Raw genomic sequence first — 72,089 nt, forward strand, 5'->3', positions numbered from 1 at the left:
GTGATGCACAAGTTATTTTTCAAGGAACTAACTTTGTAGTGGAGTTGTTAAGGAACATTTTTGTTTAGAATGACTGAGTCTAAATGATGATTCATATCTAAGAGTCGACTGTGATGTTAAGAGTATGACTTTGAAGTGAGTTTTTCTTCTCTGAGAAAGAATTGAGAAGTTTGTTGTTTGCATCAAAAGATATTTGAAGAGCAGAGATACATGTGTAACCACTAGGAGCGTGTAGACTGCACCTCCTATAGTCTGTGTTAAGTGTGGAACCTGGTACCATTCCATTCTTTCATACTTCCTGGGGAATAGATAAATTCTGACATACTATATTGTAAAGCTCTTTTACTCGCACCTATTTCTATTTTCATTTTTTTTTTTCTTCTGCAATCTTTACTGTATATTTAGTTTGTTACATATTCCGGTTCTAGCCCAATTTAGCAGAATTTAAGGGGGGTGTATGTAACGGAGTTTAAATAATGCTGTTAAATTCTTGCATTAATTGGGAAAACTCGACATTGGCCCTTGCATTTGTGTGTGTGATATTAAGGGCGGAGCTACGTCACCACCAGCAGAGTTTCACATCTCTCGCTGCTGGTAAGTCGCATCAATAAGTGCTGTGTCATAAAAACTGAGTTTAGAGTGAGTCAAGTGTAAGGTTGGTCTTTTAAACTACACACAAGTTTACTTCATGTGCCTGTCAGTCCCTAGTTCTGTCAGTCGAGTCAAATGTGTTATTTGCGATGATGAAATGTGATGAAGAGTGTGTGTATGTGTGTTTACGTGCTTGTGAACTCTGAATCTCTGATTTCATTTAAGATCTATGAGCAACATTGATGCGTGATGCACTGTCCTTTAACCAGCTTTTGGTCCTGTTTTTCCCAGGTATGTTTTATATTCGGATTTGTCATGTTCTGTGTAAGAATATATTAGTCGAACTGAGCGTTAGCATTATCACATGTGCTATGTGCTCTCACGTGCTGAATTGAGTAACCATCCACCTGCTCTCCGTGTGATTCCATCCACACACAAACACACACAGTCACATTGGTGCCGTGACCCGTTGTTTCTTCAATCAAGATGTTTCCTGAAGCGGCCGAGGGTTCATCTTAAAGCTTCCGCTGGAGTCAGATCTATGAGCAACATTGATGCGTGATGCACTGTCCTTTAACCAGCTTTTTGGTTCCTGTTTTTCCCAGTCTGTCTGTTGCAGGCTCAGTAAAGATCTTGAGTAACCATCCACCTGCTCTCCGTGTGATTCCATCCACACACAAACACACACATTCACATATATATAAGATCATATAGCTAGCATTTCACTTCCAGTCTTTCGGGATATATCAAGAAAAAAGCCTTTCACCGCTTTTCTCCTTTCGGGTCGCGGGTTTCTGCCTGATCTTCATCTCAGCCATCACCTCCATCTGTCACGATCGTCTGCATCTTCCTTCTCCACACCACACCACGTCAGTCTTGATGGTGTCTTTCCCCTCTTTCTCTTTCCTCCGACTGGCATCTCCTTATGTCCGCCTCTTCATCTCTCCTGCACACGTGTCCAAACCTTCTTTTCCTCATCAGATCTTCTATTGGCATTACTTGTGCTTGCTTCCTTATCTCTTCATTAGTTTGGTGTTCCTCTAGACTTCAGGACAGTACCTCAGCATCCGCATCCCACAGGATCCTATCTTGTCTGCCAGGTTTCCTGCTATGGGCCATGTCTCACTTCCGTACAGTAGGGTCGGTCTTATAGCTGTCCTGTAGATGAGTGTTTTTAACTTTGTGTGTATTTTCTTATCGCACAGAACTCCTGTCAGCTTCTCCATCTACTCCATGCTTTACTTATTCTCAACTCTTCCTATTTCCCGCAGCCTCAATCTTGGTGGATGGTGGTTCCCATGATATCTGAAGGCCGTTTGTTAGGGAGATTTGCGTTCTGTCATACTCTCTCCATCTTATACTCTCTTCTCTTCAGGTGTCAGGTGTTCTAACCATTAGGCCACGACTGAATGATATGTAGTAAACAAATGTTATCAAATGAGACTTTATTGTAAAGTGTAGAAGATGTAAAACTTTCAATCCAATGCAGACAGTCTCCCGGAAATTACCCGGAAAGTACTGAAATTACTTTTCACAGGTTGGGATGTCGTGAGACAAAAGACTCAGAGTAAATACTACACTAAATGATGCCTGTGTGACACATTCTTGGCTTATCACCACATTTTTTTCATTGTGACTGAATGTGGAAGTGAAAGATTAGTCCAACAAGTCTAATCCACATCTACAGCTCACAGTGGTTTAAGATCTTAACTCATCATTCAGAGAGCTAGCACTACAACTATAGCACTAGAGTTAAAGATAGCATGCAAAACATACATAGGTCATATTTCTACATATCCTTCTAGACTCATTCTAGTTAAAAATAAAAATATGACAGCCAAACAAAACACATTTTTAGAAAACAACTACTTAAATCAAAAGTAAAAAATATACAGCGGGGGAAATAAGTATTGAACACGTCATCATTTTTCTCAGTAAATATATTTCCAAAGGTGCTATTGACATGAAATTTTCACCAGATGTTGATAACAACCCAAGTAAGCCATACATACAAAGAAACAAACAAAAATAAGTTCAGAAATTAAGTTATGTGTAATAATGTGAAATGACACAGGGAAAAAGTATTGAACACATGAAGAAAGTGAGGCGCAAAAAGGCACTGAAAGCCAAGAGAACTGCTGAAAACTATTAGTAATTAAAAAGCAATCCAGCCCCCTGTCAGTGGAAATTAATAACAGCTGGTTCAGTCCCAACGGATGGCCTACAAAAAGGTCTCATTGCTAAGGTGTCACACAAGACACATCTCATGATGGGTAAAAGCAAAGAGCTGTCTCAAGACCTTCGCAACCTAATTGTTGCAAATCATAATGATGGCATTGGTTATAGGCACCATTCTAATGGTGTGTTCACACCAAATGCGAATAGAGCGTCAAATTCGCGTCTATCGCGTCTAGTTATACGCTTGACCACTTTGTGTCCATTCGCGTGTCCGCGTCACTTGCGAATAAAACATCCCACGAAAAGGAGTGTCATCATTGTTTCTTTCTGACATAGGTTTCTGTCATGTCTGAAATAAAATATATTGTTGCTCTGTACTTGTTGTGGAAGTCCCAAATACAGCAATAATAGTTCACAGCACCATCCAGAGGCGCACTCAACTTGGTGAATTTCACCGTCTTCACGTGAATTTTCCGCTCGAGTTGAAATTTTTCAACTTGCGCGGAAGACGCGATTGAGGCGATTAACGAGCTTTCGCGGCAAACGCATCGCCCAATTCGCGTCATTCGCGCCGCCCGGTGCGAATTCGCGTCTATTCGCGTCTTTGCATTGACTTTGTATGTAATCTACTCACACAAATAATTAAATTCGCGTTTGGTGTGAACGCACCATAAGCTTCTGAATGGTCCAGTGAGCACTGTTGAGGCCATAATACAGAATTGAATAGGTGCTTTTTTTTTAACCATTAGCTTCAAAAAGACCTGCAGATAGCAGGTAGTGTGTTCTCAAAGAAAACAGTAAGTAATGCACTCCACCGCCATGGCCTGTATGCACGCTCACCACGCAAGACTCCATTACTGAAGAAAAAAAGCATGTTGAAGCTCATTTAAAGTTTGCTGCACGACATTTGGAAAAGCCAGTGAAATACTGGGAGAATATAGTGTGGTCACATGAGAGCAAAATTTAACTGTTTGGATGCCATAATACACACCATATTTGGAGGAGAAATGGCAGTGCACATTACTCTAAAAACACATTAAATCACCATTTAGAGAATTAAAAAGACAAAGTGTGCTACTTGGGTGGCTTTATTCATAGCCTGCAGGCCTCCCTTAAAAGAAGATTCAAGGGGATCTTTGTAAATGTAAGGATGGAAGATGGTGAGCATGATGCAAGATGGTGAGCAAAAGCTGCATTACTTGACCCCTCCTTTGGCACCATGTGGTTAATGCATGATGTCTTGGCTCCTGATCAGACCAAGGAGGTAGTGTCTACAATGAATAAAGGTAGGTTTGTAATTAAATACTGTTCAATTTGAAATATAACACAAATTGGTCTATAAATTATTTTAGTGTAGAGTTCATGTCTGTAACTCAGTAACTATAACTTATAATCCATACATATCTTCAACATTTTGCAATGAATGTTCTGTATTTTTCAGACCTGATTATCGAAGAGGCACACAAGACCACGCCATCTCCAGCTTCCACCAGTAACCCTGAAGTCCAAGTTGGAGAGCCAGAGGCAGGGCATCAATCTGGACTTTTCACAGGTTACCGCAAAAAAAACAGAAAACCAATTCGTGCTCTAGTCCGCTTATCCAGCTTAACCACTACCTTGACCTTTGTGATGGACATAATGCTCTTCAGTTTTGGTCTATAAAAAAGTACCCGCTTTTTAGGTCAAGTGTACTGAATATTGTGGCACCATGCAAGGATTCCAGAATATCTTGGATCTGTGGCATAGGGTATCCATCGAGGTGAGTTTTAGCATTCAAACCCCGATAGTCTACACACAATCTTGAACTGCCATCCTTCTTAGGCACTACTACGACAGGTGCTGCCCATGGAGACGCTGATGGCCTGACAATCTTCTTGGTTAGCAGATTATTGATTTCAGATTCAATGAACTGCTGCTTGTCCAGAGACACTTTATATGGGCGTTTTCTGACTGGTACTTCATCAGTTTGGTGTTTTACCATGTTGGAATGTCCTATTTCATGAGTGCATACTGCGGGCCATTGCAACATTAACTTTTCCAATTGTATTCTGAACTGACCATTAGTATTAGCTTGCTGAACCAGTTTTTGGATGATCAACTGGGTTGTGTTAGATGTAGGAGGGATGGGTACAGCTATGTAAAAATGTACTGTCGGTTGGGATCCATGTGGCAAGAAAGGGAAAGTTTCTTCAGCTCTTCCTTCTCTGGCGGGTATGGTGTATTGTGATCTCTGAAAGTCTAAAGTCAATCCAGAATCCATCAGAAAGTCCATCCCTAGGATGATTGGCACAGTCAAATCCACATCACTCATTATGTATAATGTTAGCTCCATCTTACATCCTTGGATCTCACACTTCTAAGTCACTCTTCCAATTGCATTCTGCTGCTGTCCATTGGCGAGAACAAATGCTTGTCCACCACAGGGCTGATATGACTCATTCTTGCTCATCTGGTCCCAGGTTGACTTTTTAATGAGAGAGAGTGTGCTACAAGTATCTACCATTGCTGTACAGTATCGATCTTGTAAAATAATAGGGATGGGGACAGTCTTGACTCCAGAAAGTTTATGACATACAACTTTGCATACAATATACAAAATTTATTAGCAATATGTTCAATGTCATCAGAATACAAATGAGGTAAGAAGAGTTAACAATGAGCTGAAAAATATGATAGAGAAAAAGAATGAGGACAAGATATTAATCTATACATCAGTTACACTGGACAATTTTTGTCATGTTATGTTTAAAAAAGTTTCATAAGAAATGTTAATGCAGGGTCCAAAGATGAGAAGGCAAGTTTTAAAGTTGAGACACTCACACACGGATAATGCATATTTTATAAAAAATATTAAAAGGAATGGAACTGAAAATATCAGTGCTCGCTCCTCTATAAGCGCAACATGTTTAATGGATTTTTTTGTTTGATTTTTGTTGCAAAAAGGTAATGAAGTTTCAACTGTAATAGTTCACATATTCAAAACGATGAATAGTTTATTGGCATTGAGTGACTACAGTAATCTACAGCAGTGTTGACAACAGTGGCTGAAATAAACCTCTACAAACACATCTGTGTCCTAATAGTGTATATCAGCTCTATAAGCTATAGCCAGTGCCTCCACAGTCCCGTCAGTAATGCTCAAGTTCCCATTATCAACACCAGAATACTCGTGTTCCTGTTTCCTGAATACAGGACAGTCTCTGACTCGATAAAGACACAACAATATTACAAATAACTCCTCTTCTGATTTCCATGCAAGCTCTGGTTAATATTTGTATATAAACTTAGTACTCTTCTAATCTACTTTGTGCACTTTAAAGCAAGTCTTTTTAGGGATAGTTCACCCGAAACTTGTCCACTGACTTCTAATGTATGGACAAAAAATATTGTCTTTTATGTTCTACAGAAGAAAGGAAGTTATCCAGCTTTTGATCGACATGAGGGCATATTTACATTATCAATTTTCATTTTTGAGTGAACCATCTTTTTAATACATTTACATTTAATCATTTAGCAGACTTACAAATGAGGAGAACAATAGAAGTTAAACTGACAATATTCAAGTGCTGTGAATAATAGCGTGAATAGTAGTTATTTGGTAAAAGAGTATAATGTACATGCATTAGGAACACAAGCAAGACTATGACATTAAACTACTTGATGTTGTTGATCTATCAGTCTATCGGGGGAATTAATGAGAATAAACTGCTTTATACAAGCCTCCTCTCCATCGTATGACACAGATCGTCAGCAGAAGCATCAACGGCACATCAGTACATCTTTAATAAAACTCTGTTTACCGTATGTGTTTAATGGACCGCAAACAGAGCAATTGAGTTTTGAGTTTTATGAGTCAAGAGTTATCTCTAATAAACCTAAATATCATAGAAAGGAAGGGTGTGTGCAGTGAGAAGAATGACATTAGGCGTTTCCATCACAGATTTGAGCAAAACTTTTGCGATTTTTAAAAATGTCGACAAAAAACTATTGCGAAATAACGGCGTTTCCATTAACCGATGCTATGCGACTAAAACTTCATTTTTCCACTCGCGATAAGTAAAATCTCTCCAAAAACCATGGCAATGGACGTTGGTAGGATTATGTACTATATCCCGGCCACTGCACTGGCCATTATTATTAATCGCAGGAGATGTGTGTGTGTTTTCAAAGCATTAATGGTAAGGAACGGCCCTTATTATACGTGTGAGCGGCACATATGAGTTTCTGGGTGTTTCTCCCTCAGATCTGCTTCGAGGTCTTGATCGTGGCATTTATTTGAGGTTTAGAATCCATTATTCCTGTAATTATTTTGTCTTATATGAATTTCATAAAGAGCTCAGTCTCGTCTTCAGTCCAAACACACAGTGTCATCTACGTCAGCTGACCTGTAAATGCGCAAAAACTGTTTCCATTGAAGTTTGGCAAAATATTTCTTTTTTGAATTGCCTGAAAAACCTCCTCATGCGAGCGGAGAAACTTTTTTGCGATAAATGGGAGTGTTTTTGTTGACATGTTTCCATTGGGCGTATTTTCAATTCGCAATTGCAATTTGAAGGGTAATGGAAACACGGCCATTGACTTCATTTATTGAGTGCAGATGTTTAGACTGAACAGCAGGCGGTCTGTGAATGAGACGCAGGCTTTTGCATTGAAACACAGCAGGCAAACACTGCACTACTGTCTCGAGAGTGTTCGTCCCAGCTGTGTGTCGAACACTGATCTGTGTCAGTTCTACAACAGCAATTCATTAACCCTCCAACATCAGGCCTCAAGAACACGTACAATACACAGTCAGCCAGTGGGTTCAGAAACAAGAGACAAAAAAAAACACCTACACTGTTGTGAACTCCGAAAATATCATCTATAACGATCATGATTAGAAAGGGGAGAATGAGAAAAGTGTAAGTCAGAAGCACCACGAACAAACTTCCCAGAATTTTTTTGCGCTTTAGAGGAGTAAGTGATATTGCGCGTGAAAGACCGCGACAAGTGCCAACAAAACACAGAATGATTATCGGGTAGGGGATTAAACAGATGATCGGTATGGTCAGAGAGCTAAAGTCTGTGACTGTTAAGATCAGAGGAACAAGCCAGATGATCACAGAAACGCCACAGCAGACTTTTAGTGAATGAGATCTGTACCAGATAGGAGGAGAAACCTGAAGATATCGTTCAAAAGCAACACATGCCATAAAATACAGACCCACAATCAAACTATACATATATGCAGTAATCCCCTGCCCTGTGAATATTATTATTAATATACAAATGATCTGAATGAGATCTGAAAGAATCAAATTAAAAACAAACACTGGAGTGGAGCGATCAGATTTGATAAGACCACACAACTCTAACAGAGTTAAGATCGTGACTAGAATCTCAGTGCCTGAAAAGATCATGATAAATATTATTGTTGAAAGCTCATGGTTCATGTCAAACTCATCAATCTGATGGGTCCATTCATCTTCATAATTTACTCCACTTGATCCGTCGATGCTGGCCATTGTTTCATGAAATCTTGACAGGCAACACTAAATAACAAACCAGTCATTAGTTTTAAAAAATGCATTTACTATTTACTAATTTATTAAAAATATGCCATAACTTTTCTGTGTGACTGTTGAAATAAAGTTTCCTCAGTTTGTTTTAGAGGAGGTGTGTGTAATGTTAGAAAGCTTGAAATACGTGAAATGTAAGATTAAAGTTTGGAAATCCTGAGAATATTCTGAATGCTGTTGTTCTGAATATTCAGTCCAGCACAGCTGCAAGTGTACAATGGTTTATTAAACTAAAAGTGAATCTTGAAGAACTTACGTTACTGACAGGAGTGTGTGTTTCGTCTGCAGGTCAAAGCAGAAGTTTGTGGAGCAACACACAGACGGACAGATGTTTCACAAGTTTCCACTGCTCTTCATTCACTGTAAAAACACACATCTTAAAGCTTGTGGATCTAATGTAGGAAATGCCTGAGATTACAGACAAACTATTTGATCCAACGTGTGAAACTGTAATTACCTTAAAGACTCAATTAACTAACAATGGTAGTTTGAAAAACCAGTCTAACTTTCACAAATGTTTCGGCTCAACTACGACGACTGAATCTGAAAACGCTTTATATCTGATTCTTACATTTTTAAAGTTCACTCAGTGTTTATTCATATCCTCAGTAGAATCAGAAACCCATGAATGATCACGAGAGAAAGTGGTTCCGACAGGACCTTAAAGAAAACTTCCAAACCAATTCCATCTACATTTTCTTCTACGCATGATCTTACCGGGAATCAGACGGAAGACTGAAGACGCTGCTCATCAGGAGATGCTGGTGTTTATGAGCTGCTCACGTTCTTTTATAGCCTGAATTAACTCCAGAAACACCAAACACAGATGCATTAAACATCATTTGCAGTTAATGAACATGCAACCGCATCAGCAATCATCCAAACTCCACAATATAAAACTATTTAAAGCCACAAGTGTTATAGAAAGGAAAATGTGAATAGCCAGAAATATAGTGATATAATACTCAGATTTTGTCATACTGTAAGTTTATCAAATTATGATTAAGCAGTAAGGGCTAAATAAAAATGTCATGAGGTTGAAGGACAGGGTAAGGTGACAAGACAACGCAAGCACACAGCCCAAACAAATGGCCATGTCAAGTCAAGTCAAGTCAAGTTTATTTATATAGCGCTTTTCACAACATAGGTTGTATCAAAGCAGCTTCACAGTAATAAATTAAAACAATACATCAATGTTTGTTTCTAGTGGAACGTCTACGTTTGGTAATGCTGATCAATAGTATCGTTGATTGATTAATTAAATTAAATATCCTCAAATATCCCCAACTGAGCAAGCCAAAGGCAACAGTGGCAAGGAACCGAAAAACTCCATCAGGTGACCTAATAGAGAAAAAAAACCTTGGGAGAACCCGGGCTCAGTCGGGGGCCAGTTCTCCTCTGGCGTTTATGAACTAGAGACCGGATTTAACTGTAAGATTAAAAATATTACATGAATGCCTGGCTGAAGAGATGCGTCTTTAATCTAGTTTTAAACTGGGAGAGCGAGTCTGAGCAACGAACAGTATCAGGAAGACTATTCCAGAGTTTTGGTGCTAAATGTGAAAATGCTCTCCCTCCTTTGGTGGATCTGGATATCCTAGGTATGACCAAAAGCCTCGAATTTAGTGATCTTAAAGAGCGCGATGAATTATAGGGCGATAGAAGATCCGTTAAATAGACTGGAGCCAAGCCGTTTAGGGCTTTATAAGTCAGTAGCAATAACTTGTAATTAATACAGAACTTTATAGGTAACCAATGCAGTGATGATAAAATCGGTGTTATATGATCATATTTTCTTGATCTAGTTAGAACTCTAGCGGCGGCATTTTGGACTAACTGTAGCTTGTTTATTGAGGATGCAGGACAACCGGCTAATAAAGCATTACAGTAATCTAGTCTCGAGGTCATGAATGCATGAACTAACTTTTCTGCATTAGAAACAGATATTACGTAGCTTAGCAATGTTTCTAAGGTGGAAAAAGGCTGTTCTTGTAACATATGAAATATGATTTTCAAAAGACAGGTTGCAGTCTAATATAACACCCAGGTCTTTTACTGTAGAGGATGAAGTAACAGGACATCCTACTATGTTAAAGTTGTATTGTGAGAGGTTTTGTGGGTGGTTTTTTGAACCGATGATTAGTACCTCTGTCTTGTCTGGATTTAATAAAAAAAAAAAAAAAAAAAAAGTGCTTACACATACAGTGCGTGCAGAATTATTAGGCACGTTGATTTTCTGATCATATTTTATTTCCAGGAACATTTTGCCAATTCCAAACCATATTAATCTTAATAACTACTATTAATTTTGTATTTAATCATGTATAAGTGATATATAATTGTTCATGAAGGCTGGAAATGAAAAATGTCTTATTTTCAGGTGTGCAGAATTATTAGGCAAGTTTTCTTTTACAGATAAAATAAGCCAAAAAAGAGATTTAACAAAGACTGAAAAGTCAAAAATGATTCAATCCCCTATGAGAAGAATGCAATACTAATGCAATACTAGAGATTGCAGTTAAGGCATGACCATTGGACAGTGAAATGCTCATTGGGTCAGCAGGGTCAGACAAATACATGTGGTGAAGAAAACACACGTTAACTGCAAAATAATGAAGAATTATGGTGAAGAATTAAGTGTGAAACCATCAGGAACCCTTTAGTCTTCAGTGCCATCATTTTCCAGAACTGCAACCTACCTGGAGTCTCCAGAAGAGCAAGATATCAGGATCTCAGAGACTTAGGTTAGGTAAAGAATCCTAAAAAATGACCCCCTCTTAATAAGAATCACAAGCTGAAGTGTTGTGAAATACATGAAGACTGTTTTTTTATAGGCTTTATAGACAGACAGATTGAGAGTGACTCTTGAAGGACCAGCACCACATCCTCTTCTATCACTATTTGAAGAATTCATCTTCCAGAATACGTTTTAATAAGTTTTGGGAGTTTATTTTTAGTCCATCTCCTACCCTGAAGTCCGTTTTGCAGAGATGGACTAAAAATGAACTCCCAAAACTTATTAAAACGTATTCTAGAAGATGAATTCTTCAAATAGTGATAGAAGAGGATGTGGTGCTGGTCCTTCAAGAGTCACTCTCAATCTGTCTGTCTATAAAGCCTATAAAAAAACAGTCTTCATGTATTTCACAACACTTCAGCTTGTGATTCTTATTAAGAGGGGGTCATTTTTTAGGATTCTTTACCTAACCTAAGTCTCTGAGATCCTGATATCTTGCTCTTCTGGAGACTCCAGGTAGGTTGCAGTTCTGGAAAATGATGGCACTGAAGACTAAAGGGTTCCTGATGGTTTCACACTTAATTCTTCATTATTTTGCAGTTAACATGTGTTTTTTTCTTCTCCACCTGTGTTTGTCTGACCCTGCTGACCCAATGAGCATTTCACTGTCCAATGGTCATGCCTTAACTGCAATCTCTAGTATTGCATTAGTATTGCATTCTTCTCATAGGGGATTTAATCATTTTTGACTTTTTAGTCTTTGTTAAATCTCTTTTTTGGCTCATTTTATCTGTAAAAGAAAACATGCCTAATAATTCTGCACACCAGAAAATAAGACATTTTCATTTCCAGCCTTCATGAACAATTATATATCACTTATACATGATTAAATACAAAATTAATAGTAGTTATTAAGATTAATATGGTTTGGAATTGGCAAAATGTTCCTGGGAATAAAATATGATCAGAAAAAGAACTTGCCTAATAATTCTGCACGGCCTGTAAAACATGAGTCTGTCATGATCCTGCCTCAAGACAAGAGAAGATCTGGGACACAAAGGCAGAATCATGACAAAAAACATCAGTAAAGACAAAATATTTTAACAACTTTTACTACTGAAAACAAAATCACTACATGTTTATTTGCAGTTTCATTCCAGACACTGATGTTTGTGAATCACCGCATCCATCCATCAGTAAACGTTGAGTTAGTTTGATTCTGCACTACGCTTTAATAATGTTCCACTAATGTGTGTGATGTAGTGATACATGTAAAGTATACTAACTGTATCCAAACGAGACATGGGCATTTCTGTTAAATATTTACAAAACGTGCGTTCCAAATGTTAAATGAAATATTGATGAAAAGCTAATTCATGTTCAAATATTGTGAACACTAGACTTTTCCACAGTACAGTACACACGAGGAACAATCAAACAGCATCTCAGCTTATGGTGAATAATGACAGTAATGAACACTTTCATTAACATGTTGATAGTGAACACAAAAGTGATGTTATGTATATATTTCACATATGATGAAATATGATTATATACTAGCTAAAATGATCAACAATACAGTTTTTGTGCATTCTTTAACCTTTAAGTCATGAAGGATGTAACTTGAAGCACTTCTACTGAGTATCATAATTGATTTTCTTCCATTAGAAAACTGTTCCCTATTGAGTGGATGTGATTTTTTTCCTCAATTTTCAAAAGCTTGTCATTAAGAGATTCAGTATGATTGCACATTTCCTCATTTCCCATCAGCATTAATTCATTATGAATGTAATGAATGAATAGCACTAATGTTAACTGTTTCCTACTGAAAGTATCTGCACAATATACTGGACTATCTGTGAGTTGAATATGCTTATGTGGACTTAAATCCCGACTAGCATGAATTTAGATTTTGAAACAGATTTTGGTGAACAAAAGTGAGGTGACGGCAGCACTCGGGCCGCAGAAGTCTCTTCTCCAACTGAAAATCACACGCCTGTCCTCAGTTATCATGCCAATTAAGGACATGAATGTGTAACAAATTAGCTCAGGGGGAAATATTAATAATAGCCTATGCCGTGCATTTTCAGAAGTGCTGGGTACAGAGAAGCATTCATTTTTTTCTCTTTCGCACAGGTCATGTTTTGAAAGATGATAGATAAAGATAAAAATGTATACAGAAATGTGATGTCCGACTCGTTTTCTGAAGAAGAAAGCCTCAAGTTTTCAAAAAGCATTAGACATATGACCCACTATTCTGCTTCATAAGTACCATGTTGACAATATGACATGACGTGTTTTAATGTATCTAAATGTAGCAGAGCGGGCGCGGGTTGACTCAAATTCATATAATTTCCGACTACGCCACCTGGGGAATTTCACCCCAAGAATTTAACACAACCTCTTAACACTGGCACACACAGGTTCTAATCACTGTTGGAATCAGAGACATAGGTAATGAAAAAGATTTTATTAATTATTAAAAGACATAATGGTTATAAAAAGCATTGACCAGCAATCACTCTCATCTATTTGTTTACTTCTATCGTTGGCAGCAGAGGAACCTGGGCTTACCCACAGGGGCAGTCTCAAGATATCACCCTTATGAAAATTACTCTATTCACAGTGCACACACTCAACGACTCATGTCAGAGAAGACCACGACACACAGTGAGGACGTCACCACCTAAATGGTCACTCGTCTGCCCCCGGGTGCCCAGGCCCTGCCAACAAACAAAAGAAAAAAATACATTATCAAGCAGTGATATGCAAAAAGAACAAAATTATATAACCATAAGTCACTAATACTGTCAAGTTTTGATCTATTTTTTTGTGCAATTCCCCACTTGAAAAGGACAGTCCCTCCACATGAAGATCTTAACTGGATTTCACTCAATAAACAGCCATGGAATCAGTTGTTTGTCTTTTATTTACCATGCTTTGGTTGGCACTAAACAGGTGAAAAACCTCAAAAGAGAGATGACAAATACAAGATTATTATTTGAGTTGACAGCCAAATTAAATAAACAAAATTATTCACATTCACCTCAGATAAACACATTACTGCTATTACAAGGTTTCCATTTTTATTCTAATCAGTAGTTTTAAGTAAAAGTAAGTGAAGTAAAAGTCCTAACAAAGTCAACAAGAGTTAAGAGTCTGTTTTCCATAGTATCATTTGCACTGCACTGCTTAAGTCAGTTGGGCCAAACATGGCCAATATGGTGCTTACCGGCTTTCCTTCACTGTTTTGTGGAGGTCTTGGTTTTGCACAGTCACCTTGATTACAAAGAAAGTTTCCTTGGTCTAGTGGTGCTACAAATGCTCCTTTCACTGTGGTTTAAAGACAATAACAGAGCCAGGTACTGGCACGCTCAGATTGCCTCAGATTTGTTCCACCTGGTTCTCCACTGATTGAAGGAGGAGGAGTTTCACCACTGAGGAGCTCCCAGGCAGTTTGTCAGCACACCTCCCACTCGATCTTCCCACGGGAACCGATGGAAAGATCGTAAATCAGCACCTGCTTACTGCCGGTCAGCTCCGAGTTTGGTCCTCAACTGGTAGCAAGACAACCAGGCGTCGAACATCTCTGTGCAGGACCGTGGTTTGGGTAGCATCTTTCAGGACTTTGGCCGATTGCCGGTTTAGTGCGGGTTTTGTGACAGGAAGGCAGGAGCTTTGGACCACTTTGACGTTCACGTCTCGAACAATGCCCTTAGCATCTGGATTGACGCTCACCACCCGTCCTAGCTTAAACTGGCCCCTCACTGCATTTTGGTCGCACAACCAGACAATATCTCCGACAGTGTGCCATTTACTTCTCAGAAATAAGTTTGGGCCGGCAAGCTGGCTCCAAAACCTCCAGAACTTGTTGACCTGGTTCTGCATCTCTCTGAGTCTCTTGTAAGGGTAGTTCGCAAAGTCAAATGTTCTGATCTCACCGCTTGGAGAGGCTCGGCCCAGGAGAAGTGTGTTGGGTGACACATACTGCACGCTTTCCTCATGGCTCTGCACCCTGGCATCTATTGGGCATTCGTTGGCAAGGTTTGCAGCAAGTTGTAGTGTTGTCTGAAACTCGCTGTAGCTGAGGCCAGTGTTGTTGCCCAGGCTCTGCAGTGCTTTCTTGAGAATGCGGACAGCGGCTTCAGCAGCCCCATTGCGGTGAGGTGAGTCAGCAGGGTGAATTGTCCACTCCCATTTGGTACCTTTTTGAGCCGACATCTCTTCTATTGAAGTTCTATTCTGAGAATCCAGGAACTGGTACAGCTCTCTTAGGACAGGTTTGGCGCCGATGAAGTTTGTCCCCGGGTCGGACCAGATCTTTCTTGGGTGCCCTCTAATTGCAGTAAAGCGTTGGTAAGCCATCAAGAAGCTCTCTGTCGACATTGTGTTGACCAGGTCTGCATGAATTGCCCTGCTGGCCATACAGCTGAAGACGACACCCCACACTTTCATTGAGACCCGTTTCTTGATGTCATCTTTGACAAGGTACGGTCCGAAGAGGTCGACTGTAGTGAACTCGAACGGGGCTGCAGGTGTGGCTCTTTCAGAAGGTAGGTCAGCCATTACCTGTTTGCACCTTCTTGCTCTTGACTTTTTGCAGAAAAGGCAGTTCTCCACTACTTTTTGGGCAATTTTTCTCCCTTGGATGACCCAGGCTTTCCTCCTCATTTTCAGCAGGGTTGCAGCCACACCTTCATGACCCTCATCGTGCGCCTCCCGTGCCAATAAAGTAGAGACCCATGCATCGAAAGGCAGAAGGGGAACTGCAGCGCCATCCTCCCTGAAGCCATGGATTCTCCCACCGCAGACTAGTAACCCAGATTCTGGCTCTCTGTACACAACCAAGCGGTCCATAGTGGTAACTGGGAACGTCACCCCCTCTTGAGCAGCAAGATAGATGTCTCTTATTGCCTCTTGACGTTCTGTAGCGGTGATAACTCCTTTTGTGGGAATTGCCTCCCACTTTGGGGTCTCGATGGACTTTATTGCAGATGTAAACTTTTTGGCGGCTCTCCAGATAAAAGCAACAGTCTTGATTAGACACTTTAGGCTACTAAGCGCCTCTCATCCACCAAGTTTAGGACAGCTGCACCAGCAGGAAGTCGTCCCACAAAACTTGGAAGACTTCTTTTCGCTTGGGCTCTGGTGAGTGCTGCCACGAATGACTTCTTTTGCATATTGTTAATGCTTTCTCGAGCTGTCACAGACACATCTTTTGACGACATAATTGGCCACTCGCTCTCTGGAAGATGTAGAAACTCTGGCCCTTGCTGCCACTCTGAATGGGCATCAAGTTCCTTTGGCCCAGCTCCACGAGTGATAATAGCCGCTTTCCGACCAAGTAGTTCTAGGAACTTAGTTCTAGGAACTGTCCACTTCTAAACAGTTCTAGGAACTACTCTCCCCCAAACTCGGGTTTGCTGTTTGCGTTCGCACTGGCCAAGTGGCCATAGGAACTGGTAGGAGGGGTAAGGGAGTGACGCAAGCACGGTGACTTTTATTTTGAAGGCGCGACGGACCTTTATTTTGGCGGCGCTGAGAACGCCAGAGCAAACAATGCTCGCATTCTCTGTGCTTATTAGTTAGCGATCTGTCTAACAGTACTGTTTAATATCATATTAGATAGAACTGTTATAGAAAGTAGACAGTATATGAAAAAAGGTTATTAGCCTACATAATCATGTTTGGCTTGGTCCCCTCAAAGTTGCGTTGGATTTCTCTTCAGCATTTAAGGTTTAGAGACCCATCTATCACTGTTTTCCATGTTTGTATAGTTAGTTTATGGAGTAAATATATAGGCTACAATGTGTTTACATTCTAGCTGTTTTAAAAATGGCGGGTGCTGGTGTTCCGCGTGCGTTCGGTCAATCAGCGTACACTAACGTCACGGATAGTTCCTATAGCGCTGGTTTAGACCCTACTCTGAAGTAGGACCTAAATTAGTTCCTACTAATGGAGTTCCTAGAACTAAAATCGTTCCTAGTTCCTGCGGTGCGAACACGCCGACATCCGGGTACTATAGCCAATGGTTCTAGGAACTGTGAAAAGGTTCCTCCGGTCGGAAAGCGGCTAATGTCGGCTATGTTGAGTGGTCCAGGGATCCACCACCAGTCCTGTAGCCGTGTGCTCTCCTGGATCTCTCCAATTCTATTAGCGAAGAAAGTCTGAAATCCATAGCTTTCACGCTGGATAGCTCCAAGAACAGTCTGACTGTCTAACAAATGGTACCACCTTTTTATCTGGATCTGGGTATGCTGTTCAAAGTACTTTTTCAGGCGGCTTGCAAAGACTGCACCGCAAAGTTCTGCTTTGACCGCATCCCCCTTCTGGTCTAGAGGTGTCAGCTTTGCTTTTGACTCCACTAGTCGAATTGTTAATTGTTTGTTGCAGTTCCACCGCAGGTAGAGGACAGCACCATAGGAGCTTTCACTGCCATCTGAAAAAGTGACAGCGACTGGTTCAGTTGTTGCCTTTGGTGGAGTAAGGGCTCTTGGGAACCTTACTTTGCTTAGCTGGACGTACTCCTCAAAAATTCCAATTGCATCTTTGCGGAGCTCATCCGACAGAGGAAGGTCCCATGTGTCCTTGACCATGCTGCACTTTGGTTTTGCCTCTTGGAATGCCTTTCGGACCAAGATAGCCCCTTTTTGCTATGATGGCGTTGTCAGGCCAACTGGATCGTATAAACCAGCAACTTGACTCAGCAGTTCACGTCTTGTCAGCGGGTCTGGTGTCTGTGCTCGTACTTCTTCTAGCAGCAAGTCTTGCCCAAGTCTCATCTTTTTCTTCCGCCTGGAGAAGTTGACCCTTACCATGACATGCAACATGTCTTCATCCACAATGTAGCCGAGACCGAGCGCCTTGTTGTCTTCCTCCTTAAGCTGGTTCGGCAGGACAACAATATTTGGTGATGCCTTTTCGCTTTCTCCTTTACCTTGGCCTGAGAAGACCCAAGGCTTCAGTGCAAACCCTCCTGCTTTTAGAATCAGCTCCACATTTTTTGTGATGACTTTAAGTCTTTCACGGCAGTTGTGGGATGTCAAGATGTCATCAACGTAGCTGTGCTCATGTAATACTTGGCATTCATCTGTGAGGTGGCTGAATTGAGGCAGGTTAGCCGTCTCCCTCATGGCAAGTTGTGCTATGCAACCTGCTGGCTTGTCCCCGATATTCACTCTGGTTATGGCGTATTGTTCTAGTTCATCTCCCTCTGAATCACGCCACAAGAACCGGTGTAGATGGACTTCCCTCTCCTCGAGCCACACAGAATTGTACATTTTTCTAATGTCTCCTAGAGCGGCGAAGGAGCCTTGGCGGAACTTGAGGAGGACAGCTCGAATCGGGTTGAGAACGTCAGGGCCTTTCATCAGAAGGTCATTGAGACTTTGGCCTTTGTACTTCTGACTGCTGTTCCAGACAAGTCTTACTGGAGTTGTAACAGAGTGGGGGTTGGGTGCGATAAGATGACTAATATACCAGACAGGTCCATTCCAGTTGGTTAGATCCTCTTTGGTCAGTTTTTTTGCAGCCCGACGGTCAACCATTTCGTGGACTTGAGCGCTATAGGCTTTTTTCCACTGTGGTTCTTTGGCGAGCTGTTTCTCTGTTCTAAGGAAGGTTGCTTCCACTGCTTTTCTATTGTTTGGCAATGTAGATGGGTCCATGAGCCATGGATATCTTGCATGCCAGTGTGGACTATCACTGTGGTCATCAGCACCAACATAAGTCAGGCCACCCTTTACAACTTCCAGCTCCCTTTCTTCAGCCAGAGTCATTTCTTTGCCACCAGGTTGACAACTGCCGCAGCGACATCCTCCACATTTTGGGGTGCAGGGGGCGCCAATGCTATCCCATCTCCACCACTCAATAAAATCCCGAGTGGTAACAGCAGAACAAGAAGACTTGATGGTAGGTTTGGCGCAGATATGTTCTTCATACATCAATGCTGCTGTTCTCATGGACCTGGCGAAGTGCGCTCTGGACTGGTGTGCTGTAACTGTAGCCTCTTCAAACAGACCAGGGTGTGTCCCTGCAATTGTCTTACCCAATGGCCCATCCCATAGTACAAGGTCCCCAACGGTGCGTATTTTCTGTGGGACCAGTCGCCCTTCCTTATGGCTTATCAAAAGCTGTATCTGTCTTGGTCTCACCAGTTCATTTTGGGGGACATCTGGAAAGAACTTTTGGAGTCTTTTGGCCGTCACATGTTTGTGGATCCTTGCAATGCTGTCCAAACCATAACAGAGGAGTTGGTGGGATCTGAAGTTGCCTTGCTCTGTGCGGACCTGGATCTTTAGGAGGTACCGTTTTGTGGTAACTTGAACTTTCATTCCTCCCACACCGTGGACAACAAGGGTTATGGCTTCACTTCTAAGGTTCAAACGATCAGCTGCATCATGAGTTATATAGTTTGTATCCGATGCCAGGTCGATCAAAGTCCCAACTTTTTGTCCTGCATTGGCCGTGACCTCTAAGAGCATCATGATGACTGGCCACTCCACTATTCCATTCTCTGCTAGAAGGCTGGGTTGGTTGGACACAAGAGAGGTTCTAGCTATAGTGTTGCAAAAGGCATTGCGACACTTCTCTGCAAGTTCAGGTGAAAGACTTTTAATGAACTCTTCTTGGGCTTGGGTGTAACGCTCTCTTGTGTCACCTCCCACTTTGCTGTTATTGTTGGACCTCTGGACGACATTCCCTTTGGACGTATCAGCTCTCGGGCAAAGGTAATAGTGGTGTTCTGCAGCACGCTGTTCTATGCAGTCTGGCCTCCTGCACAGAAACTCTGATTTACAGTAGTCACCTTCATTGTGAATCTCCAGGCATTTCTTGCAGGCTCCCAGCTTCCTGACAGCATCTCTTTTCTCTGCTAGCTTAAGCGTGCGAAACTTTTGGCAGAAGTATAGCCTTTTCTTATGCTTGCCATCCCCGCAGACTACACATCCTTGAGCCTGGTTGCTTAGTTGGGTGGAGGTTCTGGTTCGAGCTTGCCGAGGTTCAGATTTTGGTTTTGGTTCCTCCTCTCTCAGTTGGTCCAGCTTCTCATAGATGGCTTCTTGACCTTGAAGAAACTTGAGGAGGTAGTCAAATCGCTTGTCTTCTTCAGCTTCATCACCTTTGCCAGCTACATGAAGAAGCCATTCTTTCTTCAGGCCATCAGGAAGTTTACTCTCTATTGTTTTTGTTACAAGAGGGTTCTTTATAGCACCAGTCTTGCCAAGCTCGTTCAGATCGACCAGGGCTTTCCCTACAGATTGGATGAGCTCAACAATCCTCCTGGGCTGGTTACCTTTAACTGCTTGGAGTCTTTGGAGCTCTTCTACTATCTCAAGGGCTATAGTCGTCTTATTTCCAAAGCGGTTCTCCAAGACCCGGAAAACCTCCTCAGCAGTTGTGTAAGTTGTAAGGCGGAGGTCTCGTATTGTCTTCTCATCCACACTGTCGAGAAGTTGGAACTTTTTAACCTCTTTGGATCCAGTAGGTTCTCCCTGCATCTGGAGCGCTTCCCAATCTTTTTTCCACCGGTGAAACTCTCGGCGGATGCCAGAAAACTTTGGGAGGGCAGCTGGCTTTAATTTAATTGCTGGTGTGGCCACACAACTGGTTAAAGTAGTGCTCAATCTGCTGGTTCCTTCTCTGACGTGTGCCCCTGTAAAGTCTGCTTGTCTTATTGTGAGTTTTGGCAGGATGGTTTCAAGGCCTTTGATACGACTCTGGAACTGTTGTTGCTCTGCTGGGGGGGCCCAGCACTTCCAATGTTTATGCACCTCCTTCGCAGCCTTCACAAGTTTCTCTAGTTGTCCGATCATGAAGAGATATGCATCTGGGTTTTTACTTGGGTCCACAGTTCCCACGTTTTCTGCTTGCGACTCTGCTGTTGTAATTGCTTGTGTCAGTTCATATTCCCCGAAATTGGCCCACAATGTCTTTTGTATGAGGTCCTTTAGCTCTTGCAGTTTTCTCTCACACTCATTGGCTGTTTTGACCAAGTCAGACTTTTGCTGCTCGCTCAACTCCTCTGCATCAGAGTTTTCTTCAATACATTGCCCCTCTACATCATCATTGGCTTCAAGGACTTTGCCAGCTTCTGCAGTGAGCTTCTTAAAAATGTCTCTGAGCTCCTCTTCTGACATCATTGTATGCATTCGTAGCACATTATTGGCCAGACGGGAAAACTGACGCTTCGCTGATGTCCTTGCGGTCTTTAGCTGCTCCAACAGTAATGAATCAGCCATTTCAATCACAACAGCAGGGCAGGAACAGTCTTTATTTGTCTCTATGGACACGTGTGGTCACTTTTCTGGTCCTTCTCCAGTCTTCAGTGACGGTTTTTCACTGTCAAGTTTTGATCTATTTGTTTGTGCAATTCCCCACTTGAAAAGGACAGTCCCTCCACATGAAGATCTTAACTGGATTTCACTCAATAAACAGCCATGGAATCAGTTGTTTGTCTTTTATTTACCATGCTTTGGTTGGCACTAAACAGGTGAAAAACCTCAAAAGAGAGATGACAAATACAAGATTATTATTTGAGTTGACAGCCAAATTAAATAAACAAAATTATTCACATTCACCTCAGATAAACACATTACTGCTATTACAAGGTTTCCATTTTTATTCTAATCAGTAGTTTTAAGTAAAAGTAAGTAAAGTAAAAGTCCTAACAAAGTCAACAAGAGTTAAGAGTCTGTTTTCCATAGTATCATTTGCACTGCACTGCTTAAGTCAGTTGGGCCAAACATGGCCAATATGGTGCTTACCGGCTGTCCTTCACTGTTTTGTGGAGGGCTTGGTTTTGCACAGTCACCTTGATTACAAAGAAAGTTTCCTTGGTCTAGTGGTGCTACAAATGCTCCTTTCACTGTGGTTTAAAGACAATAACAGAGCCAGGTACTGGCACGCTCAGATTGCCTCAGATTTATTCCACCTTGTTCTCCACTGATTGAAGGAGGAGGAGTTTCACCACTGAGGAGCTCCCAGGCAGTTTGTCAGCACAAATACAATAATCAAACCAAAATAAACATACAAATTCAAAAAGATAAATCAATTAAAGAAATAAACAGGAGACAACCAAAAAAACCTCAAAGCACATCACTGAGAACTGAATTTACTAGAAACAGTGCACTGGAACAGTTCACTCGAGACAGTTCACTCAAGACGATTCACTCGAGTCGGTTCACTCGAGACAGTTCACTCGCGACGGTTCACTCGAGACTATTCACTCGAGTCGGTTCACTCGAGACGATTCACTCGAGTCGGTTCACACTATAACGGTTCACTCAAGACGGTTCACTCGAGACGGTTCACTCGAGACGATTCACTCGAGACGATTCACTCGAGACGATTCACTCGAGACGATTCACTCGAGACGATTCACTCGAGTCGGTTCACTCGCGATGGTTCACTCAAGACGATTCACTCGAGTCGGTTCACTCGAGACGATTCACTCGCGACGGTTCACTCGCGACGGTTCACTCGAGACAGAACACTCGGGTCGGTTCAAGTCAAGTCAAGTTTATTTATATAGCGCTTTTCACAACATAGGTTGTATCAAAGCAGCTTCACAGTAATACTTTAAAACAATACATCAATGTTTGTTTCTAGTGGAACGACTACGTTTGGTAATGCTGATCAATAGTATCGTTGATTGATTAATTAACTTAAATATCCCCAAATATCCCCAACTGAGCAAGCCAAAGGCAACAGTGGCAAGGAACCGAAAAACTCCATCAGGTGACCTAATGGAGAAAAAAAAACCTTGGGAGAACCCAGGCTCAGTCGGGGGCCAGTTCTCCTCTGGCGTTTATGAACTAGAGGTCGGATTTAACTGTAAGATTAAAAATATTATATAAATGCCTGGCTGAAGAGATGCGTCTTTAATCTAGTTTTAAACTGGGAGAGCGAGTCTGAGCAACGAACAGTATCCGGAAGACTATTCCAGAGTTTTGGTGCTAAATGTGAAAATGCTCTCCCTCCTTTGGTGGATCTGGATATCCTATAGGTATGACCAAAAGCCTCAAATTTAGTGACCTTAAAGAGCGCAATGAATTATAGGGCGATTGAATAGTTCACTCGAGTCGGTTCACTTGAAGGGTGATTCTTAGACTATGGGCACTTTTATGTACTTTGGTCATATTTTTAAAAATACATATAATTTTGGACAAAGTCCTCTTTCTTTTTCAAACTAACAATAAAACCTCTTTAAAAACTTTTTACTACCTTTCTATTATGATTTTTTCATACTTTTCAACCTCCTTATAGGTGTCAAAATCACTGTTTTATCCCTGTCGCACACCCAGACTTTTTAACTTCAACAATGAAAATACAGTTTAAAAGTATGACTTATCCGGTAACTATTAATATACCTAAATTAAGCACTAGTAAAATAATTCAAATACATTATAGTATTTAATGTGAGACCACCATCAATATTATTTTTTATACAAAATATAGCTGTCGCACAGTATTGGTGTCATTTCCACCACAACACTGTAATGTCCCTTTAAAAAGTTTGTGTGAAAGATTGTTTAGGTGGTTTCTATGGAAATGTTCAGAGACATCAGAGCACATGTTGGACATGGAGGCAATTTTAAATTTTCATCAAGAAAAATCAAGGTAAATATTGCTTGATCAGTTAATATATTTATTCTACGTCATTTCCAAACATGCTGTACCTTCAAGGGTGTTTTTAAAAAGTTAAAAATTTTAAGTTAAATAAGAGTATTTTGCATACATGAAATGCTAAGTATTAATTCAAAGCTAATCAGTGAAGCTATCTTCCATTTTTTCACAAGAAACTACAGAAATGTCATTTCCACCACACTGCCCTCTGTGGTGGAAATGACATTTGTGATTACAAAGTACAATTGATATGGATTGCAAGAGTAGATTGACTTTGTGAATTGAGTTTACTGAGTGTGATGAGTTTAAGAGTTTTCCAAATAAATATTTCTCTAAATATTACTGTTTCTCTACATTCACGTTAATTCATTGTCATTTCCACCACCCTGTCATTTCCATCACCACACACATTTTTTAAAAACATTTAAAAAGTTTTCATCACACATTAAAAATGTATCCACAATTTAAGAGATCATGCTCTACTTAATATAAAAATTCAAGGTATTTATTTTCTAATAAGCTCTTGCCCAAACCAATATTAAATTTCAGAGTGTGAAGTTCATCATTTGGTCCTTAGGGCAGTTAATTTATCTCATTGACAAATGTATAATTATTGTACACTGTGGAAAAACTGATAAAACTAGTTACAAAAATGATCTTAGACAATTCTTGAGTGACATAAGTTTTTCCGTTTTTAAATAACAGCTGTAGAGATGTGGTGGAAATGACATTTGTTCATTCCAGGTTGGAAATTTTTTTAAATATCAACAATTTCTCTTGTAATCTATCATACAGACCTTAAAACTAGACAAATTATTTAAACTTATGAGACTGTGTTACGTGACTTTTGAACAAGTTTTTTTTATTCAACTTCAAAAGCCTAAAAGTGCCCCTAGTTGAAGAAACGCCCTGAAACAGAACAGCAGCCGATGAGGAGCAGAGCAAACAGCACTTAATGATGAAGCAACGGGCAGATCATTCTCATGCAGGACGCCGCCTAAAAACAAAAAGGTGTTACACAGCGATTCCCTCTCCCTTGGCTTCACGCTCGAGCAGTATACTCACAACAAAACATGTTGTCCCGGCTCCCGGGATTACTATCCCCAAACTATGCGGTGGATGGAGCCAGATGTCTCCGACAAAGCTCGTTGGCAGAAAGCGCAGATAGATCTTACCAGTGGCGTTTTCTTGCGGAGGCCAAGGGAAGCCAGGCTTCCTCACTTTTTCAGAATATAATCGTCATTTAATAAACACTTTTGTTTTCACAGTTTACATAGCCTAATCCTTCTGTCATCTCCTCATCGTCTCTCTTCATTCATTACTGAGCGTTTTATGATGTGTAAAACAGCGCCCCTATAAAAGTGACATGGTGAATGAGCGTTGAAAACATGGTACTGCACCCTGTGTCTGTGAGGAGGCCAGGCTGAGTTGGCATCCCTTGATAGAAAAAAAAATGAATGATTAACCAATCAGGTGACGCTATTGTCACGACACTGCTCCCCTGTGATTGGTCAGGACAGTGTCAAGGGAAGCCATGAACTTGTTGGCATCAGGCCAATCACATCACGTTATCATCGTCAATGAATGAATGAATGAAATAGCGGAAGATTTGTGGATTTGTGTTGACATCTTGTTTAGCTAGTTAGCTAAAATTATTAATTGTAATTATGGAGGGTGGAGATTTGGAGTATTTGATAAAAAAAATTTTTTTTACGTGATTAGTTCTTACTGTGTCTTGCGTGCTTTGATTAAGCAGCATGAGTGCACTTTGTTGTTTATTGTTGTGAATAACCGCTATTAATCCTCGCATGAGCGTCACACCGATTTAAGGGTGTAAAAGAAATGAAAAAGGTTATCTTCTTGTTGCTTACCGTCCGTTTCCTATCTATCTGCGAATGTTTTAATGAAAACACCATGAAAGATGTTTAAGAGGACTGACTGTGTGTGTGTGTGTGTGAGTGTGTGTGTGTGAGAGTGTGTGTGTGTGTGTGAGTGTGTGTGTGAGAGTGTGTGTGTGTGTGAGTGTGTGTGTGAGAGTGTGTGTGTGTGTGAGTGTGTGTGTGAGAGAGTGTGTGTGTGTGTGAGTGTGTGTGTGAGAGAGTGTGTGTGTGTGAGTGTGTGTGTGAGTGAGAGAGTGTGTGTGTGTGAGTGTGTGTGTGAGTGAGAGAGTGTGTGTGTGTGAGTGTGTGTGTGTGTGAGAGAGTGTGTGTGTGTGAGTGTGTGTGTGAGAGAGTGTGTGTGTGTGAGTGTGTGTGTGAGAGAGTGTGTGTGTGTGAGTGTGTGTGTGAGAGAGTGTGTGTGTGTGAGTGTGTGTGTGAGAGAGAGAGAGAGAGAGAGAGAGAGAGAGAGAGAGAGAGAGAGAGAGAGAGAGAGAGAGAGAGAGCGTCCGTGCTCAAAGTGTTGGATTGTAACAAGCGTAAGTCCCGGTAAGATGATGCTGGGCGCTCTAATAGTTCATCCAAATAGCAACATATAAATGGTAACGTATGATTTTCTGCCCCCACCCCTTAAAACACACAGCTTAGAGGTTGTGTCTTAATTGGCTTCCTCAGAAATTTTCCCCACGCCACGCCACTGGATCTTACACTGCGTTTAGCATACAGATTAGTCAGATTACCCGCTCAGCCAAAGCAATCCATAGAAACTTAATTTACAAAACACCGTCGCATACAAATTTCCCTTACCTGTCTCAAATGTCCACATTCAACTCTCCAGAAAGCACAAAGACCGGCAATCAGCACCGACAGTGGGTAAGCAGCTTCAGCGATCTTTTACGAGCCACACCTTCTTCTTCTTCTTCTTCTTCTTCTTCTTGTTGAATTTTTATTGGCGGTTGACAAACAACAAAATGGTGTATTTCCGCCACCAACTGGTATGGAGTGTGGACCAAGACGCCCCCCCCCCCCCCTCTTTTTTTTTTTTTTTTTTTTTTTTTTAAATTCTCTCCCACAAATTAGATTTCTCAAGAAACTGAAGAATAAAAATATAACACTCATTTCTCGAGTTATTTTGCAGAATATACTTTTACCCAGGGGGCAAAGGGGGTTTAGCAGACATGGGCTGCTGTAAAAGGTTGTCATATAAAAATGAAATCTATGATGTCTGAGGATCACAACCTGGGTGGCCAACCCGGTCAACAAGCTGCTGGAAACTTGTAATTAGGGTCAAAACAATGTTACCTCAAATTCGGCTTTAACTCCCAGAATCACCCAAACATGCTAAAACGGTTTAATTATATTAATGAATCGTGAGCCATACCTTCCTGATACTTTATGCTAGAAACAAACTGAGCACACCTTTAGAAAGAGTGGAAGATAAGCTTTCATCTGATGCCTTGATTGTACATGTAATTAGAATGTAAGAGTTAACAATGCCTCTTAATTCATAGGTAGGCAAAAAAAAAAAGAAAAAAATATTGAACATTCCATTTGTAATCGTTAGCATTCTTTTCCCTTTGTTGTTGTTAAAATAAACAAATTACCTTGTGAAGTTAACTTTTACTGGATGAAATCATATTTTGATTTTTTTTTTACTAACCAGACAGTCCTCATGGCCCATAACACATTTAGAGGGAATTCAATGTCAAGCCTATAATAGCCTGTCAATTCAAACAAGATCCAAGAAAGAAGTTTACCATTAACTGATGTTAACTGTATACTGCTCTGTTTCTGTATGTACAGTATATCGTTTGCATATTTATGCAATATCAATTATTTGTATTGCAATGTCTATTTCTAATATTCTTTCACAAGTGGGATAGCTTTATTTATTCTATTGAAATAAAAAAAAGGGATTTGAGGATTTTGGGTTAGGCTGGTTACTGTTCAATCCTGGTGTTTGGAGTGTGAGACAAAGGTACTGACAACTAAATGCTGAAAGACTAAAACACACAGGAGTCATGTGTGGAGTAGGTTTAAAAGTATTTACTGATTAAAACTGTTATATTAAGTAGCAATTTGTACCAAAAAAAAACAAAAAAAAAACAGACAAACAGATTAAAATTCTGGGTGATAACTAATTTCTGTAATAATGTTTATACAATTTGTTTAGCTGTTTTCAGAGTCACCGCTGCTGTCGCTGCTCTCTAGAGTTTCAGCATGCTGTGTCTACATTTGGTTGCCAACTAGCAACGGCATCCTATGTAGCATGGAGCAGTTCTTCTGACAACCTTTAACCAGAGATGGGCACAAATACATCAAAAAGTATTTAATTAAAATACAAGTAATTTGTAATTTGAAAATACAAAAATATATTTTTTACAGTTTTCTGTAGTGTAAGTGTGGCGTTAGGTACATGTAAGAGTCTAGAATATTGCAATATTATTGTTTAGTGCAGAAGATGCGCTTTTAATGTACATGTTGCCACATACTGTCATAATAAAAGATAATTGTGCATATAACACTATATTTGTATTATTTACACAAAAACTAGTTAACGCTGCTGTGAGAGTGTTTCTAATAGCACGGCTGTGACAAAGTTGACAACTTTCTTTCTTCCGACTGCCATTATCTATTTTTTTACTCTTTTTGTAAGTTGTGAAAACACTGTTGTGGCGTTTTTCTTTTGCTATTTGAGCAAATTGGAACACAAAAATATATATTTAATGTAATCTTTCATTCACTGCTATAGAAGTTAACCCAACTATGATGCCTTACACTTCTGAGAAACCCAGAAATGTGAACAGGGCATCTATACATCATAAAAGTGCATCTGTCCATCATAAAAGTGCATCTATCCATCATAAAAGTGCATCTGTCCATCATAAAAGTGCATCTATCCATCATAAACGTGCATCTGTCCATCATAAAAGTGCATCTATCCATCATAAAAGTACATCTGTCCATCATAAAAGTGCATCTGTCCATCATAAAAGTGCATCTCTCCATCATAAAAGTGCATGTCCATCATAAAAGTGCGTCTATATATCATAAAAGTGCATCTGTCCATCATAAAAGTGCATCTGTCCATCATAAAAGAGCATCTGTCCATCATAAAAGTGCATCTATCCATCATAAAAGTGCATCTGTCCATCATAAAAGTGCATCTATCCATCATAAAAGTGCATCTATCCATCATAAAAGTGCATGTGTCCATCATAAAAGTGTGTCTGTCCATCATAAAAGTGCATCTATCCATCATAAAAGTGTCTATCCATCATAAAAGTGCATCTATCATCATAAAAGTGCATGTCTCCATCATAAAAGTGCATGTGTCCATCATAAAAGTGCGTCTGTCCATCATAAAAGTGCATCTATCCATCATAAAAGTGCATGTGTCCATCATAAAAGTGCGTCTGTCCATCATAAAAGTGCATCTATCCATCATAAAAGTGCATCATGTCCATCATAAAAGAGCATCTGTCCATCATAAAAGTGCATCTATCCATCATAAAAGTGCATGTGTCCATCATAAAAGTGCATGTGTCCATCATAAAAGTGCATCTGTCCATCATAAAAGTGCATCTATCCATCATAAAAGTGTCTATCCATCATAAAAGTGCATCTATCCATCATAAAAGTGCATGTCTCCATCATAAAAGTGCATCTATCCATCATAAAAGTGCATCTGTCCATCATAAAAGTGCATCTGTCCATCATAAAAGTGCATTTGTCCATCATAAAAGTGCATCTATCCATCATAAAAGTGTGTCTATCCATCATAAAAGTGCATCTGTCCATCATAAAGGTGCATCTATCCATCATAAAAGTGCATCTATCCATCATAAAAGTGCATCTATCCATCATAAAAGTGCATGTCCATCATAAAAGTGCATCTATCCATCATAAAAGTGCATCTGTCCATCATAAAAGTGCATCTGTCCATCATAAAGGTGCATCTATCCATCATAAAAGTGCATCTATCCATCATAAAAGTGCATCTATCCATCATAAAAGTGCATCTGTCCATCATAAAAGTGCATCTATCCATCATAAAAGTGCATGTCCATCATAAAAGTGCATCTATCCATCATAAAAGTAAATCTGCACTTTTATGATGGACAGATGCACTTTTATGATGGACAGGCACACTTTTATGATGGACACATGCACTTTTATGATGGATAGATGCACTTTTATGATGGATAAATGCACAAAATATAAAAATCATTAAGCTGTCACATTTGTGTATTCATAAAGTCAAAGGGTGTTTTATAATGTGTTCTAAGTTTAAATGTTAGAATAATAAATCTGATCCTCAAAAGGTGTCAGAATTGTGGTGTCATTTTTGGGTTTCATCTTTCTTTCACGCGTTCTCCAGGAACATCAGGATGGGGGACAGCTCCCCTGGAAGAGGACGATTGAGCTTATCAGAACAATCACTGATAAGAGTAGGCTATATTAAATGTAACTTTTGAAGACAATGCTATAATCATCTAATTATACTGATATTTTATTCCTGGTCAGTGTAGAGGTGTCAGAATGGGCACATGTTGGGTCTCCCTGCCAGACAGGAGTGCTTCAGATCAGGAAACTTTATGATAGGAGACTGTCGTCTTTGATTGTTAAACACCAGGAGACCGGCCTATCTTTTAAAGGAACACTCCACCGTTTTTTGAAATAGGGCTTATTCACCTTCTTTCCCACATTTAGATAGGTGGGCAAATGCATTTTTGTCTCAGTGCATGCGTTGTTTTAGTTTGACAGGGTCGGCGCTAGCTTAGCTTAGCACAATGAATGGAATCCTTTGTTGCCAGCTAGCATGTCCTGAGTAAAAGTGATAAAAAAAAACAAAAAAAACACCTAATTACTTCTTGTGGCCTGCGTATTCACAACGAGTACAAATAGCGATGCACGTTAACACTAGGTGATATCCTGGGCAGATATTGACTGGGGACTATATTAGGGGGAAGCACAGGCGAAGCACTGCTACTTAGGCGAAGCACTGCTACTTAGGCGAAGCACTGCTACTTAGGCGAAGCACTGCTACTTGGGCGCAGAGATATCACGCAACACATGAAATGTGAATATGTGGTATAATATGTGAATGTGAATACAGGTATAATATGGGTCGATCTATACATGCGTCATGTTTAAAATAATCACTTACTCTGTGGACAGTTGTCCATTTGGTCCATTCGGCGTGGGGCTTTTTTTCCAGTTCACTTTATCAAACCGGGAAAAAAAATAGAGTAAAAGTTACTGCAGGATGGATCAACGCCATGAAATCCTCGGTAGCTGTGACACAACTGCGGGCACGCTCATCTTGATCTGACGCGCTGAGCCTGGTCATCGATGGCAGTAACTTGTCCCACTCTCCACAGCACAGACACAATTTCAATCGGGATAGATTGGCATATTCCCCCACATTCACACCACCAGTTCGTGTTGGCTCTCATCCTCACGTCCTCAGGCTGTTGAGCGATCGCAACCTCCTCCTCCTGTCGTTCTATTTCCAAAGCACGCAGCTCATCTTCTGAAAACTCAGGTATGGTTCTGGCTCTGGCTCTTGACTGTCTGAGAAGTCACCCTCTTCGTCTCTCACAAAATTAGCCATGTTCATTGCCATTCATGTACTGTAGGAAAAATAGCCAGCTACTATTCACGCCGGTATGTTGACGGAAGTCGTGGGATTTCATGCGTTGCGTGATATCTCTGCGCCCAAGTAGCAGTGCTTCGCCTAAGTAGCTGTGCTTCGCCTAAGTAGCTGTGCTTCGCCTAAGTAGCAGTGCTTCGCCTGTGCTTCCCCTTAATATAGTCAATATCTGCCTAGGAAATCGTCTAGTGTTAACCTGCATCGCTATTTATACTCGGTGTGAATACGCAGGCCACAAGAAATAATTAGGTGTTTTTTTTTTTTTGATCACTTTTACTCAGGACATGCTAGCTGGCAACAAAGGATTCCATTCATTGTGCTAAGCTAAGCTAGCGCCGACCCTGTCAAACTAAAACAACGCATGCACTGAGACAAAAATGCATTTGCCCACCTATCTAAATGTGGGAAAGAAGGTGAATAACCCCTATTTCAAAAAACGGTGGAGTGTTCCTTTAATGCCAAAGACCGCACTATATCTTTATATGACATTCCTAATTTAAAGTAAAATGTTATTTCTTCTGTCATCTCCATCTATGCTGTAGCTCAGTCTATGGTACGGTTACAGTATTGGCCGCTGTGGCTCCCTCAACATAACTCGTGGCCACGACATAATGATGTCGTTAGGCCTACCTCAACAAAATTATATTGTGGCCACGACTTATAATCACGTTCCTACGACTTAATATGACGTTCCCACAAGATATTATGACGTTCCCATGACTTAATATCACGTTCCCACGAGTTTATATGTTGTGGCCACGACAAAAATAAGTGAACCGAACATGCCCCCTCCTGGTCACCATAGACGTGCGTTATGTGGGCTAGCTAATTGCTCAATAAAAATAGGCTCATGGTACAAATTACGTTTTGGCAAATCAGGCAAGTGGCATTTTAAAATTCCCCAAATGATCAAAGGTTGCCCAGATTGTGTTGAGCCTGCCACACTCAAATGCGGATGCTGAGCGAACCTTTTCAGTTATTGGCCTAAACAAGACTGACACCAGGAACAGACTGGCACTGATGGCACCCTGTGAGTGATGGGAAGTTCAGATCATTTTACTGACTCGCTTGTTCTACCTCGTTCATTAAAATGAACAAATCTTTTTTCGAGTCATTTCGTTCATTTAAGGGGCTTTAAATGTTATACTTTTAACAGCCAAATTCCCCAGACACATCCACCTACGCAGTCTTTATCATATTCTGAATTAAGAAATCATTATAATGCAGTAAAAAATAATTTACAGGGAACATAAATACTTACTTTACCTTCCGAGTCTTTCGTTCATTTGTCACGTGACAGACGCAATGAATGTTCATGACCTGATTGAACCCTGCTTCAGATACGAGCTCCTGCAGAGGTAGTGAAGCAGGCCAACACTGCCACTGTGGCACAACAGGCCTAATGTGTGAAACTGGTGCTGTGGTTTTCTGGGGAGGTGGAGTAACTATTATGTGTCCCTTTTGTTTTGAGATGTTTTATTGTTTTGATGTTGTTTTTTTACTTGTTTGTTATTTAATAACCTCTATCTTTATTATTTATAGAGCAATCAATAAATTAATTGTACATTTTGAAAAAAAAAATTCCATTCTATTAGGTTTTTTTTCTTCTTTTTTCATAAATCAGGGTTTATACTAAGTAAAAAAGGACTGACATTTTTAAAATTATGGTTACGAGCGCCCACTGATGTTTTACAGAGTCTCACTCCAGCCAAAGTCCCAAAGTTGGCAACCCTGATGTGAAGTTCCTCATGAAAGTAACTGTGGATAAAAGGTCTTTAACCCAGAGATGCTTCAGAGTAAATGTCAGAAATGGCCTGGTGTACAAACTTCATAAAGAAGAGGTAGGCACATTTCACTGTGTGTTTACAGTACACTGTGGCTTACACACTGATTCTGCTCATTAATGAATCATTATTCACAGAACGAGTGTCAGACGTGCAGGTGAAGTGTTCAGAGACTAAGACTCGTGACCTTTGACCTTGACATTGTCAGCGTCATGCTGTAGTATTACGACACATACAGCAATACTGGTAATGCATTATTCAATAATGTAAACTGTATCACGTATGAAAATCATTCATACACGGTCATGGTGTACTGTAACCCTTCCTGACTGTCTTAGCTCTGAGTCTGACATAAAATATGTTTAAGAAGTGACTTAAGATAGTGAAGAAGAAGAACTTGCAGGTTTGATGACAGGAACTGCTGCTTTCTAAGAAAGAGAAAACACACACACACTTGTCAATATAATGTCAGAGTCATTCAGTTTTAACTTTATTTACTGTTTCCAGAGATCAACCTTCAGGGCACCATGATATTCAAGAAAAACTGTGATATGCGATAACTTGTTAAATAATGCGATATTTGATTTGCAATACGATAATCATAAGTAAATTACATTTAAATTAAACGGATAATTATATAACCAACATGCTGCAGGATTTACAGTCAATAGATCAATATTTCAATGTCATCTTGATATTGATACTGTTTTTCACCATTTGAAATTTGGTGTTTGGTAAAAAAAAAAACGTGCAAATGGATAGTCAAAGTGTTATCATACACACACACACACACACACACACACACACACACACACGCTAACAGACCCCTTAAACCTACCTGTGGAAGACATGCCATCTTTAAGATGTGTGTGATCATCATTTGACAGTAAAAGAGCACACACACCTTATTCTAATATGGGCTGGTATTGGACTGGTAAAGAGTGTTGGTCGTGACAGGAGAGCCTCCACTGAAGGAGACAATATGATGAACACCAAGTCTAAGAATGTTCCAGGTCTGGTTGAAATCCCATCATTGGTCTATAGAAACATTCTGGGAGTCGAGACTATAGAGGAGGAATGATGTCCTCCCTTCACCGTCACTCTATAATCACTCTGTGCGCAACGATAATCATTGCTTGTCAATAAACATCGCTCAGTCTACCTTTTGTGATTGTATTTTTTTTGTGCTTTTTTTTGTGCAAAACATACAGAGATGACATGTTTATGACATACAACTTTGTATACAATATACAAAATTTATTAACAATATGTTCAATGTCATCAGAATACAAATGAGGAAAGAAGAGTTAACAATGAGCTGAAAAATATGATAGAGAAAAAGAACGAGGACAAGATATTAATCTTTACATCAGTTACACTGGACAATTTTTGTCGTTGTGTTTAAAAAAGTTTCATAAGAAATGTTAATGCAGGGTCCAAAGATGAGAAGGCAAGTTTTAAAGTTGAGACACTCACACACGGATAATGCATATTTTATAAAAATATTAAAAGGAATGGAACTGAAAATATTAGTGCTCGCTCCTCTATAAGCGCAACATGTTTAATGTAATTGTTTTTTTGTTTTTTGTTTTTTGTTGCAAAAAGGTAATGAAGTTTCAACTGTAATAGTTCACATATTCAAAACGATGAATAGTTTATTGGCATTGAGTGACTACAGTAATCTACAGCAGTGTTGACAACAGTGGCTGAAATAAACCTCTACAAACACATCTGTCCTAATAGAGTGTATATCAGCTCTATAAGCTATAGCCAGTGCCTCCACAGTCCCGTCAGTAATGCTCAAGGTCCCATTATCAACACCAAAATACTCGTGTTCCTGTTTCCTGAATACAGGACAGTCTCTGACTCGATAAAGACACAACAATATTACAAATAACTCCTCTTCTGATTTCCATGCAAGCTCTGGTTAATATTTGTATATAAACTTAGTACTCTTCTAATCTACTTTGTGCACTTTAAAGCAAGTCTTTTTAGGGATAGTTCACCCGAAACTTGTCCACTGACTTCTAATGTATGGACAAAAAATATTGTCTTTTATGTTCTACAGAAGAAAGGAAGTTATCCAGCTTTTGATCGACATGAGGGCATATTTACATTATCAATTTTCATTTTTGAGTGAACCATCTTTTTAATACATTTACATTTAATCATTTAGCAGACTTACAAATGAGGAGAACAATAGAAGTTAAACTGACAATATTCAAGTGCTGTGAATAATAGCGTGAATAGTAGTTATTTGGTAAAAGAGTATAATGTACATGCATTAGGAACACAAGCAAGACTATGACATTAAACTACTTGATGTTGTTGATCTATCAGTCTATCGGGGGAATTAATGAGAATAAACTGCTTTATACAAGCCTCCTCTCCATCGTATGACACAGATCGTCAGCAGAAGCATCAACGGCACATCAGTACATCTTTAATAAAACTCTGTTTACCGTATGTGTTTAATGGACCGCAAACAGAGCAATTGAGTTTTGAGTTTTATGAGTCAAGAGTTATCTCTAATAAACCTAAATATCATAGAAAGGAAGGGTGTGTGCAGTGAGAAGAATGACATTAGGCGTTTCCATCACAGATTTGAGCAAAACTTTTGCGATTTTTAAAAATGTCGACAAAAAACTATTGCGAAATAACGGCGTTTCCATTAACCGATGCTATGCGACTAAAACTTCATTTTTCCACTCGCGATAAGTAAAATCTCTCCAAAAACCATGGCAATGGACGTTGGTAGGATTATGTACTATATCCCGGCCACTGCACTGGCCATTATTATTAATCGCAGGAGATGTGTGTGTGTTTTCAAAGCATTAATGGTAAGGAACGGCCCTTATTATACGTGTGAGCGGCACATATGAGTTTCTGGGTGTTTCTCCCTCAGATCTGCTTCGAGGTCTTGATCGTGGCATTTATTTGAGGTTTAGAATCCATTATTCCTGTAATTATTTTGTCTTATATGAATTTCATAAAGAGCTCAGTCTCGTCTTCAGTCCAAACACACAGTGTCATCTACGTCAGCTGACCTGTAAATGCGCAAAAACTGTTTCCATTGAAGTTTGGCAAAATATTTCTTTTTTGAATTGCCTGAAAAACCTCCTCATGCGAGCGGAGAAACTTTTTTGCGATAAATGGGAGTGTTTTTGTTGACATGTTTCCATTGGGCGTATTTTCAATTCGCAATTGCAATTTGAAGGGTAATGGAAACACGGCCATTGACTTCATTTATTGAGTGCAGATGTTTAGACTGAACAGCAGGCGGTCTGTGAATGAGACGCAGGCTTTTGCATTGAAACACAGCAGGCAAACTCTGCTCTACTGTCTCGAGAGTGTTCGTCCCAGCTGTGTGTCGAACACTGATCTGTGTCAGTTCTACAACAGCAATTCATTAACCCTCCAACATCAGGCCTCAAGAACACGTACAATACACAGTCAGCCAGTGGGTTCAGAAACAAGAGACAAAAAAAAACACCTACACTGTTGTGAACTCCGAAAATATCATCTATAACGATCATGATTAGAAAGGGGAGAATGAGAAAAGTGTAAGTCAGAAGCACCACGAACAAACTTCCCAGAATTTTTTTGCGCTTTAGAGGAGTAAGTGATATTGCGCGTGAAAGACCGCGACAAGTGCCAACAAAACACAGAATGATTATCGGGTAGGGGATTAAACAGATGATCGGTATGGTCAGAGAGCTAAAGTCTGTGACTGTTAAGATCAGAGGAACAAGCCAGATGATCACAGAAACGCCACAGCAGACTTTTAGTGAATGAGATCTGTACCAGATAGGAGGAGAAACCTGAAGATATCGTTCAAAAGCAACACATGCCATAAAATACAGACCCACAATCAAACTATACATATATGCAGTAATCCCCTGCCCTGTGAATATTATTATTAATATACAAATGATCTGAATGAGATCTGAAAGAATCAAATTAAAAACAAACACTGGAGTGGAGCGATCAGATTTGATAAGACCACACAACTCTAACAGAGTTAAGATCGTGACTAGAATCTCAGTGCCTGAAAAGATCATGATAAATATTATTGTTGAAAGCTCATGGTTCATGTCAAACTCATCAATCTGATGGGTCCATTCATCTTCATAATTTACTCCACTTGATCCGTCGATGCTGGCCATTGTTTCATGAAATCTTGACAGGCAACACTAAATAACAAACCAGTCATTAGTTTTAAAAAATGCATTTACTATTTACTAATTTATTAAAAATATGCCATAACTTTTCTGTGTGACTGTTGAAATAAAGTTTCCTCAGTTTGTTTTAGAGGAGGTGTGTGTAATGTTAGAAAGCTTGAAATACGTGAAATGTAAGATTAAAGTTTGGAAATCCTGAGAATATTCTGAATGCTGTTGTTCTGAATATTCAGTCCAGCACAGCTGCAAGTGTACAATGGTTTATTAAACTAAAAGTGAATCTTGAAGAACTTACGTTACTGACAGGAGTGTGTGTTTCGTCTGCAGGTCAAAGCAGAAGTTTGTGGAGCAACACACAGACGGACAGATGTTTCACAAGTTTCCACTGCTCTTCATTCACTGTAAAAACACACATCTTAAAGCTTGTGGATCTAATGTAGGAAATGCCTGAGATTACAGACAAACTATTTGATCCAACGTGTGAAACTGTAATTACCTTAAAGACTCAATTAACTAACAATGGTAGTTTGAAAAACCAGTCTAACTTTCACAAATGTTTCGGCTCAACTACGACGACTGAATCTGAAAACGCTTTATATCTGATTCTTACATTTTTAAAGTTCACTCAGTGTTTATTCATATCCTCAGTAGAATCAGAAACCCATGAATGATCACGAGAGAAAGTGGTTCCGACAGGACCTTAAAGAAAACTTCCAAACCAATTCCATCTACATTTTCTTCTACGCATGATCTTACCGGGAATCAGACGGAAGACTGAAGACGCTGCTCATCAGGAGATGCTGGTGTTTATGAGCTGCTCACGTTCTTTTATAGCCTGAATTAACTCCAGAAACACCAAACACAGATGCATTAAACATCATTTGCAGTTAATGAACATGCAACCGCATCAGCAATCATCCAAACTCCACAATATAAAACTATTTAAAGCCACAAGTGTTATAGAAAGGAAAATGTGAATAGCCAGAAATATAGTGATATAATACTCAGATTTTGTCATACTGTAAGTTTATCAAATTATGATTAAGCAGTAAGGGCTAAATAAAAATGTCATGAGGTTGAAGGACAGGGTAAGGTGACAAGACAACGCAAGCACACAGCCCAAACAAATGGCCATGTCAAGTCAAGTCAAGTCAAGTTTATTTATATAGTGCTTTTCACAACATAGGTTGTATCAAAGCAGCTTCACAGTAATAAATTAAAACAATACATCAATGTTTGTTTCTAGTGGAACGTCTACGTTTGGTAATGCTGATCAATAGTATCGTTGATTGATTAATTAAATTAAATATCCCCAAATATCCCCAACTGAGCAAGCCAAAGGCAACAGTGGCAAGGAACCGAAAAACTCCATCAGGAGACCTAATGGAGAAAAAAAAACCTTGGGAGAACCCGGGCTCAGTCGGGGGCCAGTTCTCCTCTGGCGTTTATGAACTAGAGACCGGATTTAACTGTAAGATTAAAAATATTACATGAATGCCTGGCTGAAGAGATGCGTCTTTAATCTAGTTTTAAACTGGGAGAGCGAGTCTGAGCAACGAACAGTATCAGGAAGGCTATTCCAGAGTTTTGGTGCTAAATGTGAAAATGCTCTCCCTCCTTTGGTGGATCTGGATATCCTAGGAATGACCAAAAGCCTCGAATTTAGTGACCTTAAAGAGCGCGATGGATTATAGGGCAATAGAAGATCCGTTAAATAGACTGGAGCTAAGCCGTTTAGGGCTTTATAAGTCAGTAGCAATAACTTGTAATTAATACGGAACTTTATAGGTAACCAATGTAGAGACGACAGAGTTGGTGTTATATGATCATATTTTCTTGATCTAGTAAGAACTCTAGCGGCGGCATTTTGGACTAACTGTAGCTTGTTTATTGAGGATGCAGGACAACCGGCTAATAAAGCATTACAGTAATCTAGTCTCGAGGTCATGAATGCATGAACTAACTTTTCTGCATTAGAAACAGATATTACGTAGCTTAGCAATGTTTCTAAGGTGGAAAAAGGCTGTTCTTGTAACATATGAAATATGATTTTCAAAAGACAGGTTGCAGTCTAATATAACACCCAGGTCTTTTACTGTGTAGAGGATGAAGTAACAGGACATCCTACTATGTTAAAGTTGTATTGTGAGAGGTTTTGTGGGTGGTTTTTTGAACCGATGATTAGTACCTCTGTCTTGTCTGGATTTAATAAAAAATAAAAAAAAAATAAAAAAGTGCTTAGGGACCGTTCGGTATTTATGGAAGGGGCCACCGGAGGAAAATAGGGGAGGGTCATGTCTTTTTATTCTTTGTTGAGGGGAGGGTCATCCAACTTTTTTTTAGTCTAGGGGGAGGGTCACCCAACTTTTATATTCATTAAAACAGCAACATTTCAAAGTGGCTTGTTTGGTGCTATTTTTTTCCATTTAGCTCCATGTTGATCTCGCGTTATCAGCCGCCCTTCGTTATCAGATGGGTCTGACCCAACAAAAATCCAGTTTGGCGCTGTTTGACAGTGCGCGCGCACTTCAGTTCGCGCTTAGAAAAAGTGCATCATGTCAGAACAGAACGCCAATGAAATGTTTACCCGGCAAAGACTTAAAACACGAGCAAATAATGAACTGTTGTTAAGTGCACAGTGTCCTGTGAGTGTAACTCTACCGCTGCATTAACATGTGATGTGAACGTACGTCGAGTTTAACAGTATTGGGACTGAGGCGCCAGAACTGCTGATAGAATGTGCGCTGTAGGGCGATACTGCATATTTTAGTTTCCATTCTTATTTTGTTTCCACGATGTGTAAAATGTAGGGCTACCACCAGCCGCTGCGCTACCATTGGGCATTTAGTTCCGGGCCCACCCATTTTCTACTATGGTTTTGTAATTTCTTCATTCGGATCTATTTGCGATGATCGATCCAAATTCTAAACAAACAGTTTACATGCTTCGTCCTTGTTACATTATTCATTAAGATAATAATTAATAAATGCACGCATAATTATCAGTGAACTTGATAAATGTTGCAGATATGTTTTACATGCATGCACAAACAAATGCCTTTCAACTTGTGTGTGCAAAATTCAGAATAAAATGAATGTGCAGCAATTAGAGTCTGTAGGCCTACTGTGTTGTTACCATTAAATAAGCTCATTTAGTTTCATTTTTGTTAAAATATAATAATGTTATTTTTTCATCTATATTGATTATGAAAAGTGAACCGCACACACGAGTATACGCAATATCGAGAGACATGGAGCGGGTCAGACATGATTTTGACCACTTAATTAAGTTTTGTTTTGCTGAAAACGATTTTTTTAAGTGAATTTCGTTTTGTATAAATTGTATCTTAATTAAAAAAAATAATAATTATCAACCAATTGCCAAATACCAAATATAGCAGACAACACAATCATAGAGGCGCCCGCGTGGTCACTTGCACTGCTCATAAACAGGAGGAGCGCATCTCATCCTAACTTAACGAAACTCAGCATATGCCTCACAGACATGAAATATATCTTAAGAAAGCTTGAAATGTCTTTTTAACAATTTAAAACGAAAATAAATAATGATGTGCATTTCTCTCGATAGGCGTGTTCACTAAGCTACTACGGAGATGGCGATCGTCAACTTCATCTTTATAGCTGTTGTTGCTGTTAATAAACTAAAAATAATAGGCTTATAATTTTATTAAACAATAAATTAAATTAAATTTTTATTGTATTAAAAAAGCAAAAAAAAAAAAATCCTGTTTATCAATTATGTATGTGTGTGTGTGTGTGTGTGTGTGTGTGTGTGTGTGTGTGTGTGTGTGTGTGTGTGGAAATAATTTGTCCGCAGCTGCTCAAAAAAGAAAAGAAAAAAAAAAGTCAAAAACCCCACTGTCAGTGTTTTGTAAGGAACAGGCAAATATGTTCAATATAGCAGGACACATTTTAATTGTTTACTAATAAAACAGTTATTTTTTATGTCAGTGTCGGCTAGACAGATGAAGTTGACGACTCGCGATCTTCGCAGCGCTACCACATCTTTAAATTACTATTAGTATTATTTAAGTTAACATAAAATACATAGACCTACACCACAAAAACTAGTTGAGGATAAATTCGTTAAAATTGGGCGATTCCAGTAAATGGAGGTGACATTTGCAGTCAAAACTTAAAATAAAAATTCTCAGAAAATGCATTTATTTGAAACGTCTGAAAGGAGTCAAGACATTAGAAAAATATCAGTCTACACATGCGTTTTATATTTAATATGAGGGAAATACACGTGACGTGACACAAAAAAATCTTTAACTTTTTAGGTGGCAAAATATTTTTTAGTAATTCTATAAATTACACTGTGCAAACCAAAATATATATACCCACCGGATGAATAAAGATCGGCCTCCACAGAACATAAAATATTATATTATTTTTATTTTATTTTTCGTGTTCGCATTTATGTGAAGAAGAAAAAAAAATGTTACGGGCGTGACAGTTTTCCATTACGAACATGACTGCTCTGAAGCGACTTTAAAATTTTCACAGAGACCTCAAACAGAAAGTACAAAGCCTTTCTTTAAAGTGAATTTCGTTTTTTTATTAATTTTATCTTAATTTTAATCAATGTTTCATCTGGATTTAATAAATAAGAAGTAGTCTAAATATAGTAGAAAATAGATAATCATGACACGGAGGCGCGGGCGAGTGAACTGGACTCTTGTCTCATAAATGAACCGTAACTCAGCGTAAGGTAGGCTATGCTACTTGCCTCACAGACATGAGAAATATATAGAAAGCTTGAAATGTCTACTTTTAAACAGAACAATTCATAACGAAAGAAAACAGACTGCTTTCTGCTTATGAAATGTGCATTTCTCTCTGGCGCGTCCTGAGAAGATCGCGACGCATCGTCAACTTCATCTTTGCAGTAGACACAGAAAACACTTGTTTATTAATAAACAATTAAAATGTCTCCTAGCTATATATGACATATTAATAATCATTACTTTTGCCGGTTCTTTGTGACAGCTTTTAGATGCTTTATTCGCAAGCCACCCACACGTTAAACGAGTCACACCGCATCAGCACCGAAAACATGATTTCTTTTTTCAAATCTAAAATCAAAAATCGTGATACGAACCGAATCGTAGGTTTGGTCTATCGTTACAGCCCTAGTAAGATGAGAAAGCAAGAGTTTATGGTTTAAAAAACAAACAAACAATGGCTATCTGAACACCTTTGCCAAGCGCAAACCAGTACTGAAGTAGGCTAATCAATAAATTATCGGGGAGGGTCATGCCTTTTTTCACAATCATTTTGGAGGGTCATAGAAAAAATTATTGCTGGCGAAGGGAGGGTCATGTCTTTTTTGACAACAGATCTCAAAACTCCTCCGGTGGCCCCTTAAATAAATAACGAACAGTCCCTTACACATACAGTGCGTGCAGAATTATTAGGCACGTTGATTTTCTGATCATATTTTATTTCCAGGAACATTTTGCCAATTCCAAACCATATTAATCTTAATAACTACTATTAATTTTGTATTTAATCATGTATAAGTGATATATAATTGTTCATGAAGGCTGGAAATGAAAAATGTCTTATTTTCAGGTGTGCAGAATTATTAGGCAAGTTTTCTTTTACAGATAAAATAAGCCAAAAAAGAGATTTAACAAAGACTGAAAAGTCTAAAATGATTCAATCCCCTATGAGAAGAATGCAATACTAATGCAATACTAGAGATTGCAGTTAAGGCATGACCATTGGACAGTGAAATGCTCATTGGGTCAGCAGGGTCAGACAAATACATGTGGTGAAGAAAACACACGTTAACTGCAAAATAATGAAGAATTATGGTGAAGAATTAAGTGTGAAACCATCAGGAACCCTTTAGTCTTCAGCGCCACCATTTTCCAGAACTGCAATCTACCTGGAGTCTCCAGAAGAGCAAGGTGTCAGGATCTCAGAGATGTGGGTTAGGTAAAGAATCCTAAAAAATAACCCCCTCTTAATAAGAATCACAAGCTGAAGTGTTGTGAAATACATGAAGACTGTTTTTTTGAAGGCTTTATAGACAGACAGATCAGTGGCGGCTCCAGAGATTTTCTGTTGCAGGTGCTATGGGGATGCTCAACACTTAAGAGAAGGTGCTTTGAATTTTGGGGCGTTTCATTATGCGTACATGCCCACATTAACTATACTCGTTCTGCGACTAAGTATATATGTTTACTGTATATGTAAAAGTATTCAACGCAAGGGCTATAGACAGGGACACAACTACCCAGTGTCAGAGGGGTATGCAGCAACAATTTTGGCAATCATCAATCTGGTGCACTTTGAGAGTTAAAAATTAAAAGCTCCAACCCATATTCAGTGTGCAAATTAAACAAAGAAAAATTCAAACCTCTTTTAGTTGGTGTCAGTCTACATTACACTACTACATAATAATAGTTAATTAATCCCATGATAGTAATAGCCATATATTGTAAAACAAATGCACTGAAAAATAAAGGAAACTTTCATAATTCATTTTGTACTAATTTCTACTTGAAAGAGTATATTTCTATACTTTACAGATGTGATTGGGCCAGCCCAGTGTCAATCAAGAAAAGAACCAATGGGCCGCTGATCTACGTGTTTCATGGGGTGTCAGGAAAAAACAACTAATGCTGACTTTTTTTAACCAATGCATTACACCGGCACAAACCCATGCGCCGCCAACCAAAACGAATTGGCCGCCGATGTACGAGTTTTGTGGGCCGTTAAGACAAAAAAAAAAGTATGAGATGTATCGGCCCAAAAAGCACGTCGGCCCACCGGGAATCTCCCGGTAGTCCCGATAGCCAGTAACCTACATGCCTGGACGTCACACTTTAAATCCTACCTGTTGCCTTTCACCATCCACTAACTTATAGTAGCTGCTGTCGCATCAATTGACATGCCATTCCTTTTCCCTCTTTCTCTTTTTAGTCCCCGACAGTGTTTTTTGCTTTATCCATCTTTTTCGACGACAACTCACTACGTTACTCGTTCCTGCTCGCTCAGTGCTCACGGCGACCGCGCCCGCCCCCGCGTCCGCTCGCGATTTTTAAATTATTTAATTCCTATTTTTAACAACATGAAAGAGACTAAGACTATTTAAACATGACATTAAAATATAAATATAAAAAAAATTACAGACATTTCTTGGGGGTGCTGGGCAGGTGCTATGGCTATTATAGGGGGAGCTACAGCACCACCTAGCTCCTCCCTGGCGCCGCCACTGAGACAGATTGAGAGTGACTCTTGAAGGACCAGCACCATATCCTCTTCTATCACTATTTGAAGAATTCATCTTCTAGAATACGTTTTAATAAGTTTTGGGAGTTCATTTTTAGTCCATCTCTGCAAAACGGACTTCAGGGTAGGAGATGGACTAAAAATAAACTCCCAAAACTTATTAAAACGTATTCTAGAAGATGAATTCTTCAAATAGTGATAGAAGAGGATATGGTGCTGGTCCTTCAAGAGTCACTCTCAATCTGTCTATAAAGCCTATAAAAACAGTCTTCATGTATTTCACAACACTTCAGCTTGTGATTCTTATTAAGAGGGGGTCATTTTTTAGGATTCTTTACCTAACCTAAGTCTCTGAGATCCTGATATCTTGCTCTTCTGGAGACTCCAGGTAGGTTGCAGTTCTGGAAAATGATGGCACTGAAGACTAAAGGGTTCCTGATGGTTTCACACTTAATTCTTCATTATTTTGCAGTTAACATGTGTTTTTTCCTTCTCCACCTGTGTTTGTCTGACCCTGCTGACCCAATGAGCATTTCACTGTCCAATGGTCATGCCTTAACTGCAATCTCTAGTATTGCATTAGTATTGCATTCTTCTCATAGGGGATTTAATCATTTTTGACTTTTTAGTCTTTGTTAAATCTCTTTTTTGGCTTATTTTATCTGTAAAAGAAAACTTGCCTAATAATTCTGCACACCTGAAAATAAGACATTTTCATTTCCAGCCTTCATGAACAATTATATATCACTTATACATGATTAAATACAAAATTAATAGTAGTTATTAAGATTAATATGGTTTGGAATTGGCAAAATGTTCCTGGGAATAAAATATGATCAGAAAAAGAACTTGCCTAATAATTCTGCACGGCCTGTAAAACATGAGTCTGTCATGATCCTGCCTCAAGACAAGAGAAGATCTGGGACACAAAGGCAGAATCATGACAAAAAACATCAGTAAAGACAAAATATTTTAACAACTTTTACTACTGAAAACAAAATCACTACATGTTTATTTGCAGTTTCATTCCAGACACTGACGTTTGTGAATCACAGCATCAGTCCATCAGTAAACGTTGAGTTAGTTTGATTCTGCACTACGCTTTAATAATGTTCCACTATTGTGTGTGATGTAGTGATACATGTAAAGTATACTAACTGTATCCAAACGAGACATGGGCATTTCTGTTAAATATTTACAAAACGTGCGTTCCAAATGTTAAATGAAATATTGATGAAAAGCTAATTCATGTTCAAATATTGTGAACACTAGACTTTTCCACAGTACAGTACACACGAGGAACAATCAAACAGCATCTCAGCTTATGGTGAATAATGACAGTAAAGAACACTTTCATTAACATGTGGATAGTGAACACAAAAGTGATGTTATGTATATATTTCACATATGATGAAATATGATTATATACTAGCTAAAATGATCAACAATACAGTTTTTGTGCATTCTTTAACCTTTAAGTCATGAAGGATGTAACTTGAAGCACTTCTACTGAGTATCATAATTGATTTTCTTCCATTAGAAAACTGTTCCCTATTGAGTGGATGTGATTTTTTTCCTCAATTTTCAAAAGCTTGTCATTAAGAGATTCAGTATGATTGCACATTTCCTCATTTCCCATCAGCATTAATTCATTATGAATGTAATGAATGAATAGCACTAATGTTAACTGTTTCCTACTGAAAGTATCTGCACAATATACTGGACTATCTGTGAGTTGAATATGCTTATGTGGACTTAAATCCCGACTAGCATGAATTTAGATTTTGAAACAGATTTTGGTGAACAAAAGTGAGGTGACGGCAGCACTCGGGTCGCAGAAGTCTCTTCTCCAACTGAAAATCACACGCCTGTCCTCAGTTATCATGCCAATTAAGGACATGAATGTGTAACAAATTAGCTCAAGGGGAAATATTAATAATAGCCTATGCCGTGCATTTTCAGAAGTGCTGGGTACAGAGACGCATTCATTTCTTCTCTTTCGCACAGGTCATGTTTTGAAAGATGATAGATAAAGATAAAAATGTATACAAAAATGTGATGTCCGACTCGTTTTCTGAAGAAGAAAGCCTCAAGTTTTCAAAAAGCATTAGACATATGACCCACTATTCTGCTTCATAAGTACCATGTTGACAATATGACATGACGTGTTTTAATGTATCTAAATGTAGCAGAGCGGGCGTGGGTTGACTCAAATTCATATAATTTCCGACTACGCCACCTGGGGAATTTCACCCCAAGAATTTAACACAACCTCTTAACACTGGCACACACAGGTTCTAATCACTGTTGGAATCAGAGACATAGGTAATGAAAAAGATTTATTAATTATTAAAAGACATAATGGTTATAAAAAGCATTGACCAGCAATCACTCTCATCTATTTGTTTACTTCTATCGTTGGCAGCAGAGGAACCTGGGCTTACCCACAGGGGCAGTCTCAAGATATCACCCTTATGAAAATTACTCTATTCACAGTGCACACACTCAACGACTCATGTCAGAGAAGACCACGACACACAGTGAGGATGTCACCACCTAAATGGTCACTCGTCTGCCCCCGGGTGCCCAGGCCCTGCCAACAAACAAAAGAAAAAAATACATTATCAAGCAGTGATATGCAAAAAGAACAAAATTATATAACCATAAGTCACTAATACTGTCAAGTTTTGATCTATTTTTTTGTGCAATTCCCCACTTGAAAAGGACAGTCCCTCCACATGAAGATCTTAACTGGATTTCACTCAATAAACAGCCATGGAATCAGTTGTTTGTCTTTTATTTACCATGCTTTGGTTGGCACTAAACAGGTGAAAAACCTCAAAAGAGAGATGACAAATACAAGATTATTATTTGAGTTGACAGCCAAATTAAATAAACAAAATTATTCACATTCACCTCAGATAAACACATTACTGCTATTACAAGGTTTCCATTTTTATTCTAATCAGTAGTTTTAAGTAAAAGTAAGTAAAGTAAAAGTCCTAACAAAGTCAACAAGAGTTAAGAGTCTGTTTTCCATAGTATCATTTGCACTGCACTGCTTAAGTCAGTTGGGCCAAACATGGCCAATATGGTGCTTACCGGCTGTCCATCACTGTTTTGTGGAGGTCTTGGTTTTACACAGTCACCTTGATTACAAAGAAAGTTTCCTTGGTCTAGTGGTGCTACAAATGCTCCTTTCACTGTGGTTTAAAGACAATAACAGAGCCAGGTACTGGCACGCTCAGATTGCCTCAGATTTGTTCCACCTGGTTCTCCACTGATTGAAGGAGGAGGAGTTTCACCACTGAGGAGCTCCCAGGCAGTTTGTCAGCACACCTCCCACTCGATCTTCCCACGGGAACCGATGGAAAGATCGTAAATCAGCACCTGCTTACTGCCGGTCAGCTCCGAGTTTGGTCCTCAACTGGTAGCAAGACAACCAGGCGTCGAACATCTCTGTGCAGGACCGTGGTTTGGGTAGCATCTTTCAGGACTTTGGCCGATTGCCGGTTTAGTGCGGGTTTTGTGACAGGAAGGCAGGAGCTTTGGACCACTTTGACGTTCACGTCTCGAACAATGCCCTTAGCATCTGGATTGACGCTCACCACCCGTCCTAGCTTAAACTGGCCCCTCACTGCATTTTGGTCGCACAACCAGACAATATCTCCAACAGCAACGTTGCGATGCAAAGTGTGCCATTTACTTCTCAGAAATAAGTTTGGGCCGGCAAGCTGGCTCCAAAACCTCCAGAACTTGTTGACCTGGTTCTGCATCTCTCTGAGTCTCTTGTAAGGGCAGTTCGCAAAGTCAAATGTTCTGATCTCACCGCTTGGAGAGGCTCGGCCCAGGAGAAGTGTGTTGGGTGACACATACTGCACGCTTTCCTCATGGCTCTGCACCCTGGCATCTATTGGGCATTCGTTGGCAAGGTTTGCAGCAAGTTGTAGTGTTGTCTGAAACTCGCTGTAGCTGAGGCCAGTGTTGTTGCCCAGGCTCTGCAGTGCTTTCTTGAGAATGCGGACAGCGGCTTCAGCAGCCCCATTGCGGTGAGGTGAGTCAGCAGGGTGAATTGTCCACTCCCATTTGGTACCTTTTTGAGCCGACATCTCTTCTATTGAAGTTCTATTCTGAGAATCCAGGAACTGGTACAGCTCTCTTAGGACAGGTTTGGCGCCGATGAAGTTTGTCCTCGGGTCGGACCAGATCTTTCTTGGGTGCCCTCTAATTGCAGTAAAGCGTTGGTAAGCCATCAAGAAGCTCTCTGTCGACATTGTGTTGACCAGGTCTGCATGAATTGCCCTGCTGGCCATACAGCTGAAGACGACACCCCACACTTTCATTGAGACCCGTTTCTTGATGTCATCTTTGACAAGGTACGGTCCGAAGAGGTCGACTGTAGTGAACTCGAACGGGGCTGCAGGTGTGGCTCTTTCAGAAGGTAGGTCAGCCATTACCTGTTTGCACCTTCTTGCTCTTGACTTTTTGCAGAAAAGGCAGTTCTCCACTACTTTTTGGGCAATTTTTCTCCCTTGGATGACCCAGGCTTTCCTCCTCATTTTCAGCAGGGTTGCAGCCACACCTTCATGACCCTCATCGTGCGCCTCCCGTGCCAATAAAGTAGAGACCCATGCATTGAAAGGCAGAAGGGGAACTGCAGCGCCATCCTCCCTGAAGCCATGGATTCTCCCACCGCAGACTAGTAACCCAGATTCTGGCTCTCTGTACACAACCAAGCGGTCCATAGTGGTAACTGGGAACGTCACCCCCTCTTGAGCAGCAAGATAGATGTCTCTTATTGCCTCTTGACGTTCTGTAGCGGTGATAACTCCTTTTGTGGGAATTGCCTCCCACTTTGGGGTCTCGATGGACTTTATTGCAGATGTAAACTTTTTGGCGGCTCTCCAGATAAAAGCAACAGTCTTGATTAGACACTTTAGGCTACTAAAGCGCCTCTCATCCACCAAGTTTAGGACAGCTGCACCAGCAGGAAGTCGTCCCACAAGACTTGGAAGACTTCTTTTCGCTTGGGCTCTGGTGAGTGCTGCCACGAATGACTTCTTTTGCATATTGTTAATGCTTTCTCGAGCTGTCACAGACACAACTTTTGACGACATAATTGGCCACTCGCTCTCTGGAAGATGTAGAAACTCTGGCCCTTGCTGCCACTCTGAATGGGCATCAAGTTCCTTTGGCCCAGCTCCACGAGTGATAATGTCGGCTATGTTGAGTGGTCCAGGGATCCACCACCAGTCCTGTAGCCGTGTGCTCTCCTGGATCTCTCCAATTCTATTAGCGAAGAAAGTCTGAAATCCATAGCTTTCACGCTGGATAGCTCCAAGAACAGTCTGACTGTCTAACAAATGGTACCACCTTTTTATCTGGATCTGGGTATGCTGTTCAAAGTACTTTTTCAGGCGGCTTGCAAAGACTGCACCGCAAAGTTCTGCTTTGACCGCATCCCCCTTCTGGTCTAGAGGTGTCAGCTTTGCTTTTGACTCCACTAGTCGAATTGTTAATTGTTTGTTGCAGTTCCACCGCAGGTAGAGGACAGCACCATAGGAGCTTTCACTGCCATCTGAAAAAGTGACAGCGACTGGTTCAGTTGTTGCCTTTGGTGGAGTAATGGCTCTTGGGAACCTTACTTTGCTTAGCTGGACGTACTCCTCAAAAATTCCAATTGCATCTTTGCGGAGCTCATCCGACAGAGGAAGGTCCCATGTGTCCTTGACCATGCTGCACTTTGGTTTTGCCTCTTGGAATGCCTTTCGGACCAAGATAGCCCCTTTTTGCTATGATGGCGTTGTCAGGCCAACTGGATCGTATAAACCAGCAACTTGACTCAGCAGTTCACGTCTTGTCAGCGGGTCTGGTGTCTGTGCTCGTACTTCTTCTAGCAGCAAGTCTTGCCCAAGTCTCATCTTTTTCTTCCGCCTGGAGAAGTTGACCCTTACCATGACATGCAACATGTCTTCATCCACAATGTAGCCGAGACCGAGCGCCTTGTTGTCTTCCTCCTTAAGCTGGTTCGGCAGGACAACAATATTTGGTGATGCCTTTTCTCTTTCTCCTTTACCTTGGCCTGAGAAGACCCAAGGCTTCAGTGCAAACCCTCCTGCTTTTAGAATCAGCTCCACATTTTTTGTGATGACTTTAAGTGTTTCACGGCAGTTGTGGGATGTCAAGATGTCATCGACGTAGCTGTGCTCATGTAATACTTGGCATTCATCTGTGAGGTGGCTGAATTGAGGCAGGTTAGCCGTCTCCCTCATGGCAAGTTGTGCTATGCAACCTGCTGGCTTGTCCCCGATATTCACTCTGGTTATGGCGTATTGTTCTAGTTCATCTCCCTCTGAATCACGCCACAAGAACCGGTGTAGATGGACTTCCCTCTCCTCGAGCCACACAGAATTGTACATTTTTCTAATGTCTCCTAGAGCGGCGAAGGAGCCTTGGCGGAACTTGAGGAGGACAGCTCGAATCGGGTTGAGAACGTCAGGGCCTTTCATCAGAAGGTCATTGAGACTTTGGCCTTTGTACTTCTGACTGCTGTTCCAGACAAGTCTTACTGGAGTTGTAACAGAGTGGGGGTTGGGTGCGATAAGATGACTAATATACCAGACAGGTCCATTCCAGTTGGTTAGATCCTCTTTGGTCAGTTTTTTTGCAGCCCGACGGTCAACCATTTCGTGGACTTGAGCGCTATAGGCTTTTTTCCACTGTGGTTCTTTGGCGAGCTGTTTCTCTGTTCTAAGGAAGGTTGCTTCCACTGCTTTTCTGTTGTTTGGCAATGTAGATGGGTCCATGAGCCATGGATATCTTGCATGCCAGTGTGGACTATCACTGTGGTCATCAGCACCAACATAAGTCAGGCCACCCTTTACAACTTCCAGCTCCCTTTCTTCAGCCAGAGTCATTTCTTTGCCACCAGGTTGACAACTGCCGCAGCGACATCCTCCACATTTTGGGGTGCAGGGGGCGCCAATGCTATCCCATCTCCACCACTCAATAAAATCCCGAGTGGTAACAGCAGAACAAGAAGACTTGATGGTAGGTTTGGCGCAGATATGTTCTTCATACATCAATGCTGCTGTTCTCATGGACCTGGCGAAGTGCGCTCTGGACTGGTGTGCTGTAACTGTAGCCTCTTCAAACAGACCAGGGTGTGTCCCTGCAATTGTCTTACCCAATGGCCCATCCCATAGTACAAGGTCCCCAACGGTGCGTATTTTCTGTGGGACCAGTCGCCCTTCCTTATGGCTTATCAAAAGCTGTATCTGTCTTGGTCTCACCAGTTCATTTTGGGGGACATCTGGAAAGAACTTTTGGAGTCTTTTGGCCGTCACATGTTTGTGGATCCTTGCAATGCTGTCCAAACCATAACAGAGGACTTGGTGGGATCTGAAGTTGCCTTGCTCTGTGCGGACATGGATCTTTAGGAGGTACAGTTTTGTGGTAACTTGAACTTTCATTCCTCCCACACCGTGGACAACAAGGGTTATGGCTTCACTTCTAAGGTTCAAACGATCAGCTGCATCATGAGTTATATAGTTTGTATCCGATGCCAGGTCGATCAAAGTCCCAACTTTTTGTCCTGCATTGGCCGTGACCTCTAAGAGCATCATGATGACTGGCCACTCCACTATTCCATTCTCTGCTAGAAGGCTGGGTTGGTTGGACACAAGAGAGGTTCTAGCTATAGTGTTGCAAAAGGCATTGCGACACTTCTCTGCAAGTTCAGGTGAAAGACTTTTAATGAACTCTTCTTGGGCTTGGGTGTAACGCTCTCTTGTGTCACCTCCCACTTTGCTGTTATTGTTGGACCTCTGGACGACATTCCCTTTGGACGTATCAGCTCTCGGGCAAAGGTAATAGTGGTGTTCTGCAGCACGCTGTTCTATGCAGTCTGGCCTCCTGCACAGAAACTCTGATTTACAGTAGTCACCTTCATTGTGAATCTCCAGGCATTTCTTGCAGGCTCCCAGCTTCCTGACAGCATCTCTTTTCTCTGCTAGCTTAAGCGTGCGAAACTTTTGGCAGAAGTATAGCCTTTTCTTATGCTTGCCATCCCCGCAGACTACACATCCTTGAGCCTGGTTGCTTAGTTGGGTGGAGGTTCTGGTTCGAGCTTGCCGAGGTTCAGATTTTGGTTTTGGTTCCTCCTCTCTCAGTTGGTCCAGCTTCTCATAGATGGCTTCTTGACCTTGAAGAAACTTGAGGAGGTAGTCAAATCGCTTGTCTTCTTCAGCTTCATCACCTTTGCCAGCTACATGAAGAAGCCATTCTTTCTTCAGGCCATCAGGAAGTTTACTCTCTATTGTTTTTGTTACAAGAGGGTTCTTTATAGCACCAGTCTTGCCAAGCTCGTTCAGATCGACCAGGGCTTTCCCTACAGATTGGATGAGCTCAACAATCCTCCTGGGCTGGTTACCTTTAACTGCTTGGAGTCTTTGGAGCTCTTCTACTATCTCAAGGGCTATAGTCGTCTTATTTCCAAAGCGGTTCTCCAAGACCCGGAAAACCTCCTCAGCAGTTGTGTAAGTTGTAAGGCGGAGGTCTCGTATTGTCTTCTCATCCACACTGTCGAGAAGTTGGAACTTTTTAACCTCTTTGGATCCAGTAGGTTCTCCCTGCATCTGGAGCGCTTCCCAATCTTTTTTCCACCGCTTTTTTCCACGACTCTGGAACTGTTGTTGCTCTGCTGGGGGGGCCCAGCACTTCCAATGTTTATGCACCTCCTTCGCAGCCTTCACAAGTTTCTCTAGTTGTCCGATCATGAAGAGATATGCATCTGGGTTTTTACTTGGGTCCACAGTTCCCACGTTTTTTGCTTGCGACTCTGCTGTTGTAATTGCTTGTGTCAGTTCATATTCCCCGAAATTGGCCCACAATGTCTTTTGTATGAGGTCCTTTAGCTCTTGCAGTTTTCTCTCACACTCATTGGCTGTTTTGACCAAGTCAGACTTTTGCTGCTCGCTCAACTCCTCTGCATCAGAGTTTTCTTCAATACATTGCCCCTCTACATCATCATTGGCTTCAAGGACTTTGCCAGCTTCTGCAGTGAGCTTCTTAAAAATGTCTCTGAGCTCCTCTTCTGACATCATTGTATGCATTCGTAGCACATTATTGGCCAGACGGGAAAACTGACGCTTCGCTGATGTCCTTGCGGTCTTTAGCTGCTCCAACAGTAATGAATCAGCCATTTCAATCACAACAGCAGGGCAGGAACAGTCTTTATTTGTCTCTATGGACACGTGTGGTCACTTTTCTGGTCCTTCTCCAGTCTTCAGTGACGGTTTTTCACTGTCAAGTTTTGATCTATTTTTTTGTGCAATTCCCCACTTGAAAAGGACAGTCCCTCCACATGAAGATCTTAACTGGATTTCACTCAATAAACAGCCATGGAATCAGTTGTTTGTCTTTTATTTACCATGCTTTGGTTGGCACTAAACAGGTGAAAAACCTCAAAAGAGAGATGACAAATACAAGATTATTATTTGAGTTGACAGCCAAATTAAATAAACAAAATTATTCACATTCACCTCAGATAAACACATTACTGCTATTACAAGGTTTCCATTTTTATTCTAATCAGTAGTTTTAAGTAAAAGTAAGTGAAGTAAAAGTCCTAACAAAGTCAACAAGAGTTAAGAGTCTGTTTTCCATAGTATCATTTGCACTGCACTGCTTAAGTCAGTTGGGCCAAACATGGCCAATATGGTGCTTACCGGCTGTCCTTCACTGTTTTGTGGAGGGCTTGGTTTTGCACAGTCACCTTGATTACAAAGAAAGTTTCCTTGGTCTAGTGGTGCTACAAATGCTCCTTTCACTGTGGTTTAAAGACAATAACAGAGCCAGGTACTGGCACGCTCAGATTACCTCAGATTTGTTCAACCTGGTTCTCCACTGATTGAAGGAGGAGGAGTTTCACCACTGAGGAGCTCCCAGGCAGTTTGTCAGCACAAATACAATAATCAAACCAAAATAAACATACAAATTCAAAAAGATAAATCAATTAAAGAAATAAACAGGAGACAACCAAAAAAACCTCAAAGCACATCACTGAGAACTGAATTTACTAGAAACAGTGCACTGGAACAGTTCACTCGAGACAGTTCACTCAAGACGATTCACTCGAGTCGGTTCACTCGCGACGGTTCACTCGAGACTATTCACTCGAGTCGGTTCACTCGAGACGATTCACTCGAGTCGGTTCACACGAGACGATTCACTCGAGTCGGTTCACACTATAACGGTTCACTCAAGACGATTCACTCGAGACGATTCACTCGAGACGATTCACTCGAGACGATTCACTCGAGACGATTCACTCGAGACGATTCACTCGAGACGATTCACTCGAGACGATTCACTCGAGACGATTCACTCGCGACGGTTCACTCAAGACGATTCACTCGAGTCGGTTCACTCGAGACGATTCACTCGAGACGATTCACTCGAGACGGTTCACTCGCGACGGTTCACTCGAGACAGAACACTCGGGTCGGTTCAAGTCAAGTCAAGTTTATTTATATAGCGCTTTTCACAACATAGGTTGTATCAAAGCAGCTTCACAGTAATAAATTAAAACAATACATCAATGTTTGTTTCTAGTGGAACGACTACGTTTGGTAATGCTGATCAATAGTATCGTTGATTGATTAATTAACTTAAATATCCCCAAATATCCCCAACTGAGCAAGCCAAAGGCAACAGTGGCAAGGAACCGAAAAACTCCATCAGGTGACCTAATGGAGAAAAAAAATCTTGGGAGAACCCAGGCTCAGTCGGGGGCCAGTTCTCCTCTGGCGTTTATGAACTAGAGGTCGGATTTAACTGTAAGATTAAAAATATTATATAAATGCCTGGCTGAAGAGATGCGTCTTTAATCTAGTTTTAAACTGGGAGAGCGAGTCTGAGCAACGAACAGTATCCGGAAGACTATTCCAGAGTTTTGGTGCTAAATGTGAAAATGCTCTCCCTCCTTTGGTGGATCTGGATATCCTAGGTATGACCAAAAGCCTCGAATTTAGTGACCTTAAAGAGCGCAATGAATTATAGGGCGATTGAATAGTTCACTCGAGTCGGTTCACTTGAAGGGTGATTCTTAGACTATGGGCACTTTTATGTACTTTGGTCATATTTTTAAAAATACATATAATTTTGGACAAAGTCCTCTTTCTTTTTCAAACTAACAATAAAACCTCTTTAAAAACTTTTTACTACCTTTCTATTATGATTTTTTCATACTTTTCAACCTCCTTATAGGTGTCAAAATCACTGTTTTATCCCTGTCGCACACCCAAACTTTTTAACTTCAACAATGAAAATACAGTTTAAAAGTATGACTTATCCGGTAACTATTAATATACCTAAATTAAGCACTAGTAAAATAATTAAAATACATTATAGTATTTAATGTGAGACCACCATCAATATTATTTTTTATACAAAATATAGCTGTCGCACAGTATTGGTGTCATTTCCACCACAACACTGTAATGTCCCTTTAAAAAGTTTGTGTGAAAGATTGTTTAGGTGGTTTCTATGGAAATGTTCAGAGACATCAGAGCACATGTTGGACATGGAGGCAATTTTAAATTTTCATCAAGAAAAATCAAGGTAAATATTGCTTGATCAGTTAATATATTTATTCTACGTCATTTCCAAACATGCTGTACCTTCAAGGGTGTTTTTAAAAAGTTAAAAATTTTAAGTTAAATAAGAGTATTTTGCATACATGAAATGCTAAGTATTAATTCAAAGCTAATCAGTGAAGCTATCTTCCATTTTTTCACAAGAAACTACAGAAATGTCATTTCCACCACACTGCCCTCTGTGGTGGAAATGACATTTGTGATTACAAAGTACAATTGATATGGATTGCAAGAGTAGATTGACTTTGTGAATTGAGTTTACTGAGTGTGATGAGTTTAAGAGTTTTCCAAATAAATATTTCTCTAAATATTACTGTTTCTCAACATTCACGTTAATTCATTGTCATTTCCACCACCCTGTCATTTCATCCACACACATTTTTTAAAAACATTTAAAAAGTTTTCATCACACATTAAAAATGTATCCACAATTTAAGAGATCATGCTCTACTTAATATAAAAATTCAAGGTATTTATTTTCTAATAAGCTCTTGCCCAAACCAATATTAAATTTCAGAGTGTGAAGTTCATCATTTGGTCCTTAGGGCAGTTAATTTATCTCATTGACAAATGTATAATTATTGTACACTGTGGAAAAACTGATAAAACTAGTTACAAAAATGATCTTAGACAATTCTTGAGTGACATAAGTTTTTCCGTTTTTAAATAACAGCTGTAGAGATGTGGTGGAAATGACATTTGTTCATTCCAGGTCGGAATTTTTTTTAAATATCAACAATTTCTCTTGTAATCTATCATACAGACCTTAAAACTAGACAAATTATGAGACTGTGTTACGTGACTTTTGAACAAGTTTTTTTTATTGAACTTCACAAGCCTAAAAGTGCCCCTAGTTGAAGAAACGCCCTGAAACAGAACAGCAGCCGATGAGGAGCAGAGCAAACAGCACTTAATGATGAAGCAACGGGCAGATCATTCTCATGCAGGACGCCGCCTAAAAACAAAACGGTGTTACACAGCGATTCCCTCTCCCTTGGCTTCACGCTCGAGCAGTATACTCACAACAAAACATGTTGTCCCGGCTCCCGGGATTACTATCCCCAAACTATGCGGTGGATGGAGCCAGATGTCTCTGACAAAGCTCGTTGGCAGAAAGCGCAGATAGATCTTACCAGTGGCGTTTTCTTGCGGAGGCCAAGGGAAGCCAGGCTTCCTCACTTTTTCAGAATATAATCGTCATTTAATAAACACTTTTGTTTTCACAGTTTACATAATCCTTCTGTCATCTCCTCATCGTCTCTCTTCATTCATTACTGAGCGTTTTATGATGTGTAAAACAGCGCCCCTATAAAAGTGACATGGTGAATGAGCGTTGAAAACATGGTACTGCACCCTGTGTCTGTGAGGAGGCCAGGCTGAGTTGGCATCCCTTGATAGAAAAAAAAAAAGAATGATTAACCAATCAGGTGACGCTATTGTCACGACACTGCTCCCCTGTGATTGGTCAGGACAGTGTCAAGGGAAGCCATGAACTTGTTGGCATCAGGCCAATCACATCACGTTATCATCGTCAATGAATGAATGAATGAAATAGCGGAAGATTTGTGGATTTGTGTTGACATCTTGTTTAGCTAGTTAGCTAAAATTATTAATTGTAATTATGGAGGGTGGAGATTTGGAGTATTTGATAAAAAAATTTTTTTTTACGTGATTAGTTCTTACTGTGTCTTGCGTGCTTTGATTAAGCAGCATGAGTGCACTTTGTTGTTTATTGTTGTGAATAACCGCTATTAATCCTCGCATGAGCGTCACACCGATTTAAGGGTGTAAAAGAAATGAAAAAGGTTATCTTCTTGTTGCTTACCGTCCGTTTCCTATCTATCTGCGAATGTTTTAATGAAAACACCATGAAAGATGTTTAAGAGGACTGACTGTGTGTGTGTGTGTGTGTGTGTGTGTGTGTGTGTGTGTGTGTGTGTGTGTGTGTGTGTGTGTGTGTGTGTGTGAGTGTGTGTGAGAGAGAGAGAGAGAGAGAGAGAGAGAGAGAGAGAGAGAGAGAGAGAGAGAGAGAGAGAGAGAGAGAGAGAGAGCGTCCGTGCTCAAAGTGTTGGATTGTAACAAGCGTAAGTCCCGGTAAGATGATGCTGGGCGCTCTAATAGTTCATCCAAATAGCAACATATAAATGGTAACGTATGATTTTCTGCCCCCACCCCTTAAAACACACAGCTTAGAGGTTGTGTCTTAATTGGCTTCCTCAGAAATTTTCCCCACGCCACGCCACTGGATCTTACACTGCGTTTAGCATACAGATTAGTCAGATTACCCGCTCAGCCAAAGCAATCCATAGAAACTTACAAAACACCGTCGCATACAAATTTCCCTTACCTGTCTCAAATGTCCACATTCAACTCTCCAGAAAGCACAAAGACCGGCAATCAGCACCGACAGTGGGTAAGCAGCTTCAGCGATCTTTTACGAGCCACACCTTCTTCTTCTTCTTCTTCTTCTTCTTCTTCTTCTTGTTGAATTTTTATTGGCGGTTGACAAACAACAAAATGGTGTATTTCTATGGAGGTAGATTTGTGTCTTTATTATTCAATCAAAAAAAAGGTTGCTTCAATCAAAAAATATATTTTCAATCAAAAAAACCCGTTTCAATCAAAGAAAAAAAGTGTTTGAATGCAAAAATATATTTGAGACTCAAAAAAATGCATTTGAACACTATTTTTTTTTGCTTGAAAATGTTTTTTTTGATAGAAGTGAAGGTTTTTTTGTTTGAAGCAACTTTTTTGATTGAAGTATTGTTGTTTTGTGTTTGGGCCATATTATGGGTAGGACATTTGTGTCTTTATAATTCAATCAAAAAAGAAGTTGCTTCAAACAAACAAAACATATTTTCAATAAAAAAATCACTTCAATCAAAAAATAAACCTTTTCAATCATAGAAAAAATGTTTTTGAATGCAAAAAAATATTTGAGATTCAAAAAATTGCACTTGAACACTTTTTTTTTGATTGAAAATGTTTTCTTTGATTGAAGTAATCTTTTTTGTGTTTGGACCATGTTATGGGTAGGACATTTGTGTCTTAATTATTCAATCCCAAAAAAGTTGCTTCAATCAAAAAAAAAACATTTTCAATCAAAAAAAAATAATTTCAATCAAAGAAAAAACTGTTTAAATGCAAAAAAAAAAAAAATCATTTGAAGTGTTTTTTTTTTATTGAACTTTCTTTTTTTTTGAATGAAGTGAAAAAAGTTTTGAAGTCGTTTTTTTTTTAAATCATTTTGACACAAACGTACCGCAGTGGGGGCGGGTGCTTCCCCATTGGTCAGACATGCTTGAGTGACAAGTGTCTACACCAACGACGTCTTTCTGACAAGCAAGTCATGGTCGCCACTCGCCAGCGAGCCAGGAAGCAGTGGTGGAGTTGTTGGTAAGTAGATAAAACCGTATTAAAATGATTGGTGTCACGTTATTAGCCTACTCTGTTTGATATTTCGATTAAACATACAGCTTGCTAACTTAGCTCACGTTGACTAATTTGTGTGATGGTGTTAGATATCTGACGCCTCATATTGTCAGGCAGGCTAGCAGGGTGCGCTAACGGCTAATTGAATTGTTTATTTCACTTAAGTAACGTTACAGAGGCTTGCTATGTGCTAGTGCTATATTGTGTTATAATACGTAACGTCATTAGTGGTCAAACAACAGTCCACAGGCCAACTGTTGCCCACAGCGCTGCCTGTTTAGCAGCAACAGGTCATGCAGAGCCTGAGTCTATCTTCTCACACAGCCCACAGGATTACAGCTATTTGACCGTCCCGCTCTCTCTCTCGCTCACGGGTAGTGGTCTCCCCACCATCACAGTCAAATGCTCGCAGACACAGAGGCAGATGCTGTTATTTTGAGAGCGGGGCTTACATATGCCGTCCCGTACGGAAAATAATGTTGCATACCACCGGTAACATGAATATATATTCCGTTGCTCGGTGCGCAAACTAGCTGTGTCAGGCATTATTTATAAGTAGCCTAATGTCCTGCACAACTCCACATGGAAAACTGGCAGTTCAATGAAGTGATGCTTATTGTCTGACATAGTGTACAAGTAGTTACTAGCTTAAAGTATTGTGCCAATAATGATCCTTCTGGTAAATTTGGCATTCAGTTGAGACACAAAAGCTCTTAGTTTAATGAAAATCTTTGGAAAAGAAGACAAGATGGTTTGTTTAATTAGTATTCATTTATTTAGATTTCTAATATCATATAGTATTGTCCTGTCAACCCATTACAAGTCTTGCCTTATTCAGTGTTGATTTATTGACATGTTTATGTAAGATGTAGGGGAGGTACAAGGTTACTGAAGGTAAACTTGTATTGTATTAATGTGACTAACAGGAAGCATTAATTACATTATCAATTTGTGTCAATCATGTGTCAGTCTGACCGGATGTTGGTTTACCCTCTTCTGTCAAGATGGCTGCTTTCAACAAGCTCCATGGTATGCTGGTTATAGTTGGCAGTCATCTTTTACATTGAACAGTGGTCACAAACCTTGGCACAGATTTCAGCTTGCTCTCTCCTATACTCTCCATTCCTGATTGAAATTTCCTGGTGTGAACTGGCGGACACACACACACCGGCATAAAAGTGGCTGCACCACTTAAAAGCCATAAATGCCATTTACTTATGAACAGACAGCACCAGTGTTTCTTATTCTAACCATTGTCTGTCTGCCTTTTTTCAGGGTGGAACGCTTATGGAGAGATGTTTGGAATTCTGTAACATCAAAGTACTACAACGCACTACACAGCTTGGAAGAAGAGGGCTTCATTGATCTGTCTAATGCGATCCACCTCTTCTGTGTGCAATATGTGTTCATACCTCGTCTGCGGTCAGATCTACAGCATTTCACAGACAGTTGGAACAACCACCCGATCCGCACAGAGGCAAACCTTACACCTCAACAGATGTGGAACATTGGAATGCTCCAAGCACCTGTGCCTGAGCCAAATTATGCAGAGGTGGGCATGTAATACTTGATTGGCATGGCAGTTTTTCCCTTAAGCACTTTGTCTATTATCATTAATTTGTTTGTTGGGCCATGCAGCTGCAGCACATAGACCATCAGGAGGAGGTATCTGAAGACACTGACCATGGGATTGTTGTTCCTTACATTCCATCCCCCCTGTCTGCAGAGAATCTTGCTCTGCTGCAACATGAAGTTAATCCTAACTCTGACTCCTTATCCTTTGGTCAGGATATATACCTGCGTGCTCTTCAATTTGTAATGAGTGAGTGACGCTCCACACTATTAAATGCTTAATGATTATAGCAAACATGTTTTGAAACAATACAAATACACAGCTAATCATTTCAATGTTATGATTAAAAAAGGGGCACTAAGAAAATGTCTTTACTTTTTACAAATTCCTAGAAATAAATTTTAAACATATTTTTCTAAATGCGTTCCAAAAACCAACCCAACCTTTGTATGTTGAAACCCACAGCCCATGCGTAAATGGACAGACACCACTCAGCTTTGAATGAAGGTAACTAACACATGGTTACTCACATTCTACACTACAGGCATTTAAGTATTTTCTGTCAATGTCCAAAATTTAACCTATATATAATAATCTAAAACCTGATTACTATAACATATAAAACTATTTGTTCTGCTAGACCCCTCCCCCTTTCAACAGCATAAAGAGCAACAGTATAACCCACTGCAGCCCTAACACGCCTGGGGCTTCATGATGGATCACTACACCACCTTACAGATCACCTCCACAAGTTCATCAATGTCCTCTTCTGCCTCCCTGGCTTCCTGTTCCTGTTAAAGAAGTCCTACACCACTTCCTCCACCGACCGAATGAGGTCTTAAAAGTATTTTGAGGTCTATAAAAAGTCTTATAAAAGGTATTGAAATAAACTTTTGCATTCCTGCATATACCCCGTATAATAAGTTTGAAAATACATTTTAAATATGAAATGTTATTGCATGTCTGTTATATTGATTTATACGTGAATTTTTGAAATGTGAAGCAGTTGGAAAACATGTTTTTAAAAATTGTTTATGTTATTGCTAGTAGTTTTATTTTTGTTGTTCATAATAGCACAGTATTTGGAAGTGGTCATTTTTGATCAACAATGAATACGTCCAAGGATCTTTAAACCCTAAAATGATAACTAGTGTTGGTCTTTGATTTCCACATTGTGATGTTTCCCCAAACCATATTTTATTTGCCATAAATCAGAAAGATAATGTATGGAATGTGTGTTGTGGAGCTCTCAAAGCTGCTGATCCTGCTGCTGCTAGCTGTCCATATGAGAAAAACATTCATAAATTATGATTAAATGATAATTAGAGCATTAAAACATAATCTTCAGGAAATGGTGATTTTGAGGAAAACTTGCAATGATGTAACAGAATATGTTTCATATAAAATGTAAAATTGTTTCATATAAAATTCCCATATAAATATGTAATTATACAGCAGGGGAATAAACGTAAGGTGACAGCACAAACAGCTGGTTTTACTGAACATTTGTTTTATATAAAGATTTTTAATTATCTGTTTTCGGTAAGTAGAATCATAACAATATGTAGGTCGAAACAAAATCCCTCTCTGATCAGCTGTGTACACATGATGATACAGATCAACCTGACACGTAAGGGGCTCTTCAATTCAGTGGTGCATTGGTAGCACACGTCTCTCAGCTGGGACATGTGAGTTCAAGTCTCAATCTTTGCATTTTCCTTCTGTCGCTTCCACGTCGATTTGCCGGCGTTTAATCATCTGAAAAACGACCTAAGAAAAACTTTCATTTCAGCCCCTCTATTGCCTCAAATAGACGACAGGATGAACCTAACTCCAAGCGACGCTGAAGTTAGGTTCCGATTCGTCAGCTTCCGATTCAACCCGATTCGGTTCGTAATGTACAACATTAATCAGACGTGAGAAAGACATCAAAATGTTTGCTGGGTAATCATATCCGTATGTACACACATCTCTAAACATGAAAAATGCATAAACAGAAGGAGCATCAGACCCTCGCATCCTGACGAGAACCACTTTAATTCAAATTATTTTATTGCTGGAACAAAATACAGAACATTAATGACCTTACAGTAGATCCTGAATTGTCCTGCCGCCACATAGGAAGATTTGAATAGCCTAATCAATTAAGTTTGCTGCCTGCTTGTTGTGTGTAAAAACGATCGGTGAAAAATACAGTATATTCAATATAACAAAAATATTTAAAATGACAATTATCATATGACAATGAATTACATTATCGGCTCAAATAATAATAATTATTATTCTTATTATTAACAACAATTCTTATTATAGTAACAAAAGACTATAACTTTAACAAGATTTTTAACACCTCTATGGCACTTTCTGGTCTCTTCAGTGGTCAACACCTAATGTCAAATGTCAGACTTATACCCACCCTTCTCTGGGAAACAAGCAGAAATGCAAAGAAATACATCCCTCTTTAAATTTTGCTTTGTATAATTTTGAGCACAGTGTATCAGACACATGAGAGCAATAGCAACTGTCCAAACATTCAGAGCTTTTGAGTGTGTTGCCAATTGAAATTCTGCTGTCATGTTATCAGTTTCTGCTTGTTTCCCAGAGAAGGAGGGGGTGTCAATGCTGGTATACCATTAATTGTACAGTATATTTCAGAACGTTTCTATATGCAAGACTGATTGCAAGAAAATAACAGAACACCCAGCAGACAACAGGAGACATTTTGCAGGAGTGGTGATTACTAGTAGTCTGAGAGGATCAGGGTTGAACTAAAATTAACTGACTAAACACATCAGGTTTAGTAAAACAAAAAGTTAAACTCTATCAAACCTGGAACCATATCGGATTGCAATTTCAAGGTTGGACTTAAATGCATCACTATCTTTCAGATGTGCTGTGGGGAATGTTATAGTGGTGCTGCATGCACTCACAACAGGGTAGCACACTGTAAATAAATAAATATATGCACTACTGCTGGCTGGCTACACTACCTGGACATCTCGTTTTGTACAGTTGAAGGAGTAGGCATGTCCTGACTCCTCTGCCTGGGTTCTTCTATGGTGCGATTAAGCACTGACAGAAAAGTCTGCGCAGCGGCAGTGGCTGCCTGCTCGTCATACTGGGATGAGAGATTAGATCCTAAGTTAACCACTGTTATCAACAATAACACCATCAATCACTTTAGATGAAGCAGGTAGAGTCTAAAAAGACTAATATATATATATATATATTTTTAAAAAGATTAAAAAGTGTGAATCCAGTTAACAGCAAGTGGAGTGTAACCTGAGTATGTGATAATCGCCTTGCCATGAAGACATGCACAAGAGGTGATGTGTAGTATTGGTCTTTCTAAATGGGAGGGAGAAAAGATGGCTGTTGTGAAAATGGTTATGACCTACAATACACCGGACACATAAAAAGAGCAAAACCATAAATAAAATCTACCCATCCATTCTTACCTTTATTAAGCAATCCTGTTCCAAAAAGTTTTAGTGGAGTTCTTGGCCTAAAAAAACATAATTTGATCAACAGGAAAAACAATTAGTCCATCTGCTGCCTGGAAAGATGTTGCAGTTAATGTAGGTAGCTATCGTTGTCTGTGTGTGTGTGTGTGTGTGTGTGTGTGTGTGTGTGTGTGTGTGTGTGTGTGTGTGTGTGTGTGTGTGTGTGTGTGTGTGTGTGTGTGTGTGTGTGTGTGTGTGTGTGTGTGTTGCTGCAGACAGAGACACGAGACAACTTAATTTCAGCTACTTAAGGCTTTAGCTAGTTAGCTACTTTAAAAAAAAAAAAAAAAAATATCTGGCTAAATGTACGCTATATATAGCATTAATGCCATTATGCTTAACGGTTACACTAACAAGCCATCAAAATTGATGGCTTGTATAATAAAAGTAACCATACGACACTATTGAGCAGTTATAATTGAGAGTGCAGCAATACCTGTATCGATATCAATACTGCTTATCAATACTTCAAATAATTTGATGCAAAAAATAAAGTATCACATAAAGAAATTAATGTGTCATGCCTACAGAGCACAGCACCTAGAGACACCAAAACTTAGGCCAAGCCAGGACCAGAGTCCTACATTATCAATCAGCATTGCAATAAAATAGAAAAATACAACTTCAGACAACTTTCACTCACACACCTTCTAATAAAACATCTTACATAAACATGTCAATAAATCAACACTGAATAAGGCAAGACTTGTAATGGGTTGACAGGACAATACTATATGATATTAGAAATCTAAATAAATGAATACTAATTAAACAAACCATCTTGTCTTCTTTTCCAAAGATTTTCATTAAACTAAGAGCTTTTGTGTCTCAACTGAATGCCAAATTTACCAGAAGGATCATTATTGGCACAATACTTTAAGCTAGTAACTACTTGTACACTATGTCAGACAATAAGCATCACTTCATTGAACTGCCAGTTTTCCATGTGGAGTTGTGCAGGACATTAGGCTACTTATAAATAATGCCTGACACAGCTAGTTTGCGCACCGAGCAACGGAATATATATTCATGTTACCGGTGGTATGCAACATTATTTTCCGTACGGGACGGCATATGTAAGCCCCGCTCTCAAAATAACAGCATCTGCCTCTGTGTCTGCGAGCATTTGACTGTGATGGTGGGGAGACCACTACCCGTGAGCGAGAGAGAGAGCGGGACGGTCAAATAGCTGTAATCCTGTGGGCTGTGTGAGAAGATAGACTCAGGCTCTGCATGACCTGTTGCTGCTAAACAGGCAGCGCTGTGGGCAACAGTTGGCCTGTGGACTGTTGTTTGACCACTAATGACGTTACGTATTATAACACAATATAGCACTAGCACATAGCAAGCCTCTGTAACGTTACTTAAGTGAAATAAACAATTCAATTAGCCGTTAGCGCACCCTGCTAGCCTGCCTGACAATATGAGGCGTCAGATATCTAACACCATCACACAAATTAGTCAACGTGAGCTAAGTTAGCAAGCTGTATGTTTAATCGAAATATCAAACAGAGTAGGCTAATAACGTGACACCAATCATTTTAATACGGTTTTATCTACTTACCAACAACTCCACCACTGCTTCCTGGCTCGCTGGCGAGTGGCGACCATGACTTGCTTGTCAGAAAGACGTCGTTGGTGTAGACACTTGTCACTCAAACATGTCTGACCAATGGGGAAGCACCCGCCCCCACTTTTGTGTCAAAATGATTTTAAAAAAAAACGACTTCAAAACTTTTTTCACTTCATTCAAAAAAAAAGAAAGTTCAATAAAAAAAAAACACTTCAAATGATTTTTTTTTTTTTTGCATTTAAACAGTTTTTTCTTTGATTGAAATTATTTTTTTTTTTATTGAAAATGTTTTTTTTTGATTGAAGCAACTTTTTTGGGATTGAATAATTAAGACACAAATGTCCTACCCATAACATGGTCCAAACACAAAAAAGATTACTTCAATCAAAGAAAACATTTTCAATCAAAAAAAAAAGTGTTCAAGTGCAATTTTTTGAGTCTCAAATATTTTTTTGCATTCAAAAACATTTTTTCTATGATTGAAAAGGTTTATTTTTTGATTGAAGTGATTTTTTTATTGAAAATATGTTTTGTTTGTTTGAAGCAACTTCTTTTTTGATTGAATTATAAAGACACAAATGTCCTACCCATAATATGGCCCAAACACAAAACAACAATACTTCAATCAAAAAAGTTGCTTCAAACAAAAAAACCTTCACTTCTATCAAAAAAAACATTTTCAAGCAAAAAAAAATAGTGTTCAAATGCATTTTTTTGAGTCTCAAATATATTTTTGCATTCAAACACTTTTTTTCTTTGATTGAAACGGTTTTTTTTGATTGAAAATATATTTTTTGATTGAAGCAACCTTTTTTTTGATTGAATAATAAAGACACAAATCTACCTCCATATATTTCCGCCACCAACTGGTATGGAGTGTGGACCAAGACGCCCCCCCCCCCTCTTTTTTTTTTTTTTTTTTTTTTTTTAATTCTCTCCCACAAATTAGATTTCTCAAGAAACTGAAGAATAAAAATATAACACTCATTTCTCGAGTTATTTTGCAGAATATACTTTTACCCAGGGGGCAAAGGGGGTTTAGCAGACATGGGCTGCTGTAAAAGGTTGTCATATAAAAATGAAATCTATGATGTCTGAGGATCACAACCTGGGTGGCCAACCCGGTCAACAAGCTGCTGGAAACTTGTAATTAGGGTCAAAACAATGTTACCTCAAATTCGGCTTTAACTCCCAGAATCACCCAAACATGCTAAAACGGTTTAATTATATTAATGAATCGTGAGCCATACCTTCCTGATACTTTATGCTAGAAACAAACTGAGCACACCTTTAGAAAGAGTGGAAGATAAGCTTTCATCTGATGCCTTGATTGTACATGTAATTAGAATGTAAGAGTTAACAATGCCTCTTAATTCATAGGTAGGCAAAAAAAAAAAAAAAAAAAAAAAAAAAAAAAATTGAACATTCCATTTGTAATCGGTAGCATTCTTTTCCCTTTGTTGTTGTTACAATAAACAAATTACCATGTAAAGTTAACTTTTACTGGATGAAATAATATTTTGATTTTTTTTTTACTAACCAGACAGTCCTCATGGCCCATAACACATTTAGAGGGAATTCAATGTCAAGCCTATAATAGCCTGTCAATTCAAACAAGATCCAAGAAAGAAGTTTACCATTAACTGGTGTTAACTGGTGTTAATTGTTTCTGTATGTACAGTATATCGTTTGCATATTTATGCAATATCAATTATTTGTATTGCAATGTCTATTTCTAATATTCTTTCACAAGTGGGATAGCTTTATTTATTCTATTGAAATAAAAAAAAGGGATTTGAGGATTTTGGGTTAGGCTGGTTAGTGTTCAATCCTGGTGTTTGGAGTGTGAGACAAAGGTACTGACAACTAAATGCTGAAAGACTAAAACACACAGGAGTCATGTGTGGAGTAGGTTTAAAAGTATTTACTGATTAAAACTGTTATATTAAGTAGCAATTTGTACCAAAAAAAAAAAAAAAAAAAAAAAAAAAAAAAACGAAACAGACAAACAGATTAAAATTCTGGGTGATAACTAATTTCTGTAATAATGTTTATACAATTTGTTTAGCTGTTTTCAGAGTCACCGCTGCTGTCGCTGCTCTCTAGTGTTTCAGCATGCTGTGTCTACATTTGGTTGCCAACCCCTAGCAACGGCATCCTATGTAGCATGGAGCAGTTCTTCTGACAACCTTTAACCAGAGATGGGCACAAATACATCAAAAAGTATTTAATTAAAATACAAGTAATTTGTAATTTGAAAATACAAAAATATATTTTTTACAGTCTAGTGTAAGTGTGGCGTTAGGTACATGTAAGAGTCTAGAATATTGCAATATTATTGTTTAGTGCAGAAGATGCGCTTTTAACGTACATGTTGCCACATACTGTCATAATAAAAGATAATTGTGCATATAACACTATATTTGTATTATTTACACAAAAACGCTGCTGTGAGGGTGTTTCTAATAGCACGGCTGTGACAAAGTTGACAACTTTCTTTCTTCCGACTGCCATTATCTATTTTTTTACTCTTTTTGTAAGTTGTGAAAACACTGTTGTGGCGTTTTTCTTTTGCTATTTGAGCAAATTGGAACACAAAAATATATATTTAATGTAGTCTTTCATTCACTGCTATAGAAGTTAACCCAACTATGATGCCTTACACTTCTGAGAAACCCAGAAATGTGAACAGGGCATCTATACATCATAAAAGTGCATCTGTCCATCATAAAAGTGCATCTATCCATCATAAAAGTGCATCTGTCCATCATAAACGTGTATCTGTCCATCATAAAAGTGCATCTATCCATCATAAAAGTACATCTGTCCATCATAAAAGTGCATCTGTCCATCATAAACGTGCATCTGTCCATCATAAAAGTGCATCTATCCATCATAAAAGTACATCTGTCCATCATAAAAGTGCATCTATCCATCATAAAAGTGCATCTATCATCATAAAAGTGCATCTATCCATCATAAACGTGCATCTGTCCATCATAAAAGTGCATCTGTCCATCATAAAAGTGCATCTCTCCATCATAAAAGTGCATGTCCATCATAAAAGTGCGTCTATATATCATAAAAGTGCATCTATCCATCATAAAAGTACATCTGTCCATCATAAAAGTGCATCTATCCATCATAAAAGTGCATCTATCATCATAAAAGTGCATCTATCCATCATAAACGTGCATCTGTCCATCATAAAAGTGCATCTATCCATCATAAAAGTACATCTGTCCATCATAAAAGTGCATCTGTCCATCATAAAAGTGCATCTCTCCATCATAAAAGTGCATGTCCATCATAAAAGTGCGTCTATATATCATAAAAGTGCATCTATCCATCATAAAAGTGCATCTGTCCGTCATAAAAGAGCATCTGTCCATCATAAAAGTGCATCTATCCATCATAAAAGTGCATCTGTCCATCATAAAAGTGCATCTATCCATCATAAAAGTGCATGTGTCCATCATAAAAGTGTGTCTGTCCATCATAAAAGTGCATCTATCCATCATAAAAGTGTCTATCCATCATAAAAGTGCATCTATCATCATAAAAGTGCATGTCTCCATCATAAAAGTGCATGTGTCCATCATAAAAGTGCGTCTGTCCATCATAAAAGTGCATCTATCCATCATAAAAGTGCATGTGTCCATCATAAAAGTGCGTCTGTCCATCATAAAAGTGCATCTATCCATCATAGAAGTGCATCTGTCCATCATAAAAGAGCATCTGTCCATCATAAAAGTGCATCTATCCATCATAAAAGTGCATGTGTCCATCATAAAAGTGCATGTGTCCATCATAAAAGTGCATCTGTCCATCATAAAAGTGCATCTATCCATCATAAAAGTGTCTATCCATCATAAAAGTGCATCTATCCATCATAAAAGTGCATGTCTCCATCATAAAAGTGCATCTATCCATCATAAAAGTGCATCTGTCCATCATAAAAGTGCATCTGTCCATCATAAAAGTGCATCTGTCCATCATAAAAGTGCATCTGTCCATCATAAAAGTGCATTTGTCCATCATAAAAGTGCATCTATCCATCATAAAAGTGTGTCTATCCATCATAAAAGTGCATCTGTCCATCATAAAAGTGCATCTGTCCATCATAAAGGTGCATCTATCCATCATAAAAGTGCATCTATCCATCATAAAAGTGCATCTATCCATCATAAAAGTGCATGTCCATCATAAAAGTGCATCTATCCATCATAAAAGTGCATGTCCATCATAAAAGTGCATCTATCCATCATAAAGGTGCATCTATCCATCATAAAAGTGCATCTGTCCATCATAAAAGTGCATCTGTCCATCATAAAGGTGCATCTATCCATCAAAAAAGTGCATCTGTCCATCATAAAAGTGCATCTGTCCATCATAAAAGTGCATCTGTCCATCATAAAAGTGCATTTGTCCATCATAAAAGTGCATCTATCCATCATAAAAGTGTGTCTATCCATCATAAAAGTGCATCTGTCCATCATAAAAGTGCATCTGTCCATCATAAAGGTGCATCTATCCATCATAAAAGTGCATCTATCCATCATAAAAGTGCATCTATCCATCATAAAAGTGCATGTCCATCATAAAAGTGCATCTATCCATCATAAAAGTGCATGTCCATCATAAAAGTGCATCTATCCATCATAAAAGTAAATCTGCACTTTTATGATGGACAGATGCACTTTTATGATGGACAGACACACTTTTATGATGGACACATGCACTTTTATGATGGATAGATGCACTTTTATGATGGATAAATGCACAAAATATAAAAATCATTAAGCTGTCACATTTGTGTATTCATAAAGTCAAAGGGTGTTTTATAATGTGTTCTAAGTTTAAATGTTAGAATAATAAATCTGATCTTCAAAAGGTGTCAGAATTGTGGTGTCATTTTTGGGTTTCATCTTTCTTTCACGCGTTCTCCAGGAACATCAGGATGGGGGACAGCTCCCCCGGAAGAGGACGATTGAGCTTATCAGAACAATCACTGATAAGAGTAGGCTATATTAAATGTAACTTTTGAAGACAATGGTATAATCATCTAATTATACTGATATTTTATTCCTGGTCAGTGTAGAGGTGTCAGAATGGGCACATGTTGGGTCTCCCTGCCAGACAGGAGTGCTTCAGATCAGGAAACTTTATGATAGGAGACTGTCGTCTTTGATTGTTAAACACCAGGAGACCGGCCTATCTTTTAAAGGAACACTCCACCGTTTTTTGAAATAGGGCTTATTCACCTTCTTTCCCACATTTAGATAGGTGGGCAAATGCATTTTTGTCTCAGTGCATGCGTTGTTTTAGTTTGACAGGGTCGGCGCTAGCTTAGCTTAGCACAATGAATGGAATCCTTTGTTGCCAGCTAGCATGTCCTGAGTAAAAGTGATAAAAAAAAACAAAAAAAACACCTAATTACTTCTTGTGGCCTGCGTATTCACAACGAGTACAAATAGCGATGCACGTTAACACTAGGTGATATCCTGGGCAGATATTGACTGGGGACTATATTAGGGGGAAGCACAGGCGAAGCACTGCTACTTAGGCGAAGCACTGCTACTTGGGCGCAGAGATATCACGCAACACATGAAATGTGAATATGTGGTATAATATGTGAATGTGAATACAGGTATAATATGGGTCGATCTATACATGCGTCATGTTTAAAATAATCACTTACTCTGTGGACAGTTGTCCATTTGGTCCATTCGGCGTGGGGCTTTTTTTCCAGTTCACTTTATCAAACCGGGAAAAAAAATAGAGTAAAAGTTACTGCAGGATGGATCAACGCCATGAAATCCTCGGTAGCTTTGACACAACTGCGGGCACGCTCATCTTGATCTGACGCGCTGAGCCTGGTCATCGATGGCAGTAACTTG

The 72,089-nt window shown here is 39.5% G+C and overlaps 1 protein-coding gene and 2 long non-coding RNA genes across 3 annotated transcripts; 1 reads left to right on the forward strand and 2 right to left on the reverse strand.

Moving 5' to 3' along the window:
• Positions 1–5,356: 5,356 nt before the first annotated feature.
• On the reverse strand, positions 5,357–26,506 carry LOC307144489. The gene is made up of 4 exons (XR_013818759.1): positions 26,373–26,506; positions 9,045–9,132; positions 8,584–8,687; positions 5,357–8,300 (listed from the first exon to the last, which is right to left on the reverse strand). It is a non-coding gene; the product is annotated as an uncharacterized lncRNA (long non-coding RNA).
• A 6,329-nt stretch (positions 26,507–32,835) lies between these two features.
• Positions 32,836–58,605, reverse strand: LOC307145157. The gene is made up of 5 exons (XR_013818912.1): positions 58,456–58,605; positions 37,943–38,030; positions 37,482–37,585; positions 33,620–37,198; positions 32,836–33,565 (listed from the first exon to the last, which is right to left on the reverse strand). It is a non-coding gene; the product is annotated as an uncharacterized lncRNA (long non-coding RNA).
• An 823-nt stretch (positions 58,606–59,428) lies between these two features.
• On the forward strand, positions 59,429–62,597 carry LOC307145042 (uncharacterized protein). The gene is made up of 5 exons (XM_079847870.1): positions 59,429–59,504; positions 60,816–61,092; positions 61,179–61,362; positions 61,579–61,620; positions 61,754–62,597. Exons 1-4 carry the CDS (start codon positions 59,458–59,460, stop codon positions 61,587–61,589), a joined length of 519 nt encoding a protein of 172 aa, XP_079703996.1. The 5' UTR covers positions 59,429–59,457; the 3' UTR covers positions 61,590–61,620; positions 61,754–62,597.
• Positions 62,598–72,089: the final 9,492 nt, after the last annotated feature.

This window comes from Squalius cephalus, assembly GCF_949319135.1.
Source record: "Squalius cephalus genome assembly, chromosome: 17".
Lineage (NCBI taxonomy): Eukaryota > Metazoa > Chordata > Actinopteri > Cypriniformes > Leuciscidae > Squalius > Squalius cephalus.

What these genes read in the sequence shown, in the direction of transcription:
- LOC307145042 (XM_079847870.1), top strand. Translation starts at nt 59,458, where the DNA reads ATGGTCGCCACTCGCCAGCGAGCCAGGAAGCAGTGGTGGAGTTGTTG. An exon ending in AAGCAGTGGTGGAGTTGTTG is followed by an intron (nt 59,505 to 60,815) that starts GTAAGTAGATAA and finishes GCCTTTTTTCAG; the next exon opens with GGTGGAACGCTTATGGAGAG. An exon ending in CTGAGCCAAATTATGCAGAG is followed by an intron (nt 61,093 to 61,178) that starts GTGGGCATGTAA and finishes TGGGCCATGCAG; the next exon opens with CTGCAGCACATAGACCATCA.